Here is a 72,089-nt window from a genome sequence, read left to right as displayed (position 1 = left end):
GAGAAAATTAATTGGAGTTTTGATTTTTAGGAATAAAAATATCACTTCTATGAAAGTGCAAGAAAATTTATTTATTTTAACTTTTAGGACTGAAAATGTGCATGCATCCAAGATTTATTGTTTGTTTTGATACGGAGAAAATGCAAAAAAAATTAATTGAAATCTTGACTATCAGGATTGAGAATAGCAATGTATTGAAGAGTTGTTTTTTGTTTGCTAAGAAAATCTGAGAAGCTTAAGTGGAATTTTCATTGTTAGTACTTAAACTAGCAGTGCATTCTAGTCTTATCATTTGTTTTGTTGATGAAAAAAGGCAATAAAATTAATTGGAATTTGGATTCCTAGGACTTTAATATTAATGCAAATTATTCCATAATTTAACTTAGTTTTTGAATACTAGCAGTAAGATACCGGTTACACAAAGTGAGTTATGGATTATTATCTATTACGTTTTTTGAAATATGGAATATTTGATAGTCAGAAGTAAGTTCAATATTTGTGAAAACTTTTCGTTTTTTACTGGTTGCTTATCATTATTGACTATTCCAGCTTATGTTCATAATTTTATTTTCCATGTTTAAGCTGATCAATGTAGAAGAACTTTGGGAAAGTGCTAATTCTGGTGTTTGGAGGCCGTCCTCTTCTCCAAGAGCTGACTGGCCTGGTAGGTGTTCTGTTTCTCAAGAAGAAAATATGTCTGCCCTGATCTGGAGATTTTAGAGAATTCCAAATATAATAATTGTCTTATGCTCTATCTCACTGTGCAGCTCCGCCCAAAGAGACCAACGGCTATCTGCGTGTTCGCTGTAATGGTGGTCTAAATCAACAACGTACTGCGGTTTGTATCTATCATTTCATAAATTATAGCATGGATTGTGATCGTGACCTAGAAATTAATATTTCCTTATCAAAAGAGAAAGATTGATGCTTGTCAATACAACCAAAATTCTTAAAAAAAAAAAAAAATGTTGTGAAATAAATGAATTTATCATCACTATGATATCATTCCACTAGTTTGATGGATTTCTTTTTCCTTGTATATTGATGGAATTAAAATTTTGTAATTTAACTTATATTCTTATGGATATTGTAGATCTGTAATGCAGTTCTTGCTGCACGAATCATGAATGCTACACTTGTATTGCCTGAGTTGGACGCAAACTCCTTTTGGCATGATGACAAGTATCATGTTCTTCACTTATTCTCTCATGTGCTTTTAAATATCTTACTAGTTTACATCACAACTTTTCATTTTCTTAATAGAGATCTCTTACTTTGCAAAAATGTCACATGTTTTTTTAAGTAAAATGTTGTTTGTGATTTCAACCAGGGTTGGATTTGAACCGAGCCGAGCTGAGCCGAGCTCAGGCTCGACTCGGTTTATATATAGTAGAGCTTGAGTTCAAGCTCGAGCTCGTGAAAGCCAAACTCGAACTCGGCTCAAATTCGGTTCGGCTCGTTTGAGCTCGAGTTTTTAACTATTTTGTTATTAAAGTGATATCGTTTTAATATATATTAGTAAAAACGATATCGTTTTGTATCAAAATTTTTAATTGAAAAATTTGGCGAATAACTCGAGCTCGACTGAGCTCGTATAGGGCTAGACTCGAACCGAGCTTGAGCTCGAGCTCGAACGGGCTCGGTTCGAGTCTAGCCCTAATTTCAACATTATATGTTTTTTGGCTTACATGCATAATGTATTGCATGTAAGCCACTAGAGCTCAACTTTAGTGAAACTTGTTTTGGTATCATCCTTTTATATATGGTTATTGTTAGATATACTCATATCTTACATGTAAAGGTACATTCTCTTCGTATTAAAGAATTGTGTGAGAATATTGCACTTAATCTTGGTCAAGAGGCTCAAGCATGAAAAATTTTGTTTCATGTCATTAGTGATATGTGCACTTCAATATTTAAGGACTGGCTTGTATATATTGTTGTAATAAGATGTGCTCATACTATATATGCAACTGTACACCCTAATCCTATTATAAATTGTATGAGAATATTGCACATAATCTTGGTCAAGAGGCTTAAGCTTGAAAATATGCGTTTCATGTCCCTTGTGAGCTGTGCCCCTCATTGCTTGAGGACTAGACCTATGGTTATAAGTTGTGGCCTTATTCTTCCAAATGATGCTTTGGAAAGTTTGTAAAGCTTCTTGTGGATGATTACTTTTAGTTATAAGTGCAGTTTCTGTTTCATATAGTTTCAAATATGGAGATCAAACACATTTCACAAAAATTAAAATATATTGCAGTGTGATACAGTTTCCAATATTCATACGAAGCTCCATATTGCACCTTTTATGTTCAATATGCAATTAAAAACTTTTATAGGATCTTTTTAGTTAATGTCATCATATCCTCCTTTTGAAGCCCAAGGTCATCATATCAGTAATTATTTTTAAAATTGTGAGTACATACCTTGTACTTATTCTTCATATCAGTTAAAGAATTTAAGGTGTACCTCTTTGATGTTTGTTGTCTTAAAATTTGAACTAGCAATGAGCTGCCATTTGTTTATGCTTTATGCACTTGTTTGTTAAATAGTATTAATCATTCACATTCTCTATGAAGGATCACAGAAGATACATTCTCCCTTAGCATGCATTTTGTCAACTAGTTGTGAGATGCTCTTTGAAGATGATTTTACTTCAGATTTATAAGTTTATAGTTGAACTTATAGGATAATTCTGTGGTCACACTGTTTTGTTGTCTACAGTGGTTTCCAAGGTATCTATGATGTTGAGCATTTTATTCAGACCCTGAGGTTTGATGTACGTATTGTTGAAAGCATACCAGAAATTCACAAAAATGGAAAAAAGAGAAAATTAAAAGCTTATCAGGTGGATTATTGCTTTAAGTTATTATTACATCCATGATGTTATTTCTGCTTTATTTTTGTTATCCTGGAAAAAAATTGAACTTTGAAATTCTTTATTTATCATTTTTACTTGTGGAATCAGCTTCGGCCACCTAGAGATGCTCCTATTAGTTGGTATACAACAGAAGCTCTGAAAAAGCTGAAGGAACATGGGGCTATTTATTTAACTCCCTTTTCCCATCGTTTAGCTGAAGAAATTGACAACCCTGAATATCAGCGACTGAGGTGCAGAGTTAACTATCATGCTCTAAGGTTCAAGCCCAATATTATGAAGTTGAGTGAGTCAATAGTAGATAAACTTCGTGCTCAAGGTCACTTCATGTCGATACATCTTCGATTTGAGATGGATATGCTAGCATTTGCTGGGTACGTTTTTATTTCATAATGTTATTATCTAGTATTTGCAAGTGCAACAGCAATACTTGAGGATTAGACATTAAAGATATATTGGTGTAATTGTTCTCGTAGTCTACAACTCTGAAACACAGCTAAGGACTGGAGGACAGAAGCTACATGACTCAGACACTTAAACACGACAAATTTCAAAAACCAGACAACAAATGCCAACTTGTCTGTGTTAACACAAATAAATTGCTAAATTGCTAATATAAGTATCTTAAAAAGATTTATTCTTTCTAGAAGAAGACATGATTCTAAAATTCATATAAATTAGATCCTTTTAAACAAGGAGAGATTGATGTAACATTGATGTACATGATGCGGATGATTTACAGGTGCTTTGATATATTTTCCCCAAAAGAGCAGGAAGTACTGAAGAAGTATCGAAAAGAAAATTTTGCGGAAAAAAGACTTGTTTATAAAGAAAGAAGGGCCATAGGAAAATGCCCATTAACTCCAGAAGAGGTGATTCTTCTTTTGTTTTTCCTTGCCTCTTATGTGTTGTTATTATTATCTTTTTTAATTTCTTAGTTAACCATGAAAAATTGAGTTCATTAAGGCATAAAAGATTGCCAACTCCTGGGTGATGCTACTTTGTCAATCTTATGCTTATTTTATTTTTCAATGTTAGTAAATCTTGCATATGAATCTCTGTTTTTTTTTTTTTGGCTCTTCACTTTCTTCACTTTGCAGGTTGGCCTTATCCTACGTGCCATGGGATTTGATAATTCTACCAGGATATACCTAGCGGCTGGTGAACTATTTGGTGGGGAGAGATTCATGACTCCATTCAGATCATTGTTCCCTCACCTTGAGAATCATAGTTCTGTGGATCCCTCGGAGGAGCTGGCTGCTAACACCCGTGGATTGATAGGGTCAGCTGTAGATTACATGGTTTGTCTACTCTCTGACATTTTTATGCCAACATATGATGGACCTAGTAACTTTGCCAACAATCTTCTGGGTCACCGTCTCTATTATGGCTTCCGGACTACACTCAGACCTGACAGGAAAGGTCTTGCTCCAATTTTCATTGACCGGGAGAATGGCTGGACTTCTAGCTTTGACGAAGCTGTTAGGCGTGTCATGCTGAAAACCAACTTTGGTGGACCTCACAAGCGTGTCCCTCCAGAATCTTTTTATACAAATTCTTGGCCTGAATGTTTCTGTCAAATGTCAGCACAGAGCCCTGCTGACCAATGTCCTCCAAATAATGTGTTGGATATTTTAAATAACCAGTTGGGGAGTGAACTGACAAGTGACTTGCAATCAAACCTGACAACATCTAGAACATAAAGTTAAGATTTTTTTTGTATGCTCTTAGAAGTTGGTTTCCAATCCCCTCAGTAATGACCTCACACACGTGGAGAAAGGAATGTTTTTACTTGATCTTCAAGGTAAGTTTCATGTCTGACATTTAATTTGCTATAGCAGTAAATTGATTTAGCTACCTTGTGATTGCTCTTCTATTTTTCTCCATACATCTAAACTGCATAGTGCTTTGAGTTACTCTTGTATGGTTTGGTTTCCTTGGACTTGGGCGTGGGGATATTATATTTGACAGGATTTTTGTCGTTATCTTGTATAGATTAGCTACCTGTTCTCTGATATGGTGCTATCTTTGTAGATATCTAGTCCATTGACGATTTGTCATTTATTCCTTTTATATAGTTAGACTATTTTCTTATCTAAAAAGAATAAAAAATTGGAGAAATTGGTGTTACCAGTAAATTGAATATGATTCTGAAATTTAAAAGAAAGCTGAAGATGAAACTTGATAACCTATTTACCACGTGAACAATAGCAATATAGAAAATTAGGATGGACCACAACACATTAATTCAAATATTGTTTGAGTGAAGATGAGAATATAATAGTGATGGGAATTTCTTCATCCAAAGGGTAGAAAAAATGATAAAAGAAAATTCAACTTATCTAATGGATTGTTTGGAATATCTTCAAGTTGAGAACTACTAAAACAATTCAAAAGTGATAGATGGACTTGTTAGGTGCCTTAATATATGAGATGGAATATTTGTTTTAGTTGAGATAATGAATTAATTCTTTTCGGCCTATATGCAACGTTTATTCCTTTGTTTGGATTCTCTTAATATTGGCCTTCCTTGACTGGGATTATTTTGTCTATTTATCCAACACTTTTATTGGCCTGCAGTAAGATAATTCATTTCCTGGCTAACACTCTGTTTCTTGCTCATTAATTATTTGGTTGTCTTCTTTAGAATGACAAACCTCAAAATTCATGTTTTGTTCTTTTATACGTGCCTCCACTGAACAACTCAACACAATCTCCCAAAAAATTAGAGACTACCAGAAATCTCTCCACTGCCTAGTATTTGAGAGACTAGGTTCTTCTACAAACACCACACCCAATATCAATTTTCTTTGTCTCTTCTAGATTCTTCAAGCATCCTTTATGATAGTACACCTTGGTCCCATACTCCATCCACTCTTGTGTTTTTGCCACGTATAATAACCTTTTGTTATAATAACCACTCCAGCCAGCTCACCGCCATTTGTAGTTCTCCTATTTGGACCGTTAAGTTGCTTATTATACACCCTCAATCCTAACGTTAACTTTTCCAACAAGAACCACCTCGTCCCTCGGGTGGAGAAAATGAAATTCTGTAGCAAGGGCTTCAAGGGGTGACAACAAAAGGATCTTGTTGACCACATAGATTAATAACATTGTCTATTGCCTGCCTTGATTAAATGTTCATATTTTTTCTCACTGTTAAGACTGGAGGTTGATAATTGTATTAGGCCAAAGAATAACTAATCTCGCTCTTCCTTAGTTCTTGAAAGTGAGTAGTTTCAGTGGATAGGTAGTGGTTGTCTTTGTACAAGATTTCACCCATGGTAAGTGTTGGAGCAATTGATTCTATAGGGGTGATATGCTAATCAAGTTAAGCTTAAGGGACACCACTATTTTTGGATGCTCTAGAAATGTATTGTCATACTCTTCAAAAGGTGGTTCCAAAACTGATATTGAACTTGGTTGGTCTTGATTCTCCCTAACATTACCATGCATCGATGGTTTTGATATGGATAATCCTGTCTGGTTGGAAGAATGTTGAATCCCCACAACCATTTGATCCTTCAAATCAGTTCCGCTTCTCTAAGGTCCACATTAGGATACCTATCGAGATGGGTAAAGTATCTTTGGATTTTGGTGATGGAAGCATGTACGTTTTCGGTAAGTGAATCTTTATTGCATTAAACAGTCTCATATAGTAAGTTGAAAAAGTTGTCAACATCTAGGATAGGGTTGGTGGTGGTAGTCAGGATAGGTGAAGATAAGTTGTAGATGTTGGGAGGGGAAAGAAAAATAATGATTGAATTGTGTGAGGAGAGGAGGTGTTGAGGATCGGCAGTCAAGGTGGCAAAGAAGAAGGAAAGTGGTTTATGAATGTAGGTGATAGGGATGAAGAAGAGAAGTGAAGGAAGGTTTTTTTGGGTCTAGTAGTGGCAATGAAAGTCGCCTGTAGTTGAGGAGGAGGTTTTGAGGGCAGTGGTGGCAAAGTGATGAGAGTTGTCAATTCTCGTGTTATGGAAAGGGTGAAGGAAGTGGGTGTGGGGCTCGGGTTAAATGCAATGGATAGTGTTGGGGCTTAATAAAAAGGGGTTTGGCCTAGGGTAGTGAAATGGGTTATTAAAAGAGTGAGACTTGGAATATTGGGTTGGAAACGTGTAGGCCTGGGGTTCTTGAATGATGGATATCAAGGGTTTGTACGTAATTGTGTTGGATTTGGTTGAATATGGGTTGGATTGGTTTGTGTTTGCTAGGGTTAGGTTGAAACATTTAGATTGTTTGAAATTTGAGTCCAGGTCATATATTTTGGTTGCGCAAGTAAGGTGGTTAATAGATATAACACCCCTCTCGAAATATTGTCCCTTGAAGGAAAGCGTCACTTATCTGAACTAATATGAGCATACAATATTTAAAATACTTTCAATTATCACATAAATGAGAAATGACCAAAATGCCTTTCATGAAAACAACAGTTGAAAACATGCAAAGGGTGTTTAATATGTAAAAACCATCAATACTAAACATACTCTGTGTAGTAACATTATAAAATGTTCATAAACAATCACATAATAAAAAGCACTAAAATCACTAATATATAAAGCTAGTAAATGACAAATGCGCCTCATGTTTTCTCTAAGTTTGCTGACCTCTCACACTGCAGTCATTCTAATCATCTGAACCTGCAAAATATGAAAAGTAGAGGAGTGAGTGTTAATCACTTGGTAAGTGTGAGACTCTACTTTAAACTTCACTAAATTCCCATTATACCTTTTGACTAGTCAACCTTAACTTGGTCATTAGAAGTACCCTTTAGGACAACTTTGATGACATGGATTATACTCGGCTATAACTCTTACTTAGGAAGCTTTATAGTCCCATAATGTCGCTCGGGAAACTTTGTGGTCTCATCCGGTCATCTAGGATACTCAATGGATCTTAATTTGGGAAGATCCTATGCTTACTTTTTGGACTGTCGTTGGTGACTAGAGTTTCGCCAAATGTTTTTGCAGTTTATTTGCAGAAGGGAGACCCAATTTTTGGGCAACCTAGATAGCTTTGTCCAAAATCTCTCTCCATTTTTTTGTTTAAGTATGCTTTTTGATACAAACTTGGAGCTAGCTGGAATTTTGTTCTATGCAGGTCTAGATTTCTACTTCCGTTGCTACAACTTTTGCTAATGTCTTATTTTAATTTATAGAATTTTGTAATGCTTGTAAAAAAAGATACAGTGTATTCAATAACTCAAAGCAAGGTGATAAGAGTTTGTATTGATGGAAATTCAGGAAATATAATCTTTAGTACTTGTACATTTGCAAATAAGTATTCAATACAGCATCAACAAGTGAACAACAAATACAATTACAGAATTATAGAACTAAATTGATAAAACAGCAAAGTACATTGCAGATTGATATTATCCAACATTCGAGAGGTTGAAGAATCTCCCTCATTCATTTTCTTCACAAAACTTTTCTATCTCTCTTCTTTTGCTCCAAGCCTATATCATCTATTTTCTCCGACATATGCAGTTGGGTGGATTTTGCACGTTCTTCTTATTGATGCTGATATGTTTTTTTTGTTGCTTTCCTTCTTCTTCTTGTGCGATAGTTGTAACTCCCAAGCTGTTGCCATGTGTTATATTGGCTCCACTATTTGCATGCTTCCTCATGTACACCTTAGCCTTAACATTACCCCACCCATTGAAAGGCACCTTGCCTTCAAGGTGCAAGTTCGGAAAAGATTGCTTGAGACCTGTATACAATTCCCATGAACATTCGCAATTTGGAAGTCCTTCCTATTTAACCGGTTGTTCTAAATTACTTTGAGCAGAATAGCGACAATCTAATATTTCTACAGGTTGTAATTCTAGCTCCAAATCCTCATTTAAGCATGCTAGCAGTGGTTGATCCATAACAACAGGTCCAACTTGTTTTTTTAATTGTGAAACATGAAAAACTAGATGTATTTTAGATCCCTCAGGTAACTGTGATTGATACGCTACCTTGCCAATTCTCTCCAATACTATATAGGTTCCATAAAAGCGTGGACTTAGTTTTTCATTCGGGCAAGATGCCAACAAACGAAAGTGGTAAGGTTGGAGTTTTAGAAAGACGCGATCTCCTACCTCGAATTCAACCTATGGCCTATGTTTATCAACAACCAACTTCATTTTTTCTTGCACCCTATTCAAATTGCTCTTAAGTTCATCCAAAATTAGGTTTTTGTCTCGAATCATGGTATTTACTTCCTCAATTCGAGAACTCTCTTCAACCCATTTAAGGAGGGGTGGGGGATCCCTCCTATAAACCGTCTTAAAAGGTGACATGTTTGCTGAACTATGGAAAGAAGTATTGTACCAGTATTTTGTCTAAGCCAACCATTTAGGCCAATTTCTCTATTGTTGTACGCAAAAACGATGAAGGTATGTCTCTAAACTTTGATTGATCAACTTAGTTTGACCATCTATTTACGGGTGGTATGTTGAACCATATTTTAAATATGTTCCCGTTGCTTTAAACAACTTCATTCAAAAGTCATTCATAAAGACCTGATTCTGATCAGACACTATAATATGCGGAAACTCATGTAAGTGAACTATTTCTTTGATGAAGACATCCGCTGCATCTTTAGCTGTAAGGGGCTGTCAAATGGCAACAAAATGACCATATTTGGATAGCCGATCAATCGCTACTAAAACTGCATCTATACCCCTTTGCTTTCGATAACCCCACCATAAAATCCATTGACAAATCCTCTCATATTAGTGATGGAATTGGTAGTGGTTGTAACAATCCAACAAGAGACATGACTTTGATATTTCATTCTCCAACAAACCTCTAATTCCAACAAACTGCTTAATATCTTTTTTCATGCCCTTCCAGAAGACAACTAGAGCTAGCCTCTTGTATGTCTTAAAAAAACCAAAATGTCCAGCAAAAGAAGAAGAATGAAATTTAGCCAAGAGTTAGGGAATATAGTTGGAGTGACGTGGCAATACCCTCTACCCTTGATAGAACAAGGTGCCCCTTTTTATAGAATATCCCCTGTGTGACGTTGGATTACACAACAACTCTTGTATAATTTTTTGTAACTTTTCGTCTGTGTCAACTTCATTTTGGATACCATGAGTCTCAAAGATATAACTTGCAATTCTTTAGTAAATTATGGGTTCTAGGATAAGGTATCAACTGCTTTATTTTCACAGTCTAGGCGATACACAATCTCAAAGTCGTATCCGAGTAATTTAATTAGCCACTTTCGTTGTTCTAGTCCTGCTGCCTTTTGATCCACAAGGAATTTGAGACTTCTATGATCCGTTCAGATTTAATATGTCTTCCTAAAAGGTATTAACACCACTTTTGTAAAGCAAAAATGATCACCATCATCTCCCTCTCGTAGATAGATTTGTCTCTGTTCCGAAGTTAAAGTGCCTTACTCAGAAAGGTTATCGGTATGCCATTATGCATAAGAACTACGCCTAACCCCACTCTTGATGCATTTGTCTCAACCATAAACTTAGAAAAATTTGGTATTGCCAAAACAAGGACTATTGTTATGGCTGTCTTCAAGGCTTCAAAAGCTTGTTGGGATTCAAAAATCCATGTAAAAGCATTTTTCTTTAGCAACCTAGTAAGCGGTGTAGCTATCTTCCCATACCCTCTTACAAACTTTCAGTAATATCGTGTGAGCCCTAAAAAACCCCTCAAATCCCTTAAGTTTTTTGACACAGGCGGCCTCTCCATGTCTCTAATTTTTTTCTACTTCAACTCCTTTTTGTGATACAATGTGCCCTATGTACTCATCTTTTTCTTATGCAAATGAACATTTTTTCTGATTCACCACCAACTGATGATCCCGTAGGAGGTTCAACGCTATTCTCAGATGCCATTAGTGATCTTTAAGTCCCTTATTGTATACCAGTAGATTGCCGAAAAATACCAGTACAAACTTATGCGAGGAGGGTCCAAAAATTTCGTTTATTAGGCTTTGGAAGGTTGCCAGAGCATTGGTCAAGCCAAATGGTATGACAAAAAACTCATAGTATCCTTCGTGTGTTCTGAAGGTGGTCTTCTTTGTGTCTTCTTCTCGCACATGAATCTGATAGAGTTTGTATTGATGGAAATTCAGGAAATACAATCTTTAAAACTTGTACATCTGCACATAAGTCTTCAATACAACACCAAGTGAACAACAAATGCAATTGCAGAATTACAAAACTAAATTGATAAAACAACAAAGTATCGCAGATTGATATTTTCTAGCATTCGAGAGGCTGGAGACTGTCCCTCATTCATTTTCTTCACAGAACTCTTCTGTCTATCTTCCTCTACTCCAAGCCTATATCATCTATTTCCTCCAGCATATGCAGTTGGGTGGTTGTTGCACGTTCTTCTTGTTGATGCTGATATTTTTTTTGCTGCTTACCATCTTCTTGTTGTGTAACTGGTGTAACTCTCACGCTACTGCCATGTTTCATATTGGCTCCATTGTTTGCATGCTTTCTCATGTACACCTTAGCCCTAACACTTTCATTCCCATTTTTCTCATTCTTGATTCCAGATTTTTTGTCTCCGAATTTGTCCCAGGATAGTTGTTTTGATACCAATTTGATATGTACCTGGGTTATATAACACTGTACTCCTCAGTTTAGCCAATTCTGATTAACCTTCTTCCCACTCGGACCAGCAAACTCAATCACACAACCAACCACCACCACATGTCCACACACACACAACTAAACCAATGCAAGTTCATTACAAAAATTACTCACCAAATCAGTCTCTACTTCAACACGAGCTCACTGCAAATTCGAGAATGTCGAAAGCCTCTCCACCCCCTGGTATTCGATAGACCAGGTTCTCTCCTACAAAAACCACAGCCAATAACAAATTTCTTCTCTGCCTCTTCTAGATTCTTCAAGCCTCCTTTATACAACCTAGTCCCTCACTCCAACCATTCTTCCTTCATATTTTTGGCACGTCTAATCACTTGTTTTAATAACCAATCTAGTCAGCTCACTCCAATTTATAGTTCTCCTATTTGAACCCTTATATTGCTTATTGTACGGCCGCAATGCTAACATTGTCATTCGTTTATGATATTTATTTTTTCTAATGAAAGAGCAGATTTTTTCAATTTCTTGAGCCCTTACATCAAGGAAGATTGGATAACTCTCGATAATGTTTTTTGGTAGTGCTTCCATTGAAATATATTTGGAGTATTTTTATTATTATGATTGCACTTAACATTCACCTAGCATATTAAAGTCTGATTAGAAGTCTTTTGTTACTTTGGAGCTAGCGGTCTGTCAGGAACCTTTAAAATAGAATAAATACTTCAAAACTAATGTTGACAACAAAAAGTGGGAAAATTGGAAAATCTCTTGTTTTTTTTTTTTTTTAATTATTTTGTTTTTCTTTTATATTTGATCCAACTAGTTGGAAATCTTTTTCTTTCATTTTTACATTTCTTCCTATCCAATTTGTAATAACTCTTCCTATTTTGCTTTTATTCCAATTGCCATTAGTGATAGAAAAAGATCAACCCTAGAGTTCATCCCTTTTTTTCAACGTCATCTTTGTTAATCTTAGGTCAGCTCATCTCTGTCAACGTCTCATTTTTTTTCTTTTTGTTTCACATTTTCTTCTTCAGTCATTGCTTATTTAGTCTTTATCACCAAATGAATTAGATCACGAAGTGAAAAAAATGGATTCTGACAACTGGAACTCATCAGAATTTGTCAATTGAACCCCTGAATCTTTTGATTCCCCCCTCCTAGTCTCCTTATTTGACCAACTGAACTCTAGATTCTACCAATTCCCTTTCTTGGTCCATCATAAACTTAATGACTTTATCAGAATCTATAGTCTCAGCTGGATCAATTTTTTTTGTCTCTTGTTGTTCATCATACACAATTAAGATGGCTTTGTCATCTGATTTGTTTTTAATCACCAACAGGACATCCTATGACTTGTGTTTACAATCATGATTTTGTTTCTCTTTACATTCACAACAGAAACAAATTTTGTTCTCCCTGATTGCTCAAGCTTTCACTTTTGTTAGTCATTTGACCTTCCTTCATCTTCCATTTTTATCTTGTATGATATCTTACATTCACATCCTTATAATCGCAGTACTTTGATACCAATTTGTTAAGAACCTCAAAATTAGTAGAAATAATTCAGTATGAACAATGCTAATGTTGGCAACAAAATGTGTTAATTTCTTTCAAAAGTTGTAGTCTCCCAATCAGTCAAAGGCTGCCATAAACTCAAGCCAATAATTTTCTCCCCTTCTCTTCAATCCAACTACTCTTATTTATTATTCCAATATCCTGAATTTCGAAATGAAAAATTACTATAATCAAATCAAATATATTATTGTATTCAACCAATTGAACCCCAAGCCACAAATAATTGAACTTGGGAATCTATTGATTTCCTTTCCTGATCATTGTATTCAACCAATTGAACCCCACCCTAGATTCAACTAATTCCCTTTCTTGGTCCATAGTCAGCTTAATAACTTTACAGAACTAGCTGATTTTTCATTGGATTAGTTTCTTCTCACGTCACTCATCATACATAGTTAGTTTGACATCATAATCTGATCCGTCTTCATCCACGGGTAGAACATCCCATGACTTCCAATTACAATCATAATTCCTCTTTGCTTGCATAACGAAGACAAATTTTGTCTTCCCCCATTGCAGGAGCTTCCAATTCCATTAGTTGTTTGACCTTCCCCATCCTCAAAATCGTAGTGTTATGATACTAATTTGTTTGAAACCTCTAAAATAGAATAAAATACTTTAATACGGACAATACCATTATTGGCAACAAGAAATTTTAGCTCTCATCAGTGCGAGGCTACCCTAGACTCATTCTTATTATTCCAATTTGCTAATTTTGATATTTGAATATCATGTTAATCAAAATCAGATATAATCAAATAAAATATATTATCATTATATCATCATAATTTAATATATTATTATTATTATTATCATGGTCATCATCTAATCCTAACATGATCATTCACTGAATGATGTCCTCAAAATGATCTTGCTTTAAGTTGTTGGTTTGAGTTGGTTATTCTTGTTCAGGGAAGAAATTTTTATATGGTTAGAGACTGTAATCGATTTGGGTTGATTTTTTTTTTCCAAAATTTTGTGTGTGGTAATTTGCACCATTCATTATAAACTCTGATATCTTCAAAATTTCTAAAGGAGTAAAACTTGTTTGGGATCTGTAGGCTAGGCACATATTATGCAGGGAGTGGATGAATGCATGAGTTGGAGTTGGAATTGGACAAATAAGGCAATGTTCTAGGCTAAGCTAGGCTACTACACTGTCCAGAGCACATTTGCCTGTGAATTAATGTTTTTTTTAATTGGAAGAGAAATGTAGTGTGAGTGATTATGCTCTTACTAAAACAGTAGTTGTTTGGGGTGTCCAGAATACAGATCATTCTATATATAGGGAGGGACACGGTGGTGGATGTAAAAGTCTCCGATTGATAATGTGATCAAAGTATAGTTTTTGATAACATTGAATTGTGAATTTATTATTGTATTACTGTTACATATTGATAGTGCTAGAGCTAGCCTTAACTAGTTTTATCACTAACCAACATACATTAATCAGTGAATCACATTTTCCCACCTTAACAAGTTTAAATAACACATTTTTACTTAAAAAATAAATTATTTTATTTTTGAAAATTATTATGTAACTCTATTTTATAAAAATTAAAAATAATCTTTTAAATCTTCAAATTATTTAAGAAGTTTTTTATTTGCTTTTCTTTTTATCTAGGATTAGATTTGAAACAAATTTATTCAGGTTTGATACAAGTTTTGTTAAAACAAATCTGAATTTGAATCCAAATCTAAGTTAAATTATATTTAAAAATTGAGCATAAGCCCAAATTCAAACTTGACATATATGAACCCGAATTGAAACTTTAACTAAAATCTATAAAAAAAAAATTAAACTACATTGCACAAACTAGAAGTGAATCAAATTTAAGCCAACAAGTTCTATAAACCCAGGTCAAGTTTGACTTGTCTACACAAATTTGAGTTGAAAATGAACTCTCAATCTATGAAGGGAGCTAAACACGAGCTAAACCCCCCATTCCTTCACTAGTTTTACCTTGTTTGGGTTCAATTTAGTTAAAATCAAGCTTGACTTTTACCCTCATGCCTTTTTACTCTTGACCAATAGATAGAGATGTTTTTATCATATAATTGTACATTAAACGATACATTTTAATTTTTTAAAATATTACAGGTGTTTATGAAAATTTTTTAAAAATCTTTTAAAAATTTTTGGAATATAAATTTATTCTCTAAAAATTAGTTTTTTTTTTTTCTAAAGAGTTTGCGTTTGGGAAACAAAAAAAAAAAAAAGGTTATATATATCAACTATGGGTGAAAAAATATTTTAAAACCAAACGTTGGGTGAGAGAATGTCATTTACTCTAAATTAATTAGTGTCATAACCGAATCAATATATATATATATATATATATACATATAAATTGGTTGCTGGCCTCATGTCAAAATCTAATTCGAATTTACTGTTAAACCAAAACCAACGGCAAACATAATGATGATACATAACATTTGCAAATATTCCCAACAACGCTAAGGTAATCCAAATTCCCTCCAATCTTGAATTAAAAACAAATGACACTTGCATAAAGGTACAATTAATTAATGTAAGATTTAAAAAAAAAAAAGAAAAAGACATTTAACCCCTGCATGTTAGCCCATAACTTTGAACAACATTTACATCCAGTAATTTACAAACATTAAATGTTTAACAGCAGAAATATGCAAACAAGGGGAAATTGTAAAATGGAACAAAATCAGGCAGTGGAACGACTACGCAACTTGTTTGCAACATAGAGTAGATGGCTTATGTTCGTAGGTGGATAATTCTGGAGTAGCTTCAGATTCGAAGTGAAATCCCCCGCTAGCAATCGCCTTCTAATCAGAATTAGCATTGCACAGCATATACGCAGCAGACTCTCCTGTAGTATCAGTGTCACAACTTTGTTAGATTTTGTGTTATTCTTTTCCTGATTATTAAGAAACCATAAATTACATCCTTCATAATGCTCCATAACATTTGTACGCTCAACCTAAGGCACAGCTGCATTAGGCACTGAATATTTTCTTTACTAAAGTAAATAAGAGAAGCCCACAAATACTGCTTTAGTTTAAAGAGTGTTAATAGGTGATTAACCCGAAAGGAGACACGTCGGACTAATCGGATCCAGAGAATTTCATAACTGAATTCAAAATCAACAGCAGTTTTTAACAGTCAAGAAACGTAAATCTATTAGTTTTACGAAACTCAGTAATCATGACTCAAGTATTTTCATAGAATATAGATAGAGACTAAGCATATCCAGCAAACAATCTAAAATTACCAAAAAAAAATTTCTTGGACACTTAATTACTGTTTGGACAGAAATCTGGTCACATCCTCTATTATACAATCTTAGTAAGGATGCAGCTTTTGAAAAATGCAATGCAGCCGAAGAAATAAACAATTTGCTTAAGCTTTGCCTTTAAGCTCCTCCGGACTATTCATACTCAGGAAGGGTACTATTACTACTTCCATCAGAAAATATTTTGACACTCAAGAATAGGATCTTCGTATCAATATAAAATAAAAAATCTTAACTGAAGAATAGAAAATAAATCAATTTTAAACCTACCAGTGGGCCTTCTGGGTCGCTCAGAAGTGTGTCCCAAATGTGAAGGCAGTCTGCGAAATTGAATTCCTGAGTCAAGAGGAGAGTAATCCACCTAAATGCATAAAATTGGGGGTTGACCTGTCAAATTTTAATACATCAGTCAGGCATCTCAAAAGAATTAGTTGACCAAAAAAGAACAGAACTTTCACTTTAAAATGTCTTGAAAATAATAAAAGCTTGTATAACAGATTCTCTGTATGTATCCTCAGCCTCTAAGGAGATTTAATCACAAAACACAGATTAATTGAAGGAAGAATAGAATGAACCTTAAAGTTGACAGCTAACAACAGAGAGAGAAGCAAATATAACATAGGGAGACCTCATGCATGTGAAACTAAAACATATGCATACAGTAAAAACATAACAGAGACATGGATACCGTGGTAAGGAGTAAAGACCAATCAAGTCAAAAGTAAATATAACTAAGAACATGATTTTTGTTTGTCATGTAAATAGGATAATATTTCTAAAGAACACGGTATTTTTAATTTGTGGGTGTGATTCACCATATTTTCAGTTTGATACTTATATGAAGACTCTGAAATCTTGTTAAACAAGAAAAATAATAAGAAAACATAAGATCATTCATATTAAATGCAACAAATTGTGTATTATTTAAGTTGTGTCTTACTTTAGTTGTGACCTCAAGGTGACGCCAAAGCTCTTCATCATGTTCCTTAAGAAGCTGCGACAACTTTGTGATTGTGGATCTGATTCCAACCACACTGTTGTCAAGTTGCTGACAAAAATGATCCCGAAATCCACTCAACAACTCAACAAAACAAAAGAATGTGTCCGCTTCTGCAGAGGCCTGCATGACTTAATATTGGAAAATGATTACCAAATGAAACTAAAGCAACTTATAAACCAAGGTAGCTTCATAAATCTTAATAATATACAGAGGTCAGGAAAACAATAAATTTGAGTCCTGCATGACTTTATTTTATAAATGAAAAACAAAACAAAAACAAAAGCATGATAAATCATGGTAGCATGAGAACTATCAATAATAAGTTCATGAGGAACAATTTTGATCTACAATGTTCTCATTGCTATCAAATATTGTCTTGCAACAAAATATCTGTCAAAGTTGTTCAGCAATATTCCATGGTACAAAAGGAAACCTTGAAAAGGATTAAAATATTTTCTATAGATATGTTTAGAAATGCTAGCTCTTTTAATTGGTATGTATGTTGAATTTCCAGGTCCTCCTAAATCTCTTAGGTGAACTCAAAAGAGAAGTAAATGTAAAATAAGACACTACAATTTTGACAGAGGCAACTGAAACAACTGATACTGAAAGAGTAAATGTATATTATCTCAAATGACCACAAACCACAATTAACAATTAGGTACCAATGAGAAAGTAACATTATTGAAATAACACACCATGAGTACAAACTGGTTTGCATCCAATTAATTAATGGAAGTATAAAATCCCAGAACAGCTTAGTTCGACCTGTATGTATGATAAGACATGGTTGCAATACAATTAAAAGGAGTAATTACAGTCAGCCCCATCTATGGGTCATGAATTAGCAGTTTACACCCCCTGGTTTGGGAAATAGGAACATAACTTCAACACTTGAGGGAGTTAATGTTTCATGTTAGTTAATGGTCCAATCCAAACAAAAAAAAGGAACAACTCCTAATCCTCTCAAAAAAAAAAAAAAATAATAATAATAATAAATAACTAATCTATTTCTTCTATCTTTTTTACCTCTATCATAACAAATCCTTTTTAATAACAAACATTAAAACAAAATTTTCTTTAAAATCAAATCAAACAAAACCAACCGGATCTTCTAAAATCAGATAGTCAAATCCATTGACCACAACAGGACCACACAACCATAAGCTTGCATTGCCAGCGCCATGCATATATTGCCATTGTGAACTTTGCATTGCTAGCGCCACTTGCTCAAGCTACTACAAGCCATCCCTCATTGGCACAAACAAATAGTGTTGGCACACACTTTGCATTGCTAGCATAGTTTGCTCACACTCTTATTTCAACTAACAACTCCGTAGACGACAAATCAACTTTATTTACCTTTTCTTAAAGATGTTTGGCAATCATATAAGTGTGTTTGAAGGTGTTGGTGAAAGTTGTTTGAATATAGTGCTCGAGGATGTTGATTATGAAATAATAAGGGCTTTCTTAGACTGAAGTCATATGATTTAATTTTTTCATTGTTAATAAATCTTTTTAAGTGATAATGATCAATTTTGAGCTTTTGTTTTATTTTGGAAGTGAGAAAACATGAAAAAGTGATAAGAAATGATGAATATTGAGTTGGTGAAGATAAGGGGTGGTTTTGTCAAATGTTTTATTGCTCAAGGTTAAATGGTACGTTAATATCCTTGCAGATGTATGAGGGGTAAATTGGTCATTTCATGTCTTCAACAACTTTTTCTGACAGCTTAACCAAACAGATCATCAAAATGGGAATTCCCATTTCCCAAAAATGGGTCCTTACTACTAATTTGTGTAACCCGTGGAGGTCACCTACAATTACCCCTATCATAAAATACAATACATGAATTTTCTTTCCCCTTTATATTTCTTGTGTAACAGAGTAGATTATATTTCTGCACAAAAGTCAATACTCCTATCTAGATATACTAGTATACTTCTAACAATTGAGTACTTTGGTTAGGCACAAGTTTTCCTTGTGTTCATAGACTTGATCTCTAAGGTTACTAAAGGGCTTATGTATATAACCTCGTTAACTTTGCTATGAGGTTGCCTCAATGCTGTTTTCCAGAAAGGTATATTCTACACTACAAAAATAAATTATGTTTATAGGTCTCAAAACTTCTTAGATCTGCTTACATGTACTAGTTTCAACAAGATCTCGTTGTCACATCATAGCATTATAGTGAAAGTATTTTCTACCTATTGCATTCATGGTCTTTGAATAAAGAGGATGCACTTTTTGGCACAAGATAGATACTCATAGATACACTCATTTCTAATGATCATTAACTACTTTGGTTTCATAAAAGTTTTCCATTGATAATAAGCTTCATAGGGTTTCAATCAACAACAACAAGGGTTGTGCAAGAGTTCACACAGGCAATCATTCATTGATCTATGCCAAGAGGTTGCCTCAATGCTATCTGCAGGATCTATTTTCTGTTAGATGATGAGGGATCCTATTCAGATTTGTCACAAAAATGATGAAGGTGCACTTTCAAATTGATGTTAGCATTCTGTGCCAGTGGTGACTGCTGTAATTTTGCTCTGTGTAGTTTCTTCTGAGCCCATGGCTTGCTAAACATAGCATTACACCACTCACATGAGGAAAGAAAGAGTGAGAAGGTGGAGTGCAGGTCAACACTATCATAAACAGGTTATTCTGTGGAGATGATTATCAAACTTATACCCACAACCACATCCTACCAAGATTAGAGTGGTGTGTCCGCAATATTACCTAACACTCTTTCAGAAGGCATGGTTGCAGTAACTTGAGTATGTCGGTAATATACATCTTGCAGCAATTAACCACTCAACAGATGACTCAGGCTATATCAGTATAGCATAGACTGTAAGGTTTAACGTTTATTGGGTAAGGAAACCAGGTTGATATGTGCCCTCAAAAGTTAAGGTGCCCATAGAGCACTTGTCCATGTGTAATCCATTTCTGTTGTATGAAGTCAGATACAGTGTCATATGTCCAAAGTGCATCTAAGGAGATAACTCCATTATGGATCTCTTTCAAAGCACATTGCTTTTCATATAGATAAGTAAGGCCAAGGATCCCTTTATGTAAATCAAACAAAATGGTGATGAAAAGAACATTCACAAAAATTCAAGCATTAAATTGAATTATTCTATTTATTTTTGTAATCCAACACTTGAGCAGATTAAACTTAAATTCGAAACTTTGAAACCAGTGAAACATAATCATTTAACCCACCCAAAGGGAAAAATTTTTAATAAGGCAAAAAGAAACTTGTTTTATTTTAGAAAGAAACTAAATATACTTACCGCAAATTCCTCATCAGGGTCATTTCTGAATACATAGAACAGAGGTGCCAAAATTTCATTCATCCCTTGGACATATCTAATACCAGGATTTAACTTTGCAAAGACAGTTAATATATTCTTCAAAGCCTCCTGAAAATGAGAGATATATATAAGTCCGTGATCTGGACTGTAGTTATATCAAATTTTGATCCCAACACAAGCATGAACCTGATTAGATTTTGCAAAAGGGGAGTCTCCAGAGAAAAAATGCAGGTCTGGATGAGTGCGCTTTACATCTCGATCAATCTGCTCCATGATTTCTGTGTCCTACATGGCCAAAAATAAAACCAGATATTTCATAAGTATGTCACGAATGCATACACCTGCTTATATTGTTTTATACTTAGCAACACCAAAAGTCATTATTATGGACTCCTAATAAGGAAGACACATGACGCACAAAGTGAAGACATGTTTGACCTCAAATCAAAGGTAGGCAAACATAAATAAATTTAACTTATTTGTCACAAAAAAGGACTATCAATTTGTCTTAAATGTTTGAACATGTGTTATGAATGTGATTATACCTCATACAAATCAAATACAGAATAGCTAGTTTCTTAAACATAAAAGCAAGTTGATGTTTCAAGCACACAATTCAAAACTAATTCTCAAGTGATTGAGATACCTGAAAAAATTGATTCCAGATGCTGGTCTTTCCAAGGCTCAAAGGATGCTCCCCGTGAGTAATTTCTGATCTTGAGAGCATACCTCTACTTTCACTTTTGGGGTCATCATTATCAGATTTTTCCAACTTCCTTGTAATTTCTGACTGACTAGCCACATCAACATTCAGAAACCACCCAAACAAATTACAAATAAAAAACCAAAACTAAATGCAAATACTGCTTACAGGATTCATCAAAAGCTCCTCCTTGAAGTGCTTGTACTGAGACCTCTTCTTGGCTAATTCAGATGACCAAATCCCACGCTCTGGTGGTAAATAACCCAGTAAGAGCTGCCACAGTGATTACATTAGTCAAAAATTGAACGTTTAACCCTAACATACTCCACAAAAAATCAGTAGCATTCGTTTCTACTAAAACTCAAGAAATGAATAACACCTTCCAGACAGTCGATCGAATGCCCCCGCCATCAGGTATGCCCTGTGAAGCTATCCTCCGTAATTCCCTCATATTTATCACTTTCTTCGACAGCTGGAAATTCACACATCCACATAATCACAACATGAAAACATCTACCATTCCTCAATGTACCAGTATAAATACAGCCCAATTAAGTTTCTATCAACATATTATTCTAAATATACCAGTATCACTAGTGTACTGCACTGTAGAATAACCTAACAAATCATAAAGTAAAAAAGTAAAATAAACAAAAGTTAAAAAAAAAAAAAAACCTCGGGCAAGAGCAAAGCCTGAGCAGAATTGTCCATTCCATCATCATTTCTATGGTTATTGCTGTTGCTATCACTATTGTGTACTATGACGTGTGGCTTCGGAGGCTCTTTTTGAACTGTCGAACCGACGGCAGGAGCTTGAGGAGGACGTGCGGGAACAGGAGCAGGAGCAGGAGCTTGAGGAGGACGTGCGGGAACAGGAGCGGCGGCGGTAACATGCGGTGGATCCACGGTGGCGGTGGCGATTGGCTTAGTGGAGTGGCGGTGTAGGCGATCGTCGTCGGAAGGAGGAGGAGCGGTGGACCAGAGAGAACTATTGAGCCAATCCGGCACTTTCTTCTTCACCATTTCAGAAATTAAGTATTGTTTGTTGGGGATCCGATTCTGAGCGATTTGGATTGTCTCGGATTTTCTCTTCTTCACTCAGTGAATTTATTTTTTTTTTTGGATTGTTCGTGTAAGCCTAAAGCAGAAAGAGGGACAGAATCATCCGAGGACTGTAGTAACAGCTGGGTTAGTTAGAGATTTTGAAGGACCAATTAGCAAAATCATGCATGGTCACCGTTACCTATGGTAATTTTCTCATATTTCCATGGCCAAAGGACTATTTCCCACCCAAGGTATGCTTCATTGTCCAGTTTCCCCCTTTAACTATGAAAATATCAAATACCCACCCATGAGCAGTTAAATTTAACGGAACTCTAACGCCTTAAACTTTTATCTCTTTTTCCCCCCTAATCCCTAAAAACTAACCATTTCCCCCTAGGCCAAGTTTTGAAAAATAGCATTCTCCCCCCTTAGGGTTTAGTTTTCAATCCCCGATGTCAAATCCAGAGTCATCGCCGACAACGAAGCCTTCCCGACGGACCACCATGCTGCGACGGCCTCTCTTCTCTCCTCTGGAACGTCGATTGGCCCAGATCTGGAGAAGACGACGACCTGAAATTTGAAGAGTTTCGTCGGGAGACGAAGCTCTTCATCTTCCCAGACGATGACGACGACCTTGGGAAGACAAAGACGACGATGTTTGACAGCCCAGATGTGGGAAGACGTTAAGACGACGAAGCTCTTCAAATTTCAGGTCGTTGTCTTCATCAGATCTGGGTCGATCGGTGTTCTAGAGGAGAGAAGAGAGATCGTCGGAGCATGGTGGTACGTCGGGAAGGCTTCGTCGTCGGCGATGGCTCCGGATTTGGTGTCGGGGATTGAAAACTAAACCTTAGGGGCGGGAATGTTATTTTTCAAAACTTGGTCTAGGGGGAAATGGTTATTTTTTGGGGATCAGGGGGGGAAACGGGGATTAAATTTTAATTTATTGTTAATATTATAGATAAAATGACGATTTTACCCTTGAATCCGTTTTTTTTAACAGCCCATAGGTAGATATTTGGTATTTCCATAGTTAAAGGGGGGAAACTTGAGAATACAACATACCTTGGGTGGGAAATTTCCATTCCCAAAAAAATGGCAAATAGAAATCACCTTTTAATTTTGATGCAGTTTATTTCCATTTAATCTAGAGAAATTACTGTAAACTGGGAATACCTACTAAACCATTTTAATTTTTAATAAAATTATGTATATATATTTTAAATATATAAATATATATAAACTTATTTATATCATTATATAATTAAATGATTTAAAATTAAAGATAAAATAATAATTAATTATATAATAATACATATAAATATATATATGTATTTATATACCTAAAATAAATACGTATAATATTACTCTTTCATTTTTACTTATCTTCATATTTGTGTCTGAAATTTTCAATTGATAGTCATGCTTTTAAACTCTTCCTTTCTTTTGGTTCATAATTCCATTCACTGTCCCTCTATTTCGACCCATCATTCTAACATAAACATAACTCTTCAGCAATCCCATTTCAAAAAAATAATAATAAATACAATGAAATAACTTTGCTTGTTGTTTCACTCCTACTAAGGGCCAAGGTGGGTGGTGATAGTGACAGATCAAAAAATAATACTGAAGAGTTGATGTTGTAATAACATAAAGGTAACTGTGAGGCAGAGTTAGGTTAGCAAAGATAGATCCGACAGGAACAGGTTATCTCTGGTTGTTCTTGTTGACTTTTGACCTTTTTGAGATGATTGTACAGTTGTATATGATTACTTCATGTTTTTAGACGCTTTCATATGAGATATATATATCTTTTGTTCGCTTCCAGATTTTTAATTTTCTTAGAATAATTTCTAAATACTTTCAGTAATGAGTTGAGTTCAAAGTAGTTTTAAAAAAAAATAATAATAAATAAATAAATAAATAATAGACGTTCCGAATATTAATTCATAACATTTCTCCTCCGGTGGATAGTACTTATGAGGAGGGATGTTACAAGTTGGTATTAGAACATGATTTTGGAAACCCAAAAGATGTTTTCTAACATAAATGGAATAATCCAAGTAACACAGAGATGGAAAAGTCTTGAAGTTTCTTTGTTTTGTCTTTTTTTCTCTTTATATATATCCAAATCTATGTAATACAACTTTATCTTTTTGTCCATATATATATATATATATATATATATATATATATATATATATATATATATATGTATGTATGTATTTAAAACTGGAAATATCTTAAAACAATATCAAAAGACATAAATACCCCTGAAACGTACCTGAAGGTATTACAGAGTGAGAGAGTTGTGGTACTGGTAATGTGTTTAACACCTAGAAAACACTTTACAACAAATCCATTCTTATTAATATAATACAAGACAATAACCATTTGTTCTCCTATAGAGATATCATGAGATTTATTAGTCAATATAAAAAATAAATAATCTTCTAAATATTTAAATATAGTACTTACAGTTTCATTTGAAGCAACACTTATAATATCTTTTTGAATCATAGATTATGTTAATTTGAGATTATTAGGAACATTCTTGATAGCAACCTCATATACATCTTCATTATGATTAACAAGAAATCATAGAAGTTCAAGAAAATTTCTTTGGTTGTTTGAATTATAGGATTTATCATGACTACGAAATAATAAGTCGTCTTGAAAATCCACTAAAACCTTTAAAAAGAAACTTATAAGTTTTAGGTTGAGAGAGATCTCTTTTTAAATATATTCTTTTTATTTGAACTCGAATATTATAATCAAATTCACAATTCCTATATTTTGCATGAATTGATTGCAAATATCAATTAATATCTTATATAATAGGATTATATTCTAGGATGTTTTATCATTGGATACTCCATCACCTACAATTATTTTATCATATACTCCAAGCCACAAACAGTAGAATATGATGGGCCAGACCTAACCTATTTCGGATTTTTGCCTTTTGGATAATTCAATGACACTCAATTCTAACTACAATTTGAACAACCAATATAAATATTTAACACCTAACTTTGCTTGATGACTACAAAAGTAAACATCTATTTGCTATTTTGGGAGATAATAATAGAGACAATGAAATTTTTTGTATATATAGAAATACAAAAATGTATAGATATCTGAAATTTATAGGGAAAGGCTCAAGAAACACTTACAAGTTTCCTCATATGCTATCGAAATTCTAATCAACAAATATGTCACATGTAACTAACAGACACCAACATAAGCAGATTTGGCAACACCAGCTGCACCACCAATGTCCGTGTAGACAGTTCAATATTTGCATATTCAGAAATTAAGTGACTTGTCTCATTAGTGTCGGTAACGCCAAATGGAATGGCATGCTTAGCAAAGAAAATAACCAAGTTATTATAATTGCCACACACATATATATTTGTAAAGATCCATAGTAAGCGCTCTTGAATGATGTGATTTCTCACCTAACACATATGTTTTCATTAAGTTCATGCTAGATGATCAAGCATTTTCAATGTTTTTGTTACAAATAATCTCCACAGGAGCAAATTCTGTCTTTGAAATGATGGAATCGCTTTATATCACTCAAGACAATCTCTCTACGGCTTAGTTTGCTAGCATGTTTCATCAGAGAATGGCAATCACCACAGACTGTAAGGCTCTTAACAATCCTAATGGTTCTTTCTGGAGTAGTTCGAATGAGGCTGAAGGCAAGCGCCAATTTCTCACTATGAATTCTAGATGTGTCTTCTTCTTCTTCAATGTTATGTACTACCCATTTAGTTCCAGGCATATATCCAAGTCCTCTAGAAACAATTATTATTTCGTCTAACTTTAAGTATATCTCCTTTTCATCTTGATGATCATGATTACCAGCTACAAAATAGTGCACTTGGCCATCCACCTCAACAAAACTACATCCCAGATTTTTCTCTAATAACCTACTCTTTATTAATCTGCTCATTCTCTTAACATCTTCCCATCTTCCCATCTCCCTACTGCTGCATAAATGTTTGACAAGAGAACATAGCTCCCAGGATGCGTGGGTTCAAGCTGCAAGATCCTCTGTGTGGCTAATGCGACCATTTCATAGTCCTTGTAAACCCTATAAGAGCACAAGAGTGTTCCCCACATCAAGAAATTAGGATCTATTGGCATTCTTTGAATGAACTTCAAAGTCTGGTTTAGCCGGCCTGCCCTGCCTAACATATCAACAATCAATATATAATGCTTCATTGTGGGTTCAATGGAATAGTCAAGCCTTATGCTGTCAAAGAAGTTAAGTCCTATATTTACTTGCCTAGCATATGAACATGCAGTTAATATTGCAAGGAAAACAATCCCATCTAGTTTTATACCTGCAAACATTGAAACTTAAAGTCACTAAAAAGAATCCTAAAATACAGGATGAATATAAATTTATCATTATAAGATCAAACACCTGAGTACATCATCTACTTGAAACTATTGATAGCTCTCTCAAAACGTCCATGGATTGCCCAACCCCATATCATAGCAGTCCAAGTAAGAATGTCCTTCTCTTTTGTCTCAACAAAAACCAAATTTGCCGCCTCAATATTCCCACATTTTGCATACATATCCACCAAAGCATTCCCAATAGCTACATTTAAGGTAAAACCGTTGCTTGAAATATAATTATGAATTCTTGATCCAACTTCAAGGGCACTAACTTTAGCAGAAGTCGAAAAAGCAGTAACAACACTATGATCATTTGCCCTTACGCCCTCATCCAATATCCTAAAAAACATGAGTAACTCTTTTTCATGTTCTCCATTATGTAAATACCCACTAACCATTGTGGTCCACGAAATCACATTCTTATATGGCATTTGCTCAAAAAGCAAACTTGCTCTCTCAGTATCCCCATTCCTCATGAACCCATCTATCAAACTATTCCACGACCCCAAATTCCTCTCTGGCATTGCCTTAAGAAGCTCCAGTGTCTTCACCATATCCCCAACTTTACAACACCCATCAATCAGCACATTCCACAACAAATTAATCTTCCCACGACTTTCATCGAATAACTTAAATCCCGACTCCAGTTCTTCAAATTTTACATACATATCAACCAAACAAATCCTAACAAACTTATCAAACTCAACCCCAACTTTGACAATCACACCGTGTAAGGCCCTACCAAGATCATCAAGATGCAAACTTGTCGATGATTTCAACACGAATGGATAAGTTAGCTTAATGGGTTTAACACCTAAGCTCAACATGTGAACAAAATGAGAAATAGAGCTTTGAAAACAAGAATTTTCGGCAAGGCCACGAATCAAAGCATTGAAAACGTAAGCATTTTTGGGGTTGAAGTGGTTAAAGATGGAAGGGCAGTAGTGAAGGGATTTGAGTAAAAAAGAAGCTGATATTAACTGGGTTGTAATGTGACTGTTTGGAAAGAGTTTGTGTAGAAGAATTTGAGCATGGATTTGGCAGAGTTGGTTGATTGATTTGGAGTAATGAATGAGAGAAATGAAATGGGTTTCTTTAGATTGGCGAGAAAGTTCAACAAGGGTTTTGGCGGGTAAAGTTGTTGGTTTAAAGAGAAGATAAAGACCTTTCATAGTTTTGAAGCTCGACTTGGAACAAGAATAAACCTCAAAATGATTTATCTGGACATAATAAAATGTTTGTGGCCAAAAGCATATTCCCACCTAAGGTATATTGCAAACCTAAACTGGTACCTGTTAAATATTAAAAATTCAAACTCTCACTTATAGGGTGTTGTCAAGGAAGGGGGTGAAGAGAGAACCATCGTTAGAGAGAGATAAGGTCACCGGAGGGCGAGAGGGTCAACAAATGCAAAACCTGTAAGAGGAAAAAGTGATTTTTTAAAGTTTAATTTTGTAAGAAAATGATTAGTTTTTTAAACTCAAAGAAAAAATAAATAATATTTTATTATTTTTAATATATTACTGATCAAATAATAATTTTATTCTTGAAACTAAATGTTTCTATTAATTTTAACACCTTATGAATAGAAATTTAAATTTTTAATACTTAGCGGATACTAGTTTAGGTTTGTAATAAATCTTAGGTGGAAATATGTCTTTTGGCCAATGTTTTTTTTGACTGACACAAAATATGTGTGAAAAGACACAAACGCTCCCATCAAGTCACCTACAAACCAATAATGCCACTCTGTCATTCCCATATCAATAGTAGAGACCAAGAAGGGGTAATGTGTTATCGAATTGATCCTAAAGTGGTTCATCAGACTCAGATGTTAGGTTGTGTCAAGACCCATCCATCGCTTGGTGAACTTTTGTGTCTGATCAATCTGGCAAAATTTCAAGACTTGAGGCATAGTTAATAGTTTTTTAGCCGTACTTCATAGGCTCTTAACAGGGCGATCAATGGGTTTTTTATAAGGCAACCTAGAAAATGAACATTTTATTTTTTTAATTATATGAAATTATTATTTTTAACCATATTGACATGCTGCAATAGCAAACCATACTGAATGGATCTGCTCATCCAAAAAAGAACTTAATCGTTACAATTCCAAACTGCACATGACCAACCCGTGGGGCTTACCTCACAACCCGGGACACAACCCACTTAGCCTGCAAGTTTGAAACGGCTTGGGGTTTTTCGTCTGAGGTTAAACAGGTCAAGCCAAAAAGTCATGCATGTGTTGAGCCATGAACTAACCTGACCCATTTACCACCTCTACCTCAATCCAAAACCTTGAGTCATAGCCGTTATCTAAATTATCAACAATTCTACCACATAATTATAAAGACCTTAAATGGAACTTGAACTTAAAATTTGTTATGTTGCAGTTGAATAGAAAGCTATCCCTAGACATTTTCCATGCTAAGAGTTTCAGACTTCCTTTATACCAGTAAGACTCTTACACATCAATATTTGAATAATTTGTCAACACAACATTCCCAATATTCAAGGAATGCAGGTATTCTCAATATATTGCAAAGACATTAAAGATGTAAGAAAAAGCTCTTCAAAAAAAAAAAAAAAAATCTCTTGCCAACAATATAACTTTAACAAGTATCGTACAACATCCAGCTGGAAACTTTATTTCATCAATGTATAAACCAAGTTGATATGGTTACAGTTAACACAAACCCATAAATCCAACATCAGTGAAAATATTTTCCAAAGCGAAAAAGGAAAAAGAAAAGAAAAGCGTTTGATACTTAGAGAACTCCAAAAAAGGGGTTATTTATTGCGGAATTCAGCTCTGCGCCAGCTGAATTGAGCAATGCCATTTCCACTTTGTCTCGGGGTAGAAAAAGGAACTCACCCCCTTCAATCTTCTCAAATCCGCACAGCTCAATAAACTCTATGCCCCCCTTTAGTGCACCAACTCTATCCTGTATTTGAGAACAAGCAAAGCAAACAACACATTAGAGAGAGAGAGAGAGAGAGAGAGAGAGAGAGAGTGGCAATCAGGACAACAGCATAAAGAAGCCAACCGAATATGAAATCTCTAGGTTTCTGTAAAGATGATTAAATTAGGGAAAATGACATTTTAATCTCTACTTCAGTACAATGTCAGTCATTTAAGCCAAGAGAAACCAAACACTAATTATTTGAGAATAAGGAATTGATTTTCTTTTATACGAGGAATATAAAAAATTGTCAATTTCACCCACCAACCAAAGCCTGCAATGGAACTGAACAAATGACAAAGGAAAGTGACAGTGATTACTGAATTGAAAGACCAAGCATAATGTTCCAGATGTCAATGATGGTGCATTTGTGGTTTCATGATAGTGGACCATCGGAAAGATGGCAATTCTGAAGGTGGCTGCTGGTGACAAGGATGACAAAAGAAGTCAAAGTTAAAGAAGATTATGCTTGGGGTGAACTTTGTCCACTGTGAGGTGAAGGTATGATTGAATAAAAATTACATATGGCAGCAGTTGATATCATATAGGAAAAATCTATGGCAAGAAATTGATGGTTATGCTGGAAAAACCGGAGAACTAAGTGGTGAGGACAAAAATCTGATCTTTAGCAGCAGTTTTGGATCTCTAGACAAGAAAATTCCAGCTTTCTCAAAAGTTTCTTGTTCCTGTGAGGTCATTTGGAAAAAAAATAACACTAATAACAATCTGGATTTTGTCATTGACGAATAGATTAGTTGATATCAAGGCCAATGTAAACGAATATACCCAAAGAAAATTTGAAAGGGTAAGTGTCCAATCATGACTAAGGGTACAACCTGTATGGGTCTGAAATTTATTTATTGCTTAGGATAGAGTATATCATGATAGGTTATAAAAAGTACCACACCTGAAAGGTTTGGTTATTGAGTCTGATTTTTCTGAACTTCTCCTCGTTAGGATTTTTGGCTACATTCCCTATATAGGTAAGAAGCGTCTGGAATGCTCTCTTCACTTTGGCATCATCATCCTTGTACCACAGAGAACAAGTCAAGAGAATCATTAGTATATAAACCCAAGAATTACAAGCATTCCAGATTCCGAATAAATAAAGTTTAACAAAACAAAAAAGGAAAAAAGAAAATTAGTGAAGAAAAAAGATAGATCTGTTGTGAAAATGACAAAATATATATTACATAAAAATTAAATGAATGGTTCCACAGTAACTACTAAGCATTGATATAACATCTCTTACAAGATGATATGACAAATGCTCATTTCGTTATACACTGCACAAAAGCTCCCAAATGATATAATCATCATCTGTTACACGTTCACTCATCAGCATATTTTCATGTTTGCAAACAATAGAAACCTAGACCTCTAATTATAGAGGCTACAACAGCTAAGTAGTTAAAGAAATTAACCTAGACCTGTAATTATAGAGGCTATCAGAGTCTGTATGCAAAAGTTTGTACATCTAGATACATACATACATACATACATACATACATACATATATATATATATGTGCATTAAAATGAAAGTAAATCATAAGTAAAAATATTAAATTCTTAAAATCTCCAGACTGTCCTACATTAAAGATGTCTCTTTTAAAAATTTGGAAATTGAACCTAATCTTTCATCCATGTGCATCTTGCGCCCCAAGATGAGCTCAATCAAACAAGTCTCAGCTATAAGTTCATATTTTAAATGTATGCAACTGACAGAAAATGGTTGGAAACTAGCATTAAAGGTAGAAATAACAATTAAGAATTGTGTACTTGCACTACTATTCAAATAAATAAAAAGGTATCAAGTAAGAGAGAGAGTGCTTAATGCCCTTTGAGAGTGTAAAATAACCAAGTTATAATCATGAGTCCAGTCTACCAGTTGTATTACCTTGTGATTCTGCTTAAGAGATCGCAAACACTCTCGCATTTGCTCTACCTTCGTGGCAGGCCTAACAGGCAATGAGCTCTGCAATTTCAATAAAAGGATATATAATTTATACACATGTTAAACAATTTTTGACAAGCCTACATTAAAACCATAATAATCAAACAACTTATACCTTTTTCTCTTCTACAACTGGTGTTGAAGGTTTGGCAGTTGCAGGATCTTCAGGAGGCAATCCAAGCTTCCTCCTCCTTTCTGCCTGTGAAGATATAATTAAACTACATCATCAACTATAACAAACAAACTCAAAAGTAAAATCAAACAGTTTATGACGTAAGATTATTATTAAGGGCAATAGAGGATTTTGCGTATGCAATTTCTACATTAAGTTAGCAGTAACCTTGTCTTCTTCTAACTTTTGACGAATTTTTTCCCTGGCTCTCTTTTCCTCCTCTTTCTCAGCTTTCCGCAAGGCCAACAAACTAGACCAAAACAATTGTTTCATCCAAAAAGATAGAAAATTAATGTCTAAAGGAACATTTAGTGTTATAACATACAATGTTACAACACAAAATACACTGGATGATAATACCGTTTTCTTTCATTTTCTTCCTCAATCCGCTTTGCTTCAAGAAGTTCCTTGCCAATTCGAATTCTCTCCTATTAACAAGGAACACAAAAGCCTAGGTTACCAATATAAACAATGAATTTATAAAGACTACAATATAAGATACAAGAAATGTGTCACAAAATAAAACTTGCTTTTGATAATACTCATATGTAGGTGATACATATTACATACAAATTAAAATTCTTTGCCCCAAAAAAAGGTATTATATTTGAGTTTAAATAATATAAATATCTCGACGATAAATGTTCCACCTCTTAGTATAACACCAACAAGCTTAAATTCTTCAAAATTACATAGAAATTTTGTAGATCATTGACGTTTACATTGATGAGGCTCAAAATATGAAATTGCAAGGATGATACAAAGTTTAGAATTTTTGATGCAAAGAATAAGCTAATGCAAAACATTGAATGTTTTTCAAGGGCTTACAACATCAGAAGAAAAATGTCTAACAAAATATCACTTACAAATGTACAATTATAACATTCAGTGACGTTTGCAGCTTGAGCTACTTCGCCAGCATTGTAGTAAAATCCATAAATATTCTCCATATGAAAAACCACTTTTCATTAGAGGAAACATGAGGTCCCAATCTCCTTAACCATACTACTTTCCTCAGAAATGTGTTCTCTGATTCTATATCTCATGGGACAAATGACATTTGAATTCTTCTATGCACCAGGTGATAATAAATCTGAATCAAATTTGTATGGTGACTCAAGACAAACTCCAAAAAAATAACTTGTCTCTTCCTATATTCTGACAATGATTTCAAATAATTATATTTATACAAAATATAGAATGTATTTGTAATTAAGGAAAAGGGATAAAAATGTATATAACTAGAATAAACAGCAGGCAGAATTTGAATTCCTAATATGATATAGCCCAAACAAGCATTCCCTTTTCCCAGAGGTTTTTCTTGTGCTTTAAGGTACCAAACTACCAAATACAAAAGTTTAGTATAATAGTCACAATAATGCATATTCAGAATTATGCATATTGATTTCATCAATGCCAATGGAAACAAACAGGGTACAATGCTAATAGAACACAATCATTTTAAGAAAAAAATAATTATATTTACAACAAACAGATTTATAATAGGGTGATGAAGATATCTATAAGTATATCTGTATATATGTATTCATGTATTTAAACATAATATAGGAAGCCACCACTAAGAAAAGAAATTGAAGATTATGAAGCACCTTTTCCCTTTCTCTTTCAGCTTTCTTTTCTTCTTCCTCTTTCTTCTTGTGAGCTCGCTCCCTAAATATTTACAAAAGCATCAGCTAAGAGACAAAAAATATAGCAAGTAGAAAATAACCAAGCAATCCAACAAAGTGGAATCAGTTTTTACCGTGTCAAAAAAAAAAACTAGAAACAAGTTTTTAAGTGTTGAAGATATGAAAGTTTACATTCAAAGTTCAAAATTATTCAAAAAATAATTAAATTAAAGTTGCAGAGCCAGAAAAAGATTTCAACACATATTTCTTCAGTTAGATGAACAAATCAAATCACAGATTTCACAAGAAACAAGAATTTAATAAATTCTTTAATTTGTAAAGCACCATAGACCCAGCCCACCAGCATATATGAAGAGCAACTAGCCAGCAGCATGCAGCCAAGAGCCACCAAAATACATTCTGGGGATGCAGTCATCGCAGAAGTGAACAAGTAACAATTACATAATCCCATCAGTGAAGCAAGAGGTTGCATAAGAATATGTCATACCTTAGTTCTTGTGCTTTCATCTTAATTTCTTCAGGTGTAAGAGAAGGTTTAGAAGCCTCAGCATTAATACTGACAGGTACCTAAACATAAATAATCCAAGAGGATTAATGTTTGATGTGTACACACATTCAACATGTACACGTACATATAGATTCAATATCTTTATACAGGATTTATTTTCTCAAAATCAATCGCTAGATTTCATAATCTCAAGATACAAATTTCATGTTTACAGAAAATTTGTTACGATCAAACTGAAATTATGTTCAAAATAAAAATTATTATCATTAATATGTAAACTTAAGAACCAAATAACCATGATTGTGATATTCGAATACGTTGAAGGTGATACGAGTAAATTTTAATCAAAGGTTAGATTGGTTAGATTAAAGAGACATAAATGCTAATAATCATTTTTTACCACAAAGAAATGGAAATGAATCAAAATGTGCACGTAATGATAATAACAAAACATGTCCAAATATATATGAGCGTAAATATTATACCATGGGCATCTGGTCTATATCTGGGTCATTCTCATGTTCAACTATCCAATTCACAGCAGCCTCAAGACTGGCATTACCTGAAGATAGAAAACAATAACAATAAAAATCATAAATAACCTATAATGAAGATAAACAAGCACATAATGCAAATGCAATATTGAAGAAACCCTCAATGCTGTATGCAAGAACCCATTGATAAGATAAAATATTTAGAGCTATGTATCACCTGAATCAACAGCCCAAAATCTAATTAAAGCAACAGGAAATCTAACTAATTATATACTGTATAAATGAAAACATTATGATCTATAATAGGAACAAGCACTGCTAATTTTAAAGATGTTGTGCAGACAAGAGTTGCTCACTTCATTCTTCTCATTGGTTATGCCTTATAGAGCTCCTATCTAAGAAATATGTTTTTATACTTTGTATCTTGGTCTCATTCCTATATAAACAATAAGTTCTAATTCTTCTAAACAAAGAAATAACGGACAAAGAAGTTACTAAAGAATAGAACCAAAATAAGAGGACATACGAAGTCCATGCCAGTTCTGCCAAGGAACCCTTTCCAATTGGTACAATTAAGAAATGAATCTTCATTAATTACATATATGAAGGTAAGAAATCTGTACAGGATCTGACCAATAGACTCAATAAGCAGTTGGTTCCTCTCATTCAAATGAACTTACACATTAGAGAAAAAGTTAAAATACCAAAATCTAGCCCACAAACACCAATCTTGAAGTTGCTTTATCATACAACTTGAGATCATTCAATATACAAGAACAGGCAAGCAAAACAAAGCATCAAGGACTACATAGGAGGAAACCAATTTAAAAGCAAACAAGTAATGAGACATGGCTTAGGATACCGATACATATTAATCAGCAAATTCTGCCTTCCAGCAACCAAACAATTGCCTCCATCGCCCATTAACTTATTGTTAAGTCCAAAAGGCAGAATGTTTCCCTCTTCAGCACATTCAAATAAATGGCTATAAAAAGAAAAACTTTCCTAGCCCAATACTTCACAAAAAAATAAGGCTCCTAAGTAGTATACCTTAGCTTTTATCAAAAAGCATTGCAAAGAAAAAAAATTCCAATTTGTAATTAAGTTAGTTTTAAGATGATTCAATAGACTAGACCTAAAAGTTCCCTTAGTATTGGAGCTTCAACCTTAGCCTATGATTTTAATGTTTAAAAAGAAAATCATATATTAATACAACTCAATGGCCTCACCAGAGTAATGTAGTGCCCGGGTTGCCCGTCCTGCAGGGAAACCCATTCCTTCTAGTTCCTCGAGTAGATTTTTATTAACCTCTGGCACAATCATTTCTGAACAAAAAAAAAAAAAGGTCAAGTAACCCTTCAGGAAAAAAATTGAGTGGTTACTAGAAAGCAATATTAAGTTTCAACAGGAAAGAAATGTCTGCATAAAGGTACAGCTTCTTTTAGTTTAAATCTTGAATTAAATAAAGCTCATCCTCAACATTCTAGAATAAAAAAATTTTGCTTCAGTGGTAAAAACCACATCAAAGTAGCAAACCTATCAAGAGATACCAACAACAATACAGAGTTTCTCCTCCACAATTAAAAGAACAAAACATCATTCAATCATCAACCGAACAATTAAGCTACTACTTAAACAGCCCGAGACCTTGGAATTAAGTAATAAAAAGGCGGACACACACAAATGATCTCCAAAGGAGATTCAAATGTCACTAAAAATTTAATTTTTTTTTTTTTAGCTAGGGAAAAAAAGGATCGTAAACATTATAATAAAACAGACTAACAAAACATGACCTAATAGTAACAATTCGAAGTCAATTAAACGCAATGCATAAAAAGCCCTCTACTAAAAGAGTACCTTTGGGCTTGCTACTACCACTCCCATCAACATCCATAGCCTCTCCCGATTCATCATCCACCTTCGGAACCTCCAAACTTATAGGTTTCGCGGCCTCCGAAGTTTTATCAGCGAACTCCGTATGCCCCGTTCTCTTCGTGTGCAAATCACTTTCCTACATAATCAACCAAAATTTCACGAAATTCACAATTAACATAAATACAGCGAAGACAGATCCATGTTGTAATTGAAATCTAGGTAAAACTCAATAAGACACCGTTTTGGATCGGCAAGGTTTGCCGCAAGAGGTGCAAACGAGATTGAGAACAGCCTCCGTGGACTCAGAGAAGTTGGAATGAGAGGTGAGCTCGGCGTGGTCTTGAGCTTCCTGAACGGACTTCAATAGGACTCCACAGTCACCGCACTTCAACGACACCCCCGCCATTGCTCCAATTGAAAATCAAAGCAAATGGATCGCGTCGATTTTGATTTGAAGTTTGTGTTTCGTTGTGGATAATAATTGGGTCGGTCAGAGACTTTGGTTTGGTGTTGCCTTGTTGTTGGTTCAGCAAAGAAAAAGTTATTACTCAACAGCATTACTTTTTCTTTTTCTTGGTTAAACAGATTTAAATATGAAAACATTTTTTTAATTTTTAAAGGAATGGTATAAATAAGGAAATTAATTAAAATATCAAAATCCACCTATACGAAATTGATACATTTTTGTAGGTTAGACAGATATAATCAGCGAGCGTATTATAGTTGGACAAAAATATTTATATACAATCAAACCTTAAATTCATTTCCAATATTTAAAATCTCATATTCTCACCTTATATACCTATTTAAATCCCATCTATAATCAAAAGAAATTCCAACAATTTCACTTAATATATAACAGCAAAAATGGAAAAAAATGATTAGTAATCATTCATTTTTTTGTTTAATAACTTAGAATGTTGAAATTTAACCATTTTGTAGAAGATTTCGTAGGTTTTAGAAATGGTTGAATTTTTACGTGAAATGGCTTGCATCTTTTCGGTTTTTATGAAATTTGTTAATAGTTTTGTGTTAGAATAAGTATAGAATCGGTTGGTGGTAAAATTGGGTTTGAAATTGAAGGATTTAGGGTGATTGTGATCTCCATTTGCAATTCGCAATCACCATGTCAATTACACATGGTGACACAGGTTGAAGATGAGTGGGTTTTCCCACTATGCATGATCTGCAGGATAAGGGTGTTCAATATCAATTGCACGTGTGTTCTATTTGGTATGTGCAACATGCTTGGTGGTCTGCTATTCACCAAAAGGTTTTGGATATTTTCTATTTTATGAGATAATTGATATTTTCTAGTTTAAGATTTGTAGTTTTTAAATTTTTCGTCAGTGTTTTATGTATAAAACATTTATATTTTATGAAAATTAATGAGCTTATATATATTTTGTGCATATTATTGCTTCTCAACATTAAAGAAAACATGGTGTTCTGTTTGGGAACAAGAAATTTTCTATCAAGCGCCAGTTTAAGATATAAGTCATGACTCATGCCTATCGAGATGTGATGTCCACTATTCAGGTGATTTTGACCAAGTAGCAGAAAATTTTTTTCAAAACAATATGTTTTGGAAAGTTTGACTTACAAGATTCATGTTTCGAATATTTACACTCTCTTCAATACTTTGAGATGTGGTAAGGGCGAACTTCAAGGAGTAGTTATGCATGAGAGCTAATAGGGTTGACATTTTTTTCAACCCATACGAGTTCACCCCTGTGAATGGGCTTTGATTTAACTATCGTACAAAAATTGTATAATATTATCCATCTTGAGCCGAACAGAGAATCAAAGGCAAATATTTTACTAGTAAGAACTTTATTACATATGACAACATTGTAAAAGTTTTCTAGTACAGGGCATGGGATAGGATGACAACAATATTGTAAACACATCAGTTTATTGGGGGTTGATAATAGGATAGTCATCGCTAAGGATGTACTTCATTTAGTAGATCATCTAAATGAATTCAATTCCTATCTGTAGAGGTATGGGTATGGAAAATAAACATATAGATCCATCTGTGATTGCATCAGTCGACTATGCATAGAGTCAAAGTAAATGAAAAGGGTTACCCCCATGCATTCATGTATAGTTTAATTTGGTATAAAAACCAGGTCAAAAATTTTTTGCCTCACATTAGTCTATTCTAGTTTTTTTGTTGCTAATCTCCTTATCTGAAACTCCTTTTGGCAAAGAAATAATCATTTTTATCTCTTCCCAATGTCAATCTCATTATTTTCGATGTCAATTTCATCATTTGATTAATTTTGTATATTGATTTTATCATTTTCAACATCAACCTAATCACTTTCGATGTCAACCTCATCATTTTTAGTGTTGATCTCATCATTTATGATAACTCATTTTCACTCTAAACCAATGATTCACTTGTGAACTAGTACAATTTCTCGATTGAGCCACAATTTAATATGATCCAATAGCTTTAGCCATTGGACATTCACTTGAAGTCATTGTTACCGATAGGTCTCAAATGGATTCATTAAGCTAGTTAATTAAACTAGCTTTTAAATCGTTGCGCATAGAAAAATTTTTGTTCTCTTTTAAAAGTTCCCTAGCTTTCGACAAGAACCTCTACCAAATTTATTATTTTTGAAATCCTCTAAGTTGTCGAAAAATTAGAAAATTTTAGCAATTTTCTTCAAAAAATCTATGAACTTAAGCAACAATAATAGAGGTTTGTTTGTGTGAAACAATGCTTTTAATCTTTTTTATTACAAAGAAGAAAAAAGTGTAATTTTTATATGAATAAAATTATGTATGCTTATTATGAATACTAATCTGATTATTTGAATGATTTTTAATAAAAGATAAAATAATACATCATCATATAATAATATATTATCATTTATACCCAAAACATAATACATCTGTTTTTATATTGATTATATTTGTGGTTAGGATTAGTGTTGTATATTGTAAAACCCTTTTTTTCTAGAAGTATTATCCTTTAGAGAAATATGTCATTTTAAATTATAAATAAATCATATAAACCTTGAATAAAATCATTATTATGAAATCAAATAAATTACAAAAATACCCGTTTTGAAAACATAATTGTCAAAAGCGTATAAAAGATATCCTCACATAAAATCATTAACAATATCCACATAGTATGTGTAACCAAAACATAAAGATGAATTGAATACATAAATTGGTAAGATCATGTAATAACATAAATGCCCTCCATGACTCTATGCGCTTTAACTGTTACTTGCCCCACAATCATCACGATCAACTATACCTACATACATGAAAGTAGGAGAGTAAGTAATAAAACACTCAATAAATAGATGATTTTACTACTAATTTTTACTTAATTTTCAAAATGCCCTTAACTCAATCCATACTATCTTGGACATCCTAAGTTTATCACTAAACTCCTTTTAAAATGATGATGGGTCTCATATCACTTATCTAAACTCATACAGAACGCGGGAACATCTAGGCTATATATCATAACTTTCTGATCAAACTATGACCCATTTGATCATTAAAGAATCACTCCTTGGATTTCTAACTAGCATGACTATATCACCTCTAGGTCGATTGTGTCCCACTCGATCATTAAGAAACCACTCCCCTGGATTCTTGTCTAGTGATATCATTCTCAACGTTAATCTAATCACTTTTCGTGTCGACCTTATTATTTTTGCCATTGATCTCATCATTTCTAATAACTCATTTCTTTCTAAACCATTGATTCACTAGTAAACCGATAGAAGTTTCTCAATTGAACCACGGTTGAATGTGATCCAATATCTTTAGCCATTGGACATTCACTTGAGGTCATTGTGGCCAATAAGTTCCAATTAGACCAGTTGAACTTGTTGATCAAACTGGGTTTTAAATTGTTGCCCACAAACAAATCTTTATTCTCTTATAAAAGTTCCCTAGCTTTCTCGATAAGAACTTCTACCAATTTTATTGTTTCTGAAATCATCTATGAATTATCAAAAAACTAGAAAATTTTGGGCATTTTCTTCAAATATGTCTGAACTTGAGCAACAATAATCAAGATTTGTTTGTGTGAAACAAAGTTTTTCATCATTCTTTTTATAGAGAAGATAAAGCTGACAATTTTCAATACGACCTATTAACCCGACGAAAAAAAATCAGGTTAGTGTTAAGTTTTTCTGACACAAAATTTATTTTGAGTCAATCTGATACGACTTGAAATTAAGTCAAATAGTATTAGGGTTCATATGAAAATATTCAATACTACTCAAATAAATACGAATGTTTTGGAAAAATATTATATTAATAGAATTTGTCCACTCAAATTTAATTTGAAAAATTACAATAAAACCATATTACTGATATATTTTTCAATTATCTCATATTAAAAATTATAGAGTAAGATTTCATAAAATTATAAATACAAGCTTTTAAACTTTAAGAGATTTATTAATATTATTCTCAAACCAAGTTATGAACTTTCGAAACCAAACAACAATAAACTTGAACTTGAAATATACCACTCAAACCATTCGAACTTGAGTTAAGCTCGAGAATCATTGAGCCGAGCTATTAGACTTGTACAAATTTGATTGATGAATTAAAAGAAAAAATGATCTCTAGAAGGATAATGTCATATACCTTGGCTAAAACATAGTAACCTAATTAAGTCACTATAATGAAATAAACAAATTATTAATCAATAGGGGGAAATCCATGTAAAAGTTTTGTTGATAGAAATAGATAATAATATATATATTATATAATAAGACATTTTCAACGATTTAATGTCATATATGAGTCTCAAGGCATATTAATTAAAAAAAAACAGGTAATTATATAATATTCATATAAAATGATTCCTGTGTATATCTTCATTCTTAATCCGCCCCTGAAAACATCCATAACTCAGATGTGTGAACTTAAAGCAAATGGGAAATCTTTAAACATTAATTAGAAGCATAAACTCAAATTGTTGGACATTTTGGACATGTCAAATTCTGCAATTCAGTAAACATAAAACATACCCATATTTGGAATTCCATTCGTGTTGATGATAAATACAAACCGATTAGCAATACGAAGTTTCGACATCAGTCATTTCCACGATGCAATTTGCATTTCTGAACTGCCATTCCATTTTGTTTATTTGGAAGATATGGTTTCTATGTTTTGGTTCCTGGGACAAGAGAGAAAAATCTTTCTCTATAAATTGAGCAAACTTTTTTCTTGAACATATTTATAAATGTCTAACTATCCTGCCAACTGCTTTTCAATTGCTTTTTGGCAGTTTATACATCTGGATCAGATTTATCTATCATAGATAGACCCAGACCCAATACAAATATAGCCATGACCGCCACTAGCTGCATGTACCATTGCATCTATTTCATCTCTATCCTTCAATCCACCCTACCAATAATCAAGTCAATCTTAATAGAATATATTTTGACTTGATTATTGGTAGGCTGGGTTGAAGGATGGAGATGAAATAGATGCAATGGTACATGCAGCTGGCGGCGGTCATGCATCTATTTGAGTTTATGCTGCTGATTAATGTTTAAAGATTTCCCATTTAGTTTAAAATCAGAACAATCTTAATTGTGTTGTGGGTGTTTTCAATGGTGGCTTAAGAACGAAGATATATATATATATATATATATATATATATATATATATATATATATATATATATATATATATATATATATATATATATAAATTGGGTACCTGTTCGTATATATTGGATGGATAAACCCAAAACACAGTGATCAGACACACAACTACTATATCAGGTAAGTGAAGATTTCACAAATAGAGATTCAAACCCAAATCTTTATTTTGAAAGTTTTAATACTATACCGGTTTTATTACTCATTGGAGTCAAAATAAAGAAATATTGAACAGTCCCGTATGGTAGAAATCATGTCTTCCACAATAAGCAGTTAAAAGCTTCTTTTACTTCTGGTTACCTTTTACCTTGTAAAACAGCTTAAGCTTTTTTCCTTCCTGCAAAAATGATATATGTACAACCCACAAAGAAATAAAAAAAATTATGTCAAATTTCATTTTAAGCTACACATAATTTGTGATTATTAAGAATTAAACATACAAAAATAATTGGATTTAGGAGTATTAATTACCTGATTTTTCACGGTGAGCTTCCATGGGTACTTCTTCTTACTTGTTTGAAAGGCCTGCAACGAAAAATGGATCATTGTTTTCTTAACAAACAATACAGCTTTGAGTACTACTCATGCAGACTGGCTATAAAAAAAAGTTTGTCCAACTTTCCCTTAATAGGTCATTGTCATTTTCACATTTATTACGTCTCTGAAACTTGATAAATAATTGAAAGAAGGCTTTGAATTAATAACCACCATTAATATTCTAAACTTTTAATGTGGAATCTTGAGATTCAAACTTAGAGTTTGTGTTTCTCCAAGATGATGAGTTGAGAGACTGGATTTTAAGAATACGTTTTGATGATTTGCTACGAAAGCAACAGAGTAATGCTGAATATTAGAGACCATTAGAACTGTTATAACCTCTTAGTATTCTTAAATAGAAATGTCAACATATATTGATGAATTTTATAATTGGTCTACCAAGAGTTTAGAAAAGTTATAATACGTTGTGAGCATTTGTTGACACGTTAACTAAATCGAACCCCAAAAATTTATCATTTTTTCTCTCCCTCAACCTTTAGAAGTAATAATTTTCCTCTAGGCTAAATTTAAAAAAATCACATTTCCCCTTTTAGGGTTTAACTTCAATATTTGGTCACTTCTTCCAATGCTATCTCTGATGGGTTTAACTAGTGTCATAATAATATGATTTTCATAGTTACTTGCACAAATATCATTTTATGATAGTCAAATGAAGACATTCAACTTGCATATTATACGATGTCACTGTCTAATTGACATCACATATTTAAGGAAAGTTTCGAAGGCACAATTGGTTTTTAGACTATACCCTAACAACAATTAAGTTGAAAAACCTTAGTCACACATTAGTCTCTTCTTGTTTTTTTTCTTTGTTGATGATCTTGTTAGTAACAACTTTTGGTGAAGAAATTGTCATTTTCATCTCTTCATGGTGTCAATGTTATTATTTTGAATATTGATTGTCATTTGATTTATTTTTTATGTAAATCTATTCATTTCATGTGTCTGTTCCATATCTTTTGTGTTTATGATACGACCCACCTACGAATCTGGAAATATAGGCTGGCCGTAAATTAAGCCACTCTTCGAGCGAGTGTCAGCTCCGATTAATAAGACTGAGAAGGAAAGAATTAGAGAGCAAAATTATTCTTTATTATTCTTCCGAAATACAAAAGCCAAATATATATATGTATAACTCCACTCCTATGATAACTACTATGACAACTAATCCTGATAAATACAAAAACAAGATATATATGACTCCACTAATCAAGATAATGTCAAACTAAATTAGATAAAACCTACTAATTCTATTTGCTCTCATCCATCCTAGATAAGTTTATTTCATCTAATAAAATCATTAAGCCACATAGGTGGTTTCTTAGTCCTTTTTGGATAATTGTTGGACGTCACCCCTTCCTGGACTTCACTATTGGGCTGTTCCTCATTATTTAGCTTTTGTTGTTCTTCCACCTGCCATTCATCTTCTGTATTCTGTTGCTTCTGTTCAACTTGCCCCAAGTGTATAAATTTGGTTGTATCATTCCCTACTCCTTCAAAGATCACCTTGTCCTCAAGGTGATAGTTGGGGTACAGCTGACAAAATTCATCAAAGTTCTCCCAAGTTGAGTTCTCTGGAGTGCTATCAGCCCACTGCACCAAAACTTGACGCACCTCTTTGCCTTGACGAAGAATGGTACGTGTTGCACATATAGCAATCGGTGATGATAATGGCCTGTTACCCTTACACAGTGGGGGCAATGGAAGAGGGTCTATAGAGGCAGTACCTTGATATGGCTTCAGTGCAGATATGTGAAACACCGGATGGATTTTACTCCCACTTGGCAATGCCACTTTGTACGCAACTGGACCGATACGTTCCACCACTGGAAAAGGACCATAGTAACGTTTCGCCAGCTTTTGCGAAGATCGCTGAGCTACAGTAGTTTGTCTGTAAGGCTGGAGACGTATAAGGACTTTATCACCAATTTCAAGTTGGACATCCCGTCTATGAGCATTAGCCTTCTGTGTCATGCGATTTTGAGCTTGTCGCAGATTGTCTTTTAAAGAGCGTAATAACTCATCTCGTTCCCATAAAACTTCATCAAGCGCTTGGATTGACGTAGAGCTCTTCGAATAGAGAGGTATGGAAGGAGGACATCTACCATACAGTGCTTGGAATGGTGACATTTTCAGTCCACTATGGTAGCTAGAATTATAGCAGAATTCCGCCCAGCCAAGTAGAGATGACCATGTATTAGGCTTGTCTTGGGTGAAAGCTCTCAAATATTGCTCAAGCCCTCGATTCACAACCTCTGATTGCCCGTCAGTTTGCGGATGATAAGATGAGCTGTGATGTAGAGTGGTGCCACTGAGTTCAAAAAGTTTTTTCCAAAAATTGCTCAAGAAGATGGGGTCACGGTCTGATACAATAGAGCTAGGAAATCCATGAAGTTTTACCACTATATCAGCAAATAATTCCGCAACTTTCATGGCTGTGAATTTAGCAGGTAGTGGACCGAAATGAGCCGATTTTGTTAGACGATCAACCACCACCAGAATGGTCCCAAACCCGTGTGACGGTGGGAGGCCGATGATAAAATCCATAGTCACCTCATCCCAAACCAAAGCTGGAATTGGTAATGGCTGAATGTAACCTGCTGGGGGTTGGGTAGAATTTTTAATCTGTTGACATATTAAACAATTAGAGACAAACTTCTCCACATCAGATCGCATACGAGGCCAAAAGAAATTAGTTGACAAGCGTACCAATGTGCGCTTAATACCTGCGTGCCCTCCAAGTAGAGTATCATGAAATTCTTTCAATAAAATAGATTTTAAAGTAGAATTTGGACTGATATATAAGCGATTATTGTAAAGGAGGAAGCCATCATTAACTGAGTAAAAACGAGATAATGCACCTTCCGAGAACTGTTTGTGTAATTACACTAAATCTGATAAAGTTTTATTCTCCTCAAGCAATGCACTCAGTAAGTCGAAGGACGGCTTTGTGACCAAGGAAAAACAAGCAGCTGATGTGTCACCTTTTTCATTCTCATGCAAACGTGATAAAGCATCCGCAACTTTGTTTGCATGGCCAGGTTTATACTCAATTCGAAAATGGTAGCCGATCAGCTTTCGAATGTACACCTGTTGGTCAGGCGTTTGAATAACCTGTTGAAAAAGCTCTTTAATGCTTTTGTGGTCTGTACGCACGATAAAAAACCTGCCAAGAAGATATTGCCTCCATTTTTGAACTGCTTCTGAAATTGCATGTAATTCTTTAAGATATGTCGAGGCGGCCTGCATTTTTGGTCCTAACTTCTTGCTGAAATACGATATTGGGTGCTCCGCTTGCATTAAAACAGCTTCAATCCCTACATTACAGGCATCAGTCTCAATAACAAAATCAAGAGAAAAGTCTGGTAATTGTAAAACCGGTGCTGCAACCATGGCGTGCTTCAAGGCCGTAAAACTATCAGTGGCTTCTTGTGTCCAGGAAAAAGAATCTTTGCATAACAAATTTGTGAGGGGAGCTGCTATAGTAGCATACCCTTTAATGAAACGTCGATAGTACCCGGTGAGACCTAAAAATCCCCTTAATTGTTTTACGGTTTTCGGAATAGGTCACTGTACCATTGCTTCAATCTTTTGAGGATCCGGTTGTACTCCACGAGCTGAAACCACATGGCCCAAGTAATCAATAGTGTCCTGGCAGAAGAGGCATTTAGAGAGCTTAATAAAAAACTGATTGGACTTCAAACATTCTAAGACTTGTTCCAAATGCGAGACATGGTCCTGTAGAGAAGTGCTATAGATCAAGATATCGTCAAAGAAAACAATCACAAATTTCCGCAAAAATGGAGCAAAAATTTGGTTCATGGTTGCTTGGAATGTTGACGGTGCATTCGTAAGACCAAACGGCATGACCAGGAACTCATAGTGCCCTTCGTGAGTTCGAAAGGCTGTCTTGTAAGTGTCACGTTTATGCACACGAATTTGATGGTATCCGGCCCTTAAATCCAACTTACTAAAAATTGAGGCACCCCCAAGTTCATCAAGTAGCTCATCAATTGTTGGGATGGGAAATTTATCCTTTATTGTTACAGCATTCAAAGCTCGATAATCAACACAAAATCTCCAACTGCCGTCTTTTTTCTTAACCAACAGTACTGGGGACGAGAAAGGACTCTGACTCGGCTTGATTATCCCTTGCTCCAACATTTCACTAATAAGCTTTTCCATTTCAGTTTTCTGAAAATACGGATAACGATAGGGACGAACATTAATTGGTTTAGTGGTTGGATCTAGGTGAATTTTATGGTCTATGGTTCGATGGGGCGGAAGGCCAGATGGCGGAAAAAATAAATTTTGGTATTGATAAAGTAGTGTTTTGATATGGTCTGGGAAAGAGTTAATGGTTTCCACAACCTGCGTTTCTAGCTTCGTTGGATTATCATCAGTTTCCTCCACTGGCAGAGATTTTAATTCAAAAAGACTATGAACATGGGCACTTTGCATCAGAACTTGAAATTGATGAAGAGTTATCAAGTTTGGTGTGTTGGCCAAATCTCCTCGAAGCACTACTTGTTTGCCCTCCCACATGAATTCCATGAAAAGGGTTGAATAATCATGGAATACTCTACCAAGCTGTTGTAACCATTGAATCCCAAGAACCACGTCTGGGCCTTCAATTTGCAATACAAACAAGTCCAACACGAATGTATTTCCTTGAAGTGTCACAGGAACCTTTGGACAATAGAATTGGCACATCAAGTAATCTCCACTACCAATGTAAACTCTGAAATTTGTTGTAGGCAAAATGCTTAATCCGAGTCGTTCCGCCAATACCGGTTTGATAAAATTATGGGTACTACCGCTGTCAATGAGGACATGAAATTTTTGGTTGCCAATTTCACCCACCAATCGAAGAGATCGAGGATTAATCTGCCCAGCAAACGCATTTAGGCTTGAAATGTCCCCTGTAACCATTTCTTCCGTTGGCTCTGCCAATTGTGTCTCCTCTATGGGCATATCTTCCACATCGTCGGTACCCATTAGCATCAGATACTTACTACGACAGCGATGATTAGGTCCATATTTCTGGTCACAGTTATAGCACAACCCTTTTTCACGTTTCTCTTGGAGTTCACTTGGCGTTAGGCGACGAATAGGGAGGTTCGGAGAAGGTAAAAGAGGTGGTAACAGTGAAGGTTTTGATGGTTGGTAGTTGCTTGTTTGAGAGGTGTTTGGCTGCAATGTTTGTGGTTTTGTGGACATTATTGTGGACGGTGGATATGGTGTTGGTTTGCTGGGTGGGGAATTCCATTTACTCCAAGATCGGGTACTTAATTTGCTCTCCTCATTACGGGCTTCAAATGACCGAGCTAAGGCAAATGCCTCCATTAAGGAGGAAGGTCTATTGAATAATAACTCCCTCCGAATTTCTATTTTTAGTCCCGTAATAAAAAAACCAATTAATAATGGTTCTGAAATGCCTGTCACCTTATTCATCAAATCTTCGAAAGCGGATTGGAACTCAGCAACAGTAGTGGTTTGTGTTAATTTCGAAAGATTCCCTTGGTGATCTTCATACATAGATGCGCCAAAACGGTGTTTAAGATTAGTCAAAAACTCATTCCAAGTGGTCAACAATTGGTTGGCCTTCATCCACTGATACCAGCTAGCTGCTCGACCTTCCATATGAAAAGAAGCTATTCGAAGTCGTAAGTGTTCGGGTGTCCCATGGAAATCGAAAAACTCCTCAATTCGAAAAACCCAGCCATTAGGATCACTTCCATCAAATTTTGGGACCTCCATTTTCATAGATCGTAACACCGGCGAAATTTCTGTCCCATTTGAAAAAGCCTCCGATGAAGCCGCCATCTTAGATGAGTTCCCACCAGGTTTGCTCTGGTTCGAGGAAGTCTCTTGAATCTGTGATCTTAAGTCTTCCAAACGATTGTCAACCGAAGCCATATATTGTTGCAACGTTTGGTGGATGGAAATAGTTTGGCCTTCAAATTGAGCCTGCAGAGCCTTTACTGTCTCTATCAACTCTGTATTTGACATCGTCGAACCTCTCAACGAAAGCACCAATTGATACGACCCACCTACGAATCTGGAAATATAGGCTGGCCGTAAATTAAGCCACTCTTCGAGCGAGTGTCAGCTCCGATTAATAAGACTGAGAAGGAAAGAATTAGAGAGCAAAATTATTCTTTATTATTCTTCCGAAATACAAAAGCCAAATATATATATGTATAACTCCACTCCTATGATAACTACTATGACAACTAATCCTGATAAATACAAAAACAAGATATATATGACTCCACTAATCAAGATAATGTCAAACTAAATTAGATAAAACCTACTAATTCTATTTGCTCTCATCCATCCTAGATAAGTTTATTTCATCTAATAAAATCATTAAGCCACATAGGTGGTTTCTTAGTCCTTTTTGGATAATTGTTGGACGTCACCCCTTCCTGGACTTCACTATTGGGCTGTTCCTCATTATTTAGCTTTTGTTGTTCTTCCACCTGCCATTCATCTTCTGTATTCTGTTGCTTCTGTTCAACTTGCCCCAAGTGTATAAATTTGGTTGTATCAGTTTATTTTATTATTTTCAACAATTCATTTTTACTCTAAATAGGTGATTCACTCTTGAACCGATGCAAATTTCTCTGTTTAGCCATTGGATATTGAATCACGTCATTGTTGTTAATAGATCTTTGTCAAACGGATTAAGCTAGTGTATCCATGTAAATTTTAAATCGTTGCCCACAAACAAATCTTCGTTCTCTTTTAAAAGTTCTTTAGCTTTCTCAACAAGAACCTCCACCTATTTTATTGTTTTTGAAATCCTCCATGAGTCCAAAAACTAGGAAATTTTGGTTGTTTATTTCAAGAAATCTATGAACTTAAGCAATATAAATCGAGACTTGTTTGTGGTAAACAAAGCTTTTCATCATTCTTATTAAAGAGGAGAAGAGTATAATTTTTGTAGTGCTTATTTGTGTTTAGGTTTGAGTTGTATTTGGCATTGGCTTTCGAGTTGTATTTAAAAAAAAATTATAACACTTTTAAAAACAATAAAACGATATTTACACAATTTTTTTTACATAATTTAGATATATAAATAATGTGTAATTATATTATTAGACGATTTTAAATTAAAGATAAAATAACACTCAATCATATGATAAAACATCATTTATGTATAAAAAAATATATATAAATAACATTACTCTTTCAAAAAAGCTACTTGGTATTTGGTTTTAATATGAAAATTCCTTTTAAAAATATTTTTCATCTTTTGTTAAAGAAAAATCAAATTATAAGTTATTTGTGAAAAAAAAAATACAATTTAGATTAAATCTCACTTTCAAATCCAAAAGATTATGTTAAAATTTGTGTAAGAAATTTGACTCTTGAAACTAATCTAATATTTATAGAATCAGTGTGTTTTCGACGTGGTTTAAAAAAAAGTAATACTTATTAGGATTGTAATCGAATCAAACCAAGTTAAATATTGTTAGATTCGAATTCAATTTGATTGAGTTTAGACAAAGCTTGAATCTGAATTAAAAATTTTTAACTCAAATTTAATTCAAAAAAATTAAAATTAAACCTTATAATTTATAAATTTTTAATTATCTCATATTTAAATTAAAGAATAAGATTTCGTAAGATTGCAAGTACAAACTTCTAAATTTTAAGGTGTTTAAACCAAGTTATGAGCTTACAAATTCACCAAACTAAATAAAACAAACTCGAGCTTAGAATATACAACAAACTACTTGAATTTGAGTTCGGCTCTATAATAATCGAGTTTAGCTATTAGACTCCTACAAATTTTGTTGAAATTTGATTGATGAATCAAAATAAAAAATGATCTCTAGAAAGATAATGTCATATCCATTGGCTCATTAAAAAGAAAGTAACCATAAAATATTCATATAAAATGATTCCTCATTCTTAAGCCACCACTGAAAACAGATTGATCTGAAATTAAACTAAATACTAAATCTCTAAACATTAATTAGCCGCCACTTGCATGTACCATTGCGTCTATCTCATCACCATCCTTCAATTCAGCCTACCAATAAGCAAGTGAAAATATGCTATTAAAATCATAAATTTATTCAACATTCTGATTAATTAAGAAGATTACTTACTTGAATAGGAGTAAGATTATGATCAAATCGTTCTCCATTGATTAAGAATTGAACAGCCCCGTACGGCAGAATTTGTTTCTTACAATAAGCAAGTAAAAGCTTCTTTAGCTTCTGGTCACCTTTTACCTTGAAAAACAGCTTATTTCCTTCCTGCAAAAAATAAAACCAACAAGGGTGTGTGTATATATATATATATGTATGTATGTATAAAACCCAGAAAAAATTTAAAAAAAAAAAATTATGTCAAATTTCATTTTGCACTGTTAATTACCTGATTTTTTACGGTGAGCATTACATAGTGATCCATGGGTATTTCTTCTTACTTAGTTGAATGACCTACAATGAAAATGAAAACTTGTTTTGTTAACAAACAATACATCATAAAGAAAGAGCTATAAACAAACAACATCAATCCAAAATCAAAAGCTTTTAATTTTTTTTATTTTCCAGTAAGAGTTTTTTTATTGTTGACTGGCAATAAAGAGAGTTGAGCAACTTTCCCTTAATAGATGATTGTCACTTTCAGTTTAGACTAATATATTTATTACACCTCTGAAACTTGATAAATAATTGTAAGAAAACTTGAATAATCACCAATAATATACTAAACTTGAATATTAAATCCCACAATTGCATTGGAAATATATATAGATATATTATTCCAAAATAATGTTTGAAAAAGAAGAGGACATTTCTTGCTTTGTTTTCTCATAAATGAGTGTAAGCTGTGAATATTTATTCATGAAATTGGCATGTTAAACAAGAAAAAGAGCATAATTTTTTGTCTTTCCAATTAATATGAAAAAACTTCCACAGGAGAAACACATCTTTTATCAAACCAACATATGTATTTTTGTTCCAAGGCATAAATCTTGGTCAGAGAAACACAAGATACCATATTTCTAATTAATTAAATTCCATTAGCAGATCACCATTAAGCATCGATCAAAGTGTATTTACTTAGAAAAATCTACTCAAACAAAATAAAAGTGCAAGAGACAAAAACCTCATCAGAAAATGAAAAATCACACAACAAAATGTTCCTAGATAGTCACAACGAACCAACAAAACACACAAAATAGCCTCCAAAAATGTAATAAGGAAAAATATTTTTGTAGTGTTTTTTAAAGTGTAATTAACAGAGAGTTTTTTAAAGTGTACATAAAATTCGTCACATTCTAACAAGGAAAAAAATGGTAAGAAGGTTAAATATTTAGCTAGATTTAAGATTACAGAAGAGAGGAAAATGAGACTTACCGGCAAACTCGAACGTGGAAGGGAGGAGAACTCTTGACGCTACTCAAGCAACGGTGGTAATTTGTGAAGAGAGTTGAGAGAAAGTTGTAAACTTGGATTTAACAAAGAAGAGAGAGAAATGGGGTGGGTGGGTAAATGTTACAAAATGCTTACACTTTGGTCAAACTTTGGAGATATTATACATGGCCCCATATTTTGACTAAAAAAAGTAGGCTAAAAGACTTATTCCCACCCAAGGTATAGCAAAATCCTAAAATCACACCTTTTAATTTTTAAAAACTTAAATACTTGTTTACGAGATAATTTTTGTTAAAAATTTTAATTATAATTAGGGGTAAAATTAATGTTTAATAAAAAAAATTTAAAAACTAAACTTTTATCAATTCCTCCCTTAATTTGAAAATCTCACAATCTCCTCAAATTGTCTTTCAAAGTGGCAAATTTCCCCTAAAATTTTCTCCTTTTTTCTCCGAAAACAATCCATCATTTTCAACTGTTGGCCATCCTCCCTCTCCCTTTGTCTCTCCCTCTTAGCCTCTCTTCGACCATCGATAAACAAAAATCATCTGAAAATTTAGACAATTTCTGTCCAAACATCCAAACAAAAGTCGTTTGAAAATCTTTCAAACGACTTTTGTCTGGAAGACGAGACGACGACTTGACAAATTGTCTGGATGACGACAGAGATCACTTCATCTAGATGACAACACGTCTAGAAGATTTATTTGGACATCGTCTTTTAGACGACTTTCATCTAGATTTCCAGATGATTTTTGTCAATCAGTGGTCGGAGAGAGGCCGAGAGGAAGAAATAAGGTGGGAGGGAGGGAGGATGATTGATGGTCGGAGATAACGGATCTTGTTGGAGAGAAGAGGAAAAACCCTAGAAGGAAATTGTTATTTTTCAAACTTTAGGTGGGGGCAAATTACAAGTTTTTAAACTCGTGGGATAAAAATGTGATAAAATTTTAATTTTTTAAAATTTTTAATAAATATCAGTTTTACCCCTAACTTTAATTAAAATTTTTAATATAAATTCTCTCATGGATGAATATTTGGGTTTTTGAAAATTTGAGGATATGACTTTGGGTGGGGCCAAATTACAAGTTTTTAAACTCGTGAGATAAAAATATGATAAAATTTTAATTTTTTAAAATTTTTAATAAATATCAGTTTTACCCTTAACTTTAACTAAGATTTTTAATATAAATTCTCTGATGGATGAATATTAATTTGAGGATATGACTTTAAGATTTCACGATACCTTGGGTGGGAATATGTCTTTTGGCCAAAAAAGTAATGCAGGCGCAAAGTGCATGGGAGATAAGGTTCAGAGATGGAAATTAATGTAATGTATTTCAAGGGCATTGAATTTTTGAAGCAACCACCAAACCAAATAAACATCATTCATTATTTATTTTCTTTTTTTATACTTTATTATACCTTAATTACTCTTTCTAAATTATATATTTAGATTCAATTTACAACAAAGTCAAGTGAGAGCAATGATTTCATATTTCAACTAGGTCAGATCAAGAGCTTGATCAGACCTGAACATAAACACTACTAATAATAAATAAACACTATTAATAAATATATAGTTTATGTTGTATTTCCTTATGGTATGGATGATGAGATTCTTATTTTTCTTATGATATATAAAAAATAGATTAAATAAAATTAAAAAAATAATGTATAACAAAATAAAATTGTTCAAATTGATGATGAAATCAAAACTTCAAATGAAAATTTGGTAAATGTTTTAACAAAAGGTCGAGAATGTTTATGAAAATTGTTTAATAAAAATTGAAGGCCCTATTTTTTTGAAAGAATAACTTGAAAAACTAAAATAAACACTTGATAGACCTAAAAGGAAAATAAAAATTTACAAAATTTATAGTTTTAAAGATATGCTCGAAAATTTTGAAAATCAAGAAAGAAAAAATCAACTTTAGAATATGTGACAAGAGAAATTTAGTAAATAAAATTAAATATTAGAAAATTAAAAGAATAACATAAGGTTAATTTACAAATAATTCGTTCAATGAGAAAAGGAAAAGAGAAAATATTAAAAGGTTTTGAATCTAAACCCAAATAAGGGAAATCAAGAAAATTTCCAATATATGTTAATGCAAATATGTTAAAGCCCCCAAGGGGTAGCTTCCAAGATAGAGTATTTGGGTTCAAGTCTTTTTGATGACATATCAAAATAAGACTTTTGACTTCTCTAATTTAATAGTTATGAGACTGATTATTAGATTTAAGATTTAACTTATTCGGTGTGGATGATCCTATCTCAAAGGGATAATCTAATTCGAATAAGGTTTTTTTAATAAAAAAAAACAAAAAATGACATATAAGAATACAAATTTTATATCTTAATTAATCTTTCTAAATTTATATATTTAGATTCAATTCGACAAAGTCAAGTGGGAGCAATGTTTTTGTACTCTAATTAGGTCTTGAGCAGACGGGAACTGAAACACTATCAATAAACATATATTTATACTATATAATATACATTGATTTCCTTAAAATCATGATGGGATTCTCATTTTTCTTATAATATCTAAAAATAAATTAAATACAAATAAAAAAAATAATGTATAAACAAAATAGAAATGTGTGACTTAAATCGAGTCTTACCATTGCAAAATTTTGTAATTTCTTTATAATAATAAAAAAAAAACTTACTAAATTAAATAATAAAATAAAAAACAAATAAAATTTTGTAATTTCTTACCATTGCTTGTTTGAATATGGTTAATTTATAATATAGTTTTAACTTTTAATAATTTTTAATTATAATTTAATCCTTATTAAAATTTGATTGTATGAAGGATTTTTGGAATTGAAATATGTGTGACCATTTAACAATTATCTAATGCCAACGTTGAATCTAAGACAAGCGGGGTCTATTTTTAAATATAATATACATGATAATAACATTTGAAGTTATTGAATTATCATATTTTTTCTATTAAAAAGAATATATCTTATTTTTTCTCTGAAAAAATGGGTAAAGTTTTTTACAGCACTCTTGAGTCTCGCAGACTGAATTCATCACTATTTTGGGAATAAGTTTCTGTTTACTTGAAATGGTGAGTGGTCAGCTACTGTTTGCAACTCAATATTCGGTTCAAATCCCCTTATCTGTTTAGGGGAAAATTTTCCCCTAAAAGAAGCAGCTCCTGTGCCAAGAAAATCTATAAATGGTAGCTGTGGTATCTGCAAGTGATAATGATGAGGATGAGGAAGCAGGCGCTGAATGGTGATGGTGGTTTGGTTTATTTAAAGTATAAGACTTGAAATTATTGAAGTTTGAGCTGTCTTTTTCCATATCACAGTGCTTGTAACCTGCAAAAAAATAATAAAATATGAAGTGCATGACAACTCAACAATTATAAGTGTGTAGAGTAAATCTTAACACAAATCAATTGATTTTGTGTAATATAAGTTTCAATTTTCACATTTGTAAATCTAATATGTATTTTCGATATGGTATCAGAGCTTGACCCAAACAGCGAGTCTAATAGTCTAAATATCTCTAGATATAAGTGACGATGCACTTAGTCAAAAACCAGTTAAACCGAAAGGTAGGTATAATACCCTAAGTGTTTGCATTTAAACGAGAGTATTAAAGACTCAAATAAAAAAAATCTCGTATCTAATAAATTTAAATAAGATAAGTGATATATAAGTGTGTAAATTAGATTTTAACATAAATTAATTAGTTTTATATAATACAAATTTTAATCTTTCCACTTATAAGTATAATATATATTTTCAACAACAATGGACAAAAAAGAACTTGAGACCACAATCACATTGAACTTGCAGTAGAATGACCAGACATAACACACAAAGCTGCCAATGGGAAGAAGCACAAAAACCCAAACAAGATTCATCTAAGCTACAAATTAAGAGCATAGAAAGACAGGAGAAGACAAGCCAGAAAGCATATCAACAAGCATAAGGTTTCTGATTTCCACAACAAGCACAATTATCTATGCGTTTGATTTTGATCATGAAGGGGCAGAAAGTTGAAGTTGCAGCTACTTGTATACCCAACAAACAAATCTCTACCATTCATCACATTAGCTGTTTGATGATGATGATCACTAAAACTATCAGCTCCAATATTTCTATCGATAGGAGGTGCAAATGAGTTGAGTCTTTTTTTGTTTTTTTGGCCCATTACTCTGACTGGTGAGTCAACTGACCAAAACATATGGATGGACCTGTTAAGGCTCGTGAAGGCGTGACAAAAAGGGCCTTGAGCCGTATTGTGAGCCCTTCAATCCTAGCAGACCAACATGACCTTCTAAGCTCAACAATTGGCCCAACCACTAGGCACGGTGGACCACACTGAAGCTGCCTAGCACGGGCTACTGCCATCTATACTGTATTGTGATGTATCTTAAATAATTAGTAAGTGCACTAATAACCAATTATTATATCAACGTCCATTAAAAATATATGTTAATGTGTATGTGTAGAGGCGTCAAACGATCCAACCCCTATAATTTTGACACGACTTGTTTCGACCTAGGGCCTTGAGATGAGACTCACAAGCTAGCTTGAGACGACCTACTAAAAATATTAAAAAGTCATTTTAAAAAAAAATTAATTAAGTAGTAAAAAAATTATAAAATTATAATTTAGTGCATTGACTCGTAAAAGCATGTGAACTGACCCACTAAAGACCCTAATTGCCTTAGACAATGCCCAAACCCTATGTTTTGTTGAGCTGACTCAACACGAAGGCCTGCCAAGTGGTGAGCCTCGGCCCAACCTGACATATGGGCTCGCCAAGTGGTGAGCCTCAGCTTGGCCTGACATGGGACCCGATAGGTCATGCCAAGATCGAGCTAACCTATTAACATGTTTATACAAATGTGTGTATGTAAGTAAAAAAGCTTCATGAAAGCAAACTCTTCAAATTAGGGGAAGGTTTGGTTTTTAAAATAGCTAACATATGGAAAACGATATATTTTAAACTATATGTACCAAAATTTTGAATGTCCAATTAGATAACTAAATAATGTAATGTGATTGGGTTATTATAAAGGTCGAAACACTTGTTCCCACCCAATATTTGATGTAATTCCAAACTAATATCTATCAACTTTAAAAAACTTAGAATCTCACATAAAAATAATTTTCTGTTAAAACTCTTAGTTAGATATAACAATAAAAATCATTATTTCAATAATAATATTAAAAAAATATATAATTTATTATGCTTTCTCTCATAGATTTTGAAAAGTCACAAATTAAAATATTTTTAGTTTTGAAAAGTGACTATTTCTCGCCCCACCCCCTCCACCCCAAAATCTAGGTTTTTTTCTCCCCTCTTTAGTCATCACTTCTCCAGTGATGTCCTCTCCCCACCATTTGGCCAGTCGACAGTCTGTCACCGTTGGAATTGTTTGACTGGCCGATTTATAGTTGAAATTGCATGAAGAGACGACGTCTCTTTGTGCGATGAAGAGACGTCTCTTTGTCTGAGGAAGAGACGTCGTCTCTTTGTCTGAGGAAGAGACGTCGTCTCTTCGTCCAAAGAGGAAGAGACCGTCTCTTCCTCTTCCTCAATGAACAAATGTCTCCTTGTATGATTTCGACTGTTACTTGACCAATTGAATGATTTTGATGATGAGAGACAACCATCTGAATGGAGGTAAATAGACATTGTCGGAGGAGTGATGGGCGAAGAAGGGAGAAAAAAATTTAGGTTTGGGGGAATAATAATCACTTTTCAAAACTGAAAATATTTTAGCAAGGTTGAATTTGTGATTTTCAAAATATGGGGCAAAAAGCATAATTAATTATATATTTTTCAATATTATTGTTGAAATAACGATTTTACTCTTATTTAACTGAGAGTTTTAACAAAAAATTGCTCTTGAGTGAGACTTGAGATTTTTGAAAGTTAACGGATATCAATTTGGAATTACATCAAACCGTGGGTGGACACAAGTCTTTTGGCCTATTATAAATTAAAAATAAAATAACATCTAATTATGTAATAATATATTTTTTGAATATTCAATTAAAAATTTAACACTGAGTACACATAACATCATTTATTTGTTTCATGGTTCATTAATAACCGTGTAGTAAGTCTATAATTGTAATGTTAATTTAAAATTCTGCTCAAAATTGGATAACTAAAATTTCAGTTTGATAATCAGACAATTTTGGTTCAGTTCACAATTTGTTAATCATAAAACCAATTTCGTTGGCAATATTTTCCAAACTTCAATTTGATTCAAAAGAATGTCTGACTATTTTGTTTAATTGATTTTGAACACCTTTATTGTGTGCACTTAGAATATCTCACTAAAATCAATTTGATTCCTATTTAAATTTAATTTGCTAACAGGAAACCTATATTACTCTCATGAAAATAAACTCAGCTACTCAAACCCGTAAATCAATGCTTAAAGTTTAGAGAACAAACACTAATGTTTAATTTAGACTTTAATGAAAGCAAGAAGAGGAGATGAAAGTATTCAGTCAACTACAGATCAAGTTGTACTGAAAGCTAAGGATTATATCAAGGGCAGATTCAATGGAAAAAAGTGATACATTTGCCAAGTTTTGAATGCTATTGAGAGTCTTCAGGGACAAGCAAGTTGAAGTTACACATCTTGCGGGAAGAATTATTGAGTTGTTTGATGGAGGATGATGATGATTATGATGAATATGATGAAGGCAATGATGGTGAGAGGACTCTGGAAGAACATCCTGTTGGGATTCGGAAAGCCATTGAATTCCTGAACAAGGTGAAGACGCTCTTTCAGAACGGAGAACCTGTTTACAAAGCTTTTGTACAGATTATGCATCGAATTCAAGATGGGTTCCACTACAAGAGAGCTATATCAATGAGGTCGCAGCTCTTTTCCAAGGCCATCCCGATTTACTCAATGAGTTCAACTGGATGGCAATGTAATCCACAGGTTCCGCTTTTGAAATTACAAAAGTCACAAAATCAGAGTTACTTAAGGGAACTAAGCAGCAGAGAGTATTGGAGGAAACTAAACGGTATAGCAAAACTTGTCGAAGAGCTAGACCTTCTAAATGCCAACAAGTTTCTCCCAGCTACTGGGTTTAGCATGAGAATTTCCAGATGTCTTCAGTAAGCAACAGATTCGGAGATTGGTGAGAAAGTTTTGAATGATAGGGTGGTCTGTGTGAATACAAGCAGTGGGAATTCCTATTCTAAACAAATGCATACAACAAAGGAGGAAATCCTCTTGAGAAGTGAAGACACAGATTTGACATGGATATGCTGTTGGGGTATGTAACTTCAGCTTCTGAGAGGGTACAAGACTCATTGATCAAAATCGATAAGAATAAAACCCAGACTATAGCAATAAAGACTGAAGATTACTTGACTTGTTTTGATTTGATATGCATGGAATGCTTGTATGGTGAACGTGGCCTTAACGTGGTCGAACTATTGCATAACAATCCAGTTCCTGCATAGCAAGTCCTATCACCAAGCCTCATTCAGAAAAGAGAAGAGTTTATAATGTGCTTATCAGATCTTGATGAGGTTTGGAATCAGGTGTACACCAAAAACCAATCCATATTGCTGGACAAGAAATGAGTTACATACTCTACCAAAAAACTAAATGAGTTACATAACCTGAGCACAGAACCTATAGCAACTGATTTCCAAGACATTGAAGAGAAAAAACTGAAAGAGGATGAAGAGATCATGAAAAATAACTGGAAATGATCACAGGAACTACTGTGGGATATTTATTCTAATTTCGAAGACTAGTATTTTGCAACCAAAACACTAAAATATTTATTAGAAGAGTAATGTTATGTAAACTAATAATTAGTATTAATTTGGGTACCAACGATAAATTGTCAACATGTGATTCCCAAGTAGATGATCTCAAGAGGTGAACATCTCTTAACCACAACAGAAGGTCAAAAGGTATTAAATAAGCAATCTGGGGCAGGCCTGGAAAAATACATCAGCTGACAATCCAAGATCATGCTAGTATTATGAAATCTAATAACAAACCTAAAATATAAATGGAAAATTTTTTTTCTCAACCTTTACTAGTTCCTTTATCATTTAGCGTAGTAAAAATAATTTATTATTATTATAAAAATAATATATCATAAATGAGACAACAAATCGAGCATGAGGTCATTGAAGCATCACATATATCAACAAAGAATCTATTCCAAAATTTTGACATGACACATAATTCTGAATCTAATTTCTTGAGGAAACTAGCACTAGACCATATATAATGAATCAGCACAAGACTTGAACAATTTGCATGATGAGACTTGCTACAAAAGAATGGTATTTGGGTTCAAATCCCATGTGACATATAAATGACAACAAACTCTGGTACTTAACATCTTTCCTGGAGCACCCAATAAATGGGTAAAGAAAAAAATAAACTTGCCTTGTAATAAAAAAACTACATATCCGTGTATGCTACTTCCAACCTTGGCCTAATAATGTCTCAAGCTGGTAAGTGAAGCTTCTCGTTGTTCTTCCAGCTGAGAATTGTATAAATAAGATCAACATATATAAACATCAGAATATCTACGGATAGAAGTTGAAAAGGATAAATCACTGACCTCTGGAAGTAATAGTAGAAGAAATCAGCATAGAGCAATGTCTGAACAAGACCTGAAATCCAAGCTGCATAACAAAAACAATGACATAAATGAGGTCTTCATCATGGGTAGTACCCATTCCACAGGTATGAAATAAACACCTCTGGCAATAAAATAAATAATAATGAAAAAAACATGGGTGGAGGGACACCGTATAGGGAGTTGAAAACCAAATATATAAAAACTTATTAAATAAAAACATGAAAAGTGCACATTATGTGATAGAGAAAGCAAGAAAATGGGTGTGCACACACACAGTTGAGAGAGAGAGAGAGGTCATACTTATCCAATGGACATAGTGTGGCTCAGTAAAATAGCGATAAATCCAGTTTAATATATACAACGCTCGATATGCACTGCATTACAAGAAGCAACAATGATAAGCATACAAGTTTCTTTTCAAGAAAAGCAACTTGCTTACAGAGTAACTAAGGAAAAAAATCACAATTTAGTATACTGCCATAAAATGTGGAATAGAAACCAAAGTTTCTCAATCAGTAGTCTGCACATGCCATCAAAAGTTCTGGCATCTTTCCAGGACACTAATGTGAAGAATGTAACAAACTGGAGACTACAAAATTTTTCCTATTAGTCACATCCACAGAATAACACAGGATAAAAAGACAGTCTTGGTACTTGAGAATGATCCAAAAGTATGTCAAGAGTGCCCAAATATAATTAGTCTTCTATATGGTGAGCGATGAAATATCAGAACATTGCACATAGATGAACAAATTTAGCCCAGCCAAAGAACATATAGTTTGTATTCACCAATGGAATTATCCTAGCAAACAGCTATATCTACAACTGGTAGTATATATTAGTAGATATGAATTCCTTAAGATAACAAAATATAATTTTCTGGCAATAAAAAGGAAACAAATTGTAGTCAAGAAAAATTCTTTCATCACCATAATTGAGGTCATGATCATGAGAGATGCATACAATCTTAGACTGTAACAACTCTGTTTCTGCATTATCCCCCAAACGGTTAAAAGTATGGGATCTGATCAGGCAAAACAATTCGTACATAACACTCAAAATTTTACATTTCCTCCTTAAATAAAATCCAAAAAACTTCACAGGAAAAAATTCACTTCTACAGCATTTACACAATGATCAATCATAAGTAAGATGCTAAAAAACATAGAAAAATTGCTATATTATTTTATTTTAGTAAACATTTAAGTATTAAATAACAAAGAATGTATAAAGGTGGACTACTTGTGTCCACTACAAATGACTGCTGTGATCTATCATATCACTTTCAGTTTCTGAATGACACAATAGAGTAGACAATTCATACAAAACATCAAATCTTAGTCTACAAAAGTGTCCTGTAAACTTCAAAGGATACTATAGCAAATTCAACATGGGAAATTAACTTTGAACAACTGTGACACAATTACAAATTGATCTGTTCAACGCATATATGTACAAAAATTAAATTATTTTGAAAGTGTATGAAGAAGCCAAGTAAATGCAAGCACTAAAACAAGCAACCAAATAAGTCAGAACAAATTTGACTGCCAGAAATAATAGTAAGATAGTCCAAATGAGCACAATTACAGAAAGATGAAGTAAAAATTCATTCGTAACTGATCAAACTATAAAATTAAACTTCACCCATGGTATGAAAATATCACTTCTGCTTCAAAAAGTAAAGGAAATAAAGAGATAAGATATCAGATGACAATCAGAGATCCAGAGGTTTAACACCATAAAAAAAGTGAACTCCATTCACATATATAAATATTGTACCAAGAGAGGGATGAAAAATCAGAAAGTACCCAAAGCAAAGTCATATAACAAAAGCATATTATTAATATTAATTGAAAAATGGAGTTGAAACAGCAATATACCCTAGGAGAAAAACATATTGTCCAGTCAAGTTATCAATATTTCTTGTCCTCTGCAACAAAACAAGCTGAGGAAGTATTGCAACAGCTTCTAGATATAGAGAAAATGTCCACATTACCTGCCCAACAACTTTATTAGATATAGAAGAAAAGATATGGTGAAAAGAAAGAAAAAAGTGAGCTACAACTACAAGTAATGATGATACAAAGGAACATACGACAACATTAAATAGACCATAATACCTCTAGAAAGCTAAACTTCTCATGTATAAGCAGGGCCAAAAGTAGGCAAGGCAGCACAAGAAAGTAATGGCGAAAAGTGTCTTGGTCCCTATCATAAGATCTACGAACAATCTTGTGATGCCTTATGTACCAAACAATGGAAAAAGAGCTCCCAAGGAATATTAACTTCATCAAAGTATTGTAAAGTGAAACATAATGAGTAAATATATCCAAGTAGCGAGCAGAAAAAACAAGAGCATAGAGCTCTTGAGTCTTCAGAGAAACACCTGAAATTAAAGGAGTGGAGAACAGCTTTATTACAGCAAGGACTATAAAGGTACAGCTATATATATGGCACAGACATCATGTCGATAGTGACATGGATCAACAATTACAGAAAAAATGAAAAGACAACAGAAGAAAATGACATTAAACAAGAAACAGAAAACCCACTTAAAAATGTCACACGTACACTTTATACACAATAAGAAGAGTTTTCTTAAATATGTTGTTAAGAGACAAACTGAATTAAAAAAAACCATAACTAAAAGAAAAGCTACTTATCAAGCGTGTTTCTTTCAGCAATGGCTTTTCAACAACTGAGATCTAAATGAATCTATTCAGATTTACCCTTACATTTTCCCTCTGCTAACCAGAACAAAGCCACTATATGCGTCTTAATCTGTAAGTTTAACCATCAATTCTTCCTCATCTTACAATCACATTGGTCCTCTCAATCAGCTCAGGAACCCAACTCAGCTCTTCAGATCAGCTCAAAGCTGTTCCTCTTCTTCCTAGCTGACCTAGACCAGACTAAGTAAATTTCCCTCAAAATGAACTCTCCTAATTAGAGGTCATTGCAGGAAACTCAGAAAAAGACTGAATCGTCCAAATTGCCAGTAAAAATAACACTAACTAAAATCTGAAGTGTGAGTAAGTTTTCAATCTAATACAAATCACGCTAAAACGGCAAGAACCCATTTCAAGTAACTTCTCTTACTACTAGATCTAAATCCAAATTACTGAAATGCGAAAAAAAGCTAGTGTGATCTCTAAACTCAATAAAATAATTTACTAAATCAAACATCCAGCAAAAATTCAACTACAAAGTTAAATATAAAAATTAACAATAAAAAACAGAATCAAATTTTTAAACAATATTGATAAAAGAAATAGAAGTACCAGCACAAGATTTGATGGTATGGATCTTGAGGAGCAAAACAAGGACACTGGCCAAGTGGGTCATGTCACCAGCTAATCTGAAAATATTCATTGTTACACTTGATTTTCTCTTTTTCTTTTTCCTTTTTCAGAGTAAATGTAGTGTTATACAGTGTTTGGACCACCGGAAAGTGTTCTGGGGGAAAATACTGACAGGATTTTCTCAGATCTCCGGTTGATCCAAAAGAGAAGAGGGATTTCTCGTTTTTTAATTTTATATTTCTTTAGTTTCGATTTGATTTTTTAACCTCTCCATGAGCTTCTGAAAAGCAACGGTTATACACCCCTTATCTTGGGCCGAATTTACTTTCCATCTGGGCTTGGGCCAGAAGCAGAAAAGATCAGAAATTATGTGGTCTATGTTAGTCTATGTATTTTCGTAAGGCCAAACGACTATTTCCCACCCAAGGTATGCTGTAATGACAAGTTTCCCCCCTTTAACTATGGAAATACCAAACACCCACCCATGGCCAGTTAAATTTAACAGAACCCTAACGCCTGAAAATTTTATCTCCTTTTGCCCCCCTAAAGTTTGAAAACAAAAATTTCCCCCCAGCCTAAGTTTAAGAAAATGGCAGTTTCACCCTAGGGTTTGGTTTTGAAATCTCCGGCGACCTCTCCGGCTCCGTTGCCGACGGCTTCTCCCTCCCGAAGAATCCTCTCCTTCCGGTGATCGGTTTCCTCCCATTTGGAGGCCCGATCGTCGCCGGAAAAGCGGTGGGAGACGAAGAACTTCGTCGGGGAAGACGAAGTTCTTCGTCTTCCCAGACGAAGACGAAGCCGTCGTCTTCGTCTGGGAAGACGATCGTCTTCCCAGAAGAAGACGGTGGGAAGACGATCGTCTTCCCAGACGAAGACGACGGCTTCGTCTTCGTCTGGGAAGACGAAGAACTTCGTCTTCCCCGACGAAGTTCTTCGTCTCCCACCGCTTTTCCGGCGACGATCGGGCCTCCAAATGGGAGGAAACCGATCACCGGAAGGAGAGGATTCTTCGGGAGGGAGAAGCCGTCGGCAACGGAGCCGGAGAGGTCGCCGGAGATTTCAAAACCAAACCCTAGGGTGAAACTGCCATTTTCTTAAACTTAGGCTGGGGGGAAATTTTTGTTTTCAAACTTTAGGGGGGCAAAAGGAGATAAAATTTTCAGGCGTTAGGGTTCTGTTAAATTTAACTGGCCATGGGTGGGTGTTTGGTATTTCCATAGTTAAAGGGGGGAAACTTGTCATTACAGCATACCTTGGGTGGGAAATAGTCGTTTGGCCTTTTCGTAACTATAATACTATTTATATACACTTTTAAATACATAATTGAGAGTATAATATAATATATTATTATGTGATTGAATATAATTTTATTTTAATTTAAAATTATTTAATTATGTGATTATATATTATTTCTGTATTCAATTGTGTACTAAAAAACACGTATACATTGTTCAATTATATACTATTAACCAAGACTATACAACCATGACAAAAAATTTTTATCAAAAGACACTCATATGAGGATTAATAGATTTGAAGATTACAATTATTTACATTTTCATCAAAAGATCGATGCTCATACAATATTTACAATTTTCTAGTTTTGATTTGCTTCTTGGATAGAATTGTAAATAAAACAAGAACACTTATCAATTCCTTGCTTAAATTCTAATGTCAAAATGACCAAAATGATTATTTATGTGAGAAATTCGGAGATAAAATATGCTTTGACAACCTAATTAATATAGATTTTCAAGGGAAAAAAATAATTATTGTATTTGGTTATGAATAATAAAATAATACTAGTATATTATTTTACGTAAATATTCTTGGGTATAATTATTCTAAAATATTTTTATGTTATTTGTTATATTAATTGAAAATAAAACTATTTTTATCCTAAAAAAATTAATAAATAAAAATATAATTATAATAAAATAAAAATTATCTTGATAATCTTTTAATACCTAAGATGAAGATGGTAATCAAATTGTTTCTTATATTACATACCATATCACCATTAGTAATAGAATATGATCAGAATCTTTTATTATTTATAAATCGAACAAAGTAATGTAAGTAATAAAAGATAAATTATCAAAGTAATCTTTAATATCCTTTAACCAAACACACCCTTAAGGTCATTTAATATAAACGGATAGAAAAAAAAAAAAAGTTACAACAAAGAGAAAAATAGACCTTCTTCAACTAGCCCCGCCCCGGCCCATCCCCATCATTTTATATTAATATATTTATTTAAAATACTAATATATTTTTTATAGTTTTAAATTATTTATGTTTTTCAAATTTATTTAGTTTTTTGTTGTATATATTAAAGTAGTTAATATATTATATTTGTGATATTTGAAATAGTGGGTTAATTTTAATTTTATTTAATATATTTATATTGTGTTTATAAAGTAAAAAAAGAAATTTTTTTTCTGGTACCGGAAGGAGATTTTTCTCCGTAGGGATGGAGAGAAGATTTTTCTTTGCGGGGAGGAGACAGAGAATTATTTTCATCCCCGTAATGGAGACGGGGATTGATATCCCCTTCCCGCCCCTCTCTGTTGCCATCCTTAGCCTAACAAACAAAGTGTTAAATGTGGCTGCATCCATCAAATTTTGACTTAATTTTTTCCTTGGGAGGAAGAATTGCTTAACAAGAAAGGGAGGCACATCCGCTAGGCCCCAAATATTCGCGAATAGGCATCTCAGATTGGCATGAAAATTCCAATCCTTTTATACATAAATTGTCCGTGATCATTACACAACCGCACATCAAATCAAAATGCATTTTGCAAGAGAGAAGCCATTTTTGTATATGTTGAAAATGTAATCAACACAATTTAAGGATTTATTAATTTTGACTTCGCCAATGTTAGAGTTCATCCACTAGGGGAATAATAGGTCAAGGTTCAGTATTGATTTCATGTAGGCGCCATTTACTTTGGGAAACGAGAACAAAATAATTCTAAAACTAGTATAGAATTCAGGAAATTTCTTTTAATGTTACTATTTTCTTTATTATTTTGCTCTTTAGAACTCTCAACATGTATAGTAAATAGCTAATAAAACAACTAAACTGATTTTATTGATAAAAATTGAATGTCACTGCACATTTGATATAATTTATCAACTTCTAGCTTAAATTTACACGCTAAAACTACCTAAAGTAACCCATTTTTTATGGGTGATTAGGAGATTATAATATTCTTTGGCAAATCATTAAACTCGCCTAAAAATAAATTAAAAGAAAAACATTGGTAAAAAAAGGAAATACAAACCTTCTTGAGGAAGAAATATGAAATATTTTTGATATTCTTCATATCAAGATAACATTTGATGAGCTATGAATTTCCCCCTACCATCAATTTCTAAAAGGTGACAAATTTTTTAAGAGAAAAGTTATACTTTAAATTTTGAACCAAAATTTTTCTAAAATAAATACATTCTAGCACATGGAGAGTTAGGGTCGGCTTGTGAGTTTTTGTGATTTGAAAAGATGAATGAGATTGAATTTATAGAGAGCTAGAGTCAATGTGCAAGTTTTGTGATATGAAATAATGGATAAGATTGAATTTATAAAAAGTTAAGACGGACTACACAAGGAAACTTATATAATGAATAAGACAAACTTAACGAGTTAACTTATTAAATGAATTATATTTAATTTGGATGTATATCCACTCACGTTTGATGTGTTTATGACACTTTTTTTATGTAACATTTCATTTAAGTACATGGGTTTGTGATATATTTTCTATATAACTTTTTATTAACAAGTTACAAGTGTCCGAGTATAATTCTTTAGTAAATCTCAAGTTAAAAATTCGTCAGGGTTTTGTAACATCCTTGTCCAATAACCTGACCCACTGTTAAGATATTATCCACTTTGGACACACAGTCCATCATGGATTTGCTTATGGGCTTTGTAACCCAAAACGTGTCTTAACAGTTAAGGAGCTCACAGACTATTTAATCAGTCAAATTCTCTCACCACTAACCAATGTGGGATACATAGACAGACCCAGCATCTTTCCCGTGCTTTGTCGATGTGGGATTTGCCTAAGGGTATCACATACACCCCTCCTACGGGACTCAGCGTCCTCGTTGAGGTTTGTCCCACTATCGTTCAAGAGGACACGCGGAGCCGCTTTGATACCATTTGTAACATCCTTGTCCAATAACCTAGCCCACTGTCAATATATTGTCCATTTTGGACACACAGTCCATCATGAGTTTGCTTCTGAGCTTTGTAACCCAAAACACGTCTTAACAGTTAAGGAGCTCACAAGCTATTTAACCAGTTAAATTCTCTCACCACTAACCAATGTGGGATACATAGACAGATCTAGCATCTTTCCCGTGCTTTGTCGATGTGGGATTCGCCTAAGGGTATCACAAGTTCATAAAATTTTCACTTGATTTTTATTATGATAAGTTTTTCATGTGGAAATTATGACATAAATATATTTATGATTTGGCATCTATACATAAGGTATCTTATTCATTATCAAGTAGAAAAACCATGTTATAGACTTCATAGTATTCAAGTTAAAAAACTTAGTGATTTTTTTTAATGCATTTTTGTTTTTTGGGAGGTGGGATATGTATTACCCAGTGTTGTTGACCTTAGAGGCAAAGCAAATAAAAAATTTTGAAATTAAACATTAAAATTTTTTATGTTTAACCTTTTGGACGCCCCATTGGTTGAAACACCACAATTCTACTCCATTATCACAAGTTTTCTTATTTTCTTAATTCTTTTATTTCTTGTATGTCACTTCTACTAATAAAATCTACCTTCACCATAGGGCTCTTTTTTAGGATAAGAAAGAAATTATATGATATAGTTTTTAATGTAAAGTTACCATGTTACCTATAATTAAAATATAATCTGATCAACTTTCAATTATATAAAAAAATATCCTTACAAATACAAATTCTTCAAACCTTAAGGAAAATATCAGAAACAATATAAGAAGGCACCCACTCAATTTCACAACAAACATTATTATTTGTTCCCACATAAAATAATATAAGAAACCTTACCACCGACTACCAAAATTTTGAGGTAAAAAAAAAAAAAAAAACCACTTCTCAAATGAATGTAAATTTTGGCAACCAGCATATGCTCCTGTAAATTTGTTGGCATTTCAATTTTTACGTAAAAAGTTAAGTTTGCGCCCATTGTTTATGTAGATTAAAACGCCCAAATCAGAAGTATCTAAAATATGTTGATTGCTTTCAAATATTCGAATGGAAAAGCACATAGTAAAGATATGATGCTAGATTGTCAAACTTTTTGAAGCAAAACATGGAAGCATATATTGATGAAGTAGAAGATCTGAAGTTTGCTTAGTAAAGCAGTAAAATGTCAAAAAAGCATTTTATGAACATGTTTTGAGAGATCATATGTACACAGGAACAGATCATGAATTTCTTTGAAGGATTAGAACATGAACATGATTGAGGAATGTAGCAGAAACATTTCATTTGAAAAGAAATGTATAGAATAATGATACATAGAGAAGAAACAAGCAGAACCACATAAAGTTGGACAACAATACTTTGAGCAAGTGAAAATTTTCACTCAAAAGTTTTGGATGAATAACGGATGAAGAAGAAGAAATTTTCATTACAAATTTAACCCCACTTAAAAGTAGGTGGTGTCTAAAGAGAAAAATGATAGGGATAAAGATCAATTGTCAATTTATTTGTAAAATGTGTCAATAAATTTTGAGTTTCAATGCTTAATAGAATATTTTATTTTAGGTGGGCTTTTGTACCTAAATGGCATCCATATTGCCTAGCCCATTTTATATATTTTGTTTGACAGAGACAAATAACCAGATACAATGAAATTATGTCTATAAATCATGCGCAATACTAATTCTTGTGAGCACTCATGGTCACCTAATATTGTAAAATACATCTATTTTGAAAACTATTATATAAAAATTAACATGCTACAACAAATATTTCAAAACCAGAATTCGAATGCTTCTTATCTTCTTGAATGTGTACAACTTCTCCTTTATGATTGTTCATCATAGGGGAACGAGCACACACTTTTACTTCACCATGGATGTGTACAATCTCTCTTTCATGATTGTTCATGTTCTTGTCATCATGAATGACCATTCATAACCTTGAATGGGCATTCATCATTATGTCATGAACGTCTATCCAACTTCGTGTTTACAATTGTACATCATCCTAAAGGCAATTTTGTTATTTCATATCTATGAATGATCGTACTATACTTTAGTACAAGCATTCATTTGCATCAAAGTCTGTGGCATGAACAACTATATAAATCTTTTGTATTGTCTTTTATTCATAAATTGCAACCCTATTTCTATCAAGGAATGATCATTCATGTCCATGGAACAGTCGTTCCATTGCATTTGGAGCGATGGATTACAATGATTTTCACTAGAATTTTCGCATACAACTAACAAACTTAAAAAACACATAATCTGAAACATTTCTAAATCAAAATCCATATATATAACATCACAGAGTCGCCACATCGAAATCCAATCATCATTCAAAAAATATTGTGTCATTTCAATTTCATTAACAAAAAAAAAAATCCTTCAATTAACAACACTTTAATACATTTATATCCGGTTTAATAAGGAAAAAGTCACTTCCAAAATACTATGATCATCACTTCATCGGAAAAAGCAGACAAGTTCTATATTCATTCAATTGATGAAAATACAGTCTCCTACTTATTTGGTTGCCTAGTAGTAAAGTTTGATGCCAAATCTTTTTTCTCTTTAATTTAGATTACCAAAAAATGGTCCTAGTAGTTAAAATATTCAATGACATTGTTTTGTCAATGAAAATTATGTTGGCGTAGCGCTCTAAAGCCAATCATAATTGTGTAAATTGTAATTAATTATTTATTATTAACAAAGGTTCCTATTGATTATTCATTGTGTATATGTTTACATTATGTTTGTACAATTGATATGCCCTTAGAATGGTATAACCATAACAAAGGTATTAGGTGTTTGATCATGGGAACCCTATGTATATATTAGGTGATCATTCTAGAAATGTCTGTAATCCCAATGTTACCTTGAGCAAAGGCAAAGTTAATGGTGATGGGATTATCATAAAGTTGAGTGACTCTATCAAAAGGTGGTGATAGTTTTTACATGTCGAAACTGTTAACTGATAGTTTGGTGTAAGAAATGGGTGCACATTATAGATATGTTCATCAGATAGGCTTGACTTGAAGATTTTCATATAGATGGGAACTCTATGTATATATTAAGTGGTCATTCTAGAAATGTTTGTAATCTTGATGTTAACTTGACCAAAGGCAAAGTTAATGGTGATGGGATTATCATAAGGTTAAGTGACTCTACTAAAAGGTGGTGATAGTTCTCAAATGTTGAAGTTGTTAACTGATAGTTTGTATAAGATATAGGTGCACATTATAGATATGTTCATCAGATAGACTTGACTTGAAGATTTTCATATAGATGGTTACTTCAATATCCATAGAATAAATCCTCTAACTCATGGGTATATATGATCTTTCAACTTGAGGTCATTAGATTGTTTCATATAAGGATTGATATGTTTGATGTCACTAAATTTTTCACTGTAAAAGGGCTAACTATAAAGGTGCTGATTGACTATATCGAAATCTAAGTGAAGACTATGGTAGATTAATAAAAGATTCATCATTCTTGAGCATGAGAGAAGAAACCTCATATGAGAATACTTAAAGATATCGATGACACTCGAATCTATAACCACAATAGGATTAGGTTAAAACCCAATCTAAATCATTTAGTCGTTAATGGATATTAGTTCATATTAAGGAGTCTTTGAGCTAGACATTATTTTTTATGTCTCAACTTTGAGAGATATCAATTGATGAAAAGATTGTACATAGTTAGAGAGTTGACAAGGCTTAGAGTTATTCACTGATACTCTATTGATCAGATAGCTATGATGTCTTATTAGAGGCCAATCTTGGTCTATGTTTGGATTTGACTTGAATCCAAATACTAATAACTCAATAAAAAAGCTTTTGGGTCACACACATAAAAAAGTTCATCAAATTTTGAAGACATAGGATTATCTAAGATGAACCTAATCTAGATCCTA

At 33.5% G+C, this 72,089-nt stretch overlaps 5 protein-coding genes and 1 pseudogene across 5 annotated transcripts in view; 1 reads left to right on the top strand and 5 right to left on the bottom strand.

Moving 5' to 3' along the window:
* LOC123212101 (O-fucosyltransferase 1-like) overlaps positions 1-4,738 on the top strand; it is a 5,435-nt gene extending 697 nt beyond the window's left edge. The window contains exons 3-9 of the mRNA XM_044631144.1: positions 583-664; positions 768-838; positions 1,094-1,182; positions 2,728-2,851; positions 2,972-3,255; positions 3,624-3,753; positions 3,982-4,738. Coding sequence (XP_044487079.1) covers positions 583-664; positions 768-838; positions 1,094-1,182; positions 2,728-2,851; positions 2,972-3,255; positions 3,624-3,753; positions 3,982-4,584 — 1,383 coding nt within the window. The 3' untranslated portion in view covers positions 4,585-4,738. The remainder of the gene's footprint in view (positions 1-582; positions 665-767; positions 839-1,093; positions 1,183-2,727; positions 2,852-2,971; positions 3,256-3,623; positions 3,754-3,981) is intronic.
* A 10,756-nt stretch (positions 4,739-15,494) lies between these two features.
* Positions 15,495-22,503, bottom strand: LOC123210142 (TBC1 domain family member 13-like). The gene is made up of 9 exons (XM_044628366.1): positions 22,003-22,503; positions 21,707-21,799; positions 21,496-21,600; positions 21,271-21,414; positions 20,811-20,909; positions 20,604-20,732; positions 17,241-17,420; positions 16,571-16,687; positions 15,495-15,877 (listed from the first exon to the last, which is right to left on the bottom strand). The coding sequence occupies exons 1-9, from the start codon at positions 22,348-22,350 to the stop codon at positions 15,713-15,715; spliced, it is 1,380 nt and encodes a 459-aa protein (XP_044484301.1). The 5' UTR covers positions 22,351-22,503; the 3' UTR covers positions 15,495-15,712.
* A 3,388-nt stretch (positions 22,504-25,891) lies between these two features.
* On the bottom strand, positions 25,892-27,959 carry LOC123211570 (annotated as a pseudogene).
* Positions 27,960-29,407: 1,448 nt separating this feature from the next.
* Positions 29,408-36,988, bottom strand: LOC123212382 (chromatin assembly factor 1 subunit A-B-like). The gene is made up of 12 exons (XM_044631497.1): positions 36,643-36,988; positions 36,387-36,540; positions 35,759-35,854; positions 34,521-34,597; positions 34,015-34,094; positions 33,489-33,549; positions 32,239-32,306; positions 32,047-32,128; positions 31,822-31,905; positions 31,650-31,727; positions 30,658-30,777; positions 29,408-29,732 (listed from the first exon to the last, which is right to left on the bottom strand). Exons 1-12 carry the CDS (start codon positions 36,808-36,810, stop codon positions 29,556-29,558), a joined length of 1,245 nt encoding a protein of 414 aa, XP_044487432.1. The 5' UTR covers positions 36,811-36,988; the 3' UTR covers positions 29,408-29,555.
* A 13,482-nt stretch (positions 36,989-50,470) lies between these two features.
* On the bottom strand, positions 50,471-52,164 carry LOC123212562 (small ubiquitin-related modifier 2-like). Its single transcript, XM_044631741.1, has 4 exons — positions 52,009-52,164; positions 51,023-51,087; positions 50,752-50,901; positions 50,471-50,672 (listed from the first exon to the last, which is right to left on the bottom strand). The coding sequence occupies exons 2-4, from the start codon at positions 51,056-51,058 to the stop codon at positions 50,616-50,618; spliced, it is 243 nt and encodes an 80-aa protein (XP_044487676.1). The 5' UTR covers positions 51,059-51,087; positions 52,009-52,164; the 3' UTR covers positions 50,471-50,615.
* An 8,012-nt stretch (positions 52,165-60,176) lies between these two features.
* LOC123210524 (ER lumen protein-retaining receptor) lies at positions 60,177-64,216 on the bottom strand. Its single transcript, XM_044628926.1, has 6 exons — positions 63,930-64,216; positions 62,769-63,034; positions 62,529-62,644; positions 60,949-61,022; positions 60,628-60,691; positions 60,177-60,546 (listed from the first exon to the last, which is right to left on the bottom strand). Exons 1-6 carry the CDS (start codon positions 64,018-64,020, stop codon positions 60,510-60,512), a joined length of 648 nt encoding a protein of 215 aa, XP_044484861.1. The 5' UTR covers positions 64,021-64,216; the 3' UTR covers positions 60,177-60,509.
* Between the last annotated feature and the right edge of the window lie 7,873 nt (positions 64,217-72,089).

The sequence above is a fragment of the Mangifera indica genome, chromosome 3, assembly GCF_011075055.1.
Source record: "Mangifera indica cultivar Alphonso chromosome 3, CATAS_Mindica_2.1, whole genome shotgun sequence".
NCBI classification, from domain to species: domain Eukaryota; kingdom Viridiplantae; phylum Streptophyta; class Magnoliopsida; order Sapindales; family Anacardiaceae; genus Mangifera; species Mangifera indica.
The sequence above is the reverse complement of the archived record's forward strand: the minus strand, read 5'-3'. Positions and strand labels throughout refer to the sequence as shown.

Excerpts from the sequence above, each read along its gene's own strand:
- LOC123210142 (XM_044628366.1), bottom strand. The coding sequence starts at position 22,350 with ATGGTGAAGAAGAAAGTGCCGGATTGGCTCAATAGTTCTCTCTGGTCC. Across the intron at positions 20,910-21,270 it reads TCTGGAATCAATTTTTTCAG|GACACAGAAATCATGGAGCA; the intron begins GTATCTCAATCA and ends TTGGCCATGTAG. Across the intron at positions 15,878-16,570 it reads GCGACCCAGAAGGCCCACTG|GAGAGTCTGCTGCGTATATG; the intron begins GTAGGTTTAAAA and ends CTGATACTACAG.
- LOC123212382 (XM_044631497.1), bottom strand. The coding sequence starts at position 36,810 with ATGGCGGGGGTGTCGTTGAAGTGCGGTGACTGTGGAGTCCTATTGAAG. Across the intron at positions 34,095-34,520 it reads ATATAGACCAGATGCCCATG|GTACCTGTCAGTATTAATGC; the intron begins GTATAATATTTA and ends ATTTATGTTTAG. Across the intron at positions 31,906-32,046 it reads AAAAGTTAGAAGAAGACAAG|GCAGAAAGGAGGAGGAAGCT; the intron begins GTTACTGCTAAC and ends ATATCTTCACAG.
- LOC123210524 (XM_044628926.1), bottom strand. The coding sequence starts at position 64,020 with ATGAATATTTTCAGATTAGCTGGTGACATGACCCACTTGGCCAGTGTC. Across the intron at positions 62,645-62,768 it reads AGAAGTTTAGCTTTCTAGAG|GTAATGTGGACATTTTCTCT; the intron begins GTATTATGGTCT and ends GTTGTTGGGCAG. Across the intron at positions 60,692-60,948 it reads ACACTATGTCCATTGGATAA|CTTGGATTTCAGGTCTTGTT; the intron begins GTATGACCTCTC and ends TTTGTTATGCAG.
- LOC123212562 (XM_044631741.1), bottom strand. The coding sequence starts at position 51,058 with ATGGATCACTATGTAATGCTCACCGTAAAAAATCAG. Across the intron at positions 50,902-51,022 it reads TGCTCACCGTAAAAAATCAG|GAAGGAAATAAGCTGTTTTT; the intron begins GTAATTAACAGT and ends TATTTTTTGCAG. Across the intron at positions 50,673-50,751 it reads ATAATCTTACTCCTATTCAA|GCTGAATTGAAGGATGGTGA; the intron begins GTAAGTAATCTT and ends GCTTATTGGTAG.